At 44.1% G+C, this 72089-nt stretch overlaps 1 long non-coding RNA gene across 1 annotated transcript; it reads right to left on the minus strand.

The window, feature by feature from the left end:
- Positions 1 to 6531: 6531 nt before the first annotated feature.
- On the minus strand, positions 6532 to 31606 carry LOC109567845 (uncharacterized). Its single transcript, XR_002182112.2, has 3 exons — positions 31473 to 31606; positions 12485 to 12734; positions 6532 to 11250 (listed from the first exon to the last, which is right to left on the minus strand). It is a non-coding gene; the product is annotated as an uncharacterized lncRNA (long non-coding RNA).
- Between the last annotated feature and the right edge of the window lie 40483 nt (positions 31607 to 72089).

The following is a 72089-nucleotide window of genomic DNA, read 5'->3' on the forward strand; positions in this document are numbered from 1 at the left end:
TTTAAAAATAAGCTTTTAGTTTTTACTACTTTTATGGAATTTTAGCCTATGTATTGATGTACTGCTTTTTCTAGTTAACAACGTGTTTTGGTGATCTTTTTACTTCACTATGTGTAGGCTTAACTAACATTGTCTTTATAACCACTGGAGAATATTCCACAGTCTCTGTGGACGTTCTTTCACTTATATTCAGAGATTAAGGCTGAATCCAGTTTTTAGAGTAGTTCACACTACCCTGCACGAGATGTCTTGGTGTGTGTCTCTGGTGCCTGTGTTGGTGGGTATGTTGAGTGGATCTCCGACGGGGGTGGGGGTGGAGTTTGGGGGCTTCCAGGATCACCTGAAGCTTGTGAGAATGCGGCAAAGCCTCTGAGCTTCCATGTGTGGATTTTGTGAAAAATCTCAGGCTCTGGTTCTTCAAGGATATGGCTGTGCCCCACCTGGTTCGATTTCTCAGAGAGAAGTGTCATTTGAGACCATTAATCTGATAAGGTAAACCTTTGTTAAAGAAAAAAATGAGAATTCAACTCTGAATACTTGTTGAGTACTTGATCCATGTAAGCTACTGTGCCAGTCATGGCTGGAAAAAATAAACAGAGTTAGTGCTCACAGAGGGCAGCAGTGGCAGGCAGGGTTAACTGAGAACATAGCCAAACCTAATCCCATCGAGGAGAGTGAGAGACAGGGGAGCCGGGGAGAGAGAGAGACTGACTTGAGAGATCACCCAGCTGTGGGGACTCCTGAAGGAGGCGGCGCGGGTCTTGAAAGATGGGCTGGCCTTCCCCCCTGAAGATGAAGAGGAGAGAGGCGAGGGGTTGGAGCAGATGAGCTACTGTGTGAAAATGAAATGCATGCACCTAGTAGACAATTGGGAAAACACAAAGCACCTGAGGAAATCCCGCTAACTTGATCTCCCGAAGACAACCACTGCGCTAATTCTGACATATTTGAGTATTTTTCCCCAATGCGTACTTTGTAATGCGGGGTCTGCTCTTCTCAACTGTGGGTGTCCTTAGTGAGCCTGGCTCAGCCGGCAAGAGCAGATGCAGAGGCCCCTCCTACTATCCTGAGGGCATCTGGGAAGGGCCCGATTGCCTGTTACAAGGAGATGATGCAATTGTAACGCTACGGAACAATATCCTCCTTCCTCAAGCTCAGTCTGGGATATACAAGTGTCTGATCACCATTTCTAGAAGGCACCATCCGGTGTACTGAAGAGAAAGTAAAAAATGTGCGATGTACCTATCAAAACACGCTACATCTTTCTACGCTTGTTGAGATGTCAATCAACACTGTGAGGTGATTTTTCTGCCCAGAGCTCCGACATTCTCGTGCCAGAATGGTGCTAAGGGATAGCCAGGCGGATTCCAGGCTTTCCAGGTCAAGGAAGAAGTTTCTATTTGTTCATTAAGCGAACTTAAAAAATAATATAAGTATTAGGAAGACAGGAATCTCTGTTTTAGGGTGTGTGTTTTAGGGGATCTGTCTTCCATCCTGAAGAAAGTTCTCTTTCTTAGAAGAATGTCTCTCACTCCAAGTGTCTTCTAAATGTAGCAACAAAGAAGCAGAGGACAAGTTGTTTTTTGTGTTTTTTTTAGAGACTGTTTGAAACTTCAGATCTTGCGATATATTTTAAGCATAATTTTTATTGGAGTGCAGCCTGGATCAGCAGGGCTTTGACGGGCCGAAGAAAGAGGGCGCACCCTAGAGGGAGGGACAGTGGGATAACAGGTATACTGGGGTCGGGCAGGGACTCTGGGCTGCCTGACTTGGATGGAGCTTCTGAAGGTCCCAGGCACTGCAACACACAGATCTGGTCCGCCAGGACTCTGCTGGGCCCTTGCTATTTCTTCGGCAGCACAAGCCCTTTTTGCATCCTCCCCAGGCATGGGAGATTCGCCACACGTGAGCGCCCACTGTCTGTCATTAGAAGGCTCACCGTCCCAGCCTCCCTGGCAGCTCTCATACAGCAAAACTCAGACACCCACTGCGGACCCTGAGATTCCTGCAGGCGCCCCGCGGAGTGCACTCCCGTGAGTGGAGGGGAGCCCCGTCCAGGTTCTGGAGGCAGCAGCTGCAGAGGCGTTCGGGCGCTGTCCAGAGCCCACCGCAGGGCCAAGCAAGGGGGCCGGCTTCAGGGGCTGAGGCTGCAGGGCACGTCTGTCCCCGAGCAGGTCTGCATGGCCGCAGGCGAGCTTCCTGGCTGGGCTGCCTCCAGCCCGCTTCTCAGTCCCTCATGGACATTCTCTCACTATAAACTATCCTTTTCCACTCAAGACAGCCAGAGATGGTTTCTGTTGCAACTCCGAGTCCTGACCTTGGGATGGCTGCTTTTGAGGAGTGGTGAGAGAGGAGGCTGCGTGAGGCCCTTGTGATGTGAGTTCACACGGTGGCTCAGATGGTGAGGAACCCACCTGCAATGACCTGGGTTCCATCCCTGGGTCAGGAAGATCCCCTGGAGAAGGAAATGGCTACCCACTGCAGTATTCTTGCCTGGGAATCCCATGGACAGAGGAGCCTGGTGGGCTACAGTCCAAGGGGTTGCAAAGAGTCAGACACGACTGAATGACTAACACTTTAACATTGAACAAGGGTTTATTAGGACATTGGCTTTATAATAATAAAACTTAATTTCTCAGACAATTCAAAAAGAATGTATTAAGCACATGAAAAATCATGTAGTCTCAGTAATAGCAGAACTGCAAGTAAAATCACACATTATTTTTATTTCAGAGAAATGGGAAAGATTTTTTAAAACGTTCAGCGCTGATAAAGATGTGAAAATAAGACATTTGTGGTTCAATCATATTCCAGAGATCCTTCCAGAAGGAAGTTAGCGATAACTAGCTAACTAACTTTATATGTCCATGTGTCTTGATCCAGCAGTTTCATGTCTAGGAGTTTACTTAGGAAAATAATTAGATGAGTCCAGAGGACTTTCAGATAGATGGAGATATAAAAATGTCAACTTTACTTCTGATGAAAAAAAAATTTTTTTTTTTTTTTAAGGATGTTTTGAGCAGTATGTCCATCTGGGCACAGTTTACCCAGGGAAAAGTTACACTTGTCAAAGGTTGCTGCCTCAGGTTACATGGTTCTGGGATAGAGAAGAAAGGCTGCTGCTGCTGCTAAGTCACTTCAGTCGTGTCCAACTCTGTGCGACCCCATAGACGGCAGCCCACCAGGCTCCGCCGTCCCTGGGATTCTCCAGGGAAGAACAATGGAGTGGGTTGCAATTTCCTTCTCCAATGCATGAAAGTGAAAAGTGAACGTGAAGTCCCTCAGTCGTGTCGGACTCTTCGTGACCCCATGGACTGCAAGCTACCAGGCTCCTCCATCCATGGGATTTTCCAAGCAGCAGGTTCTAAATTAGCTTTTTACTGTTAGCCCTCCCACCTGAGCCTTGTGGACCAATGGCTATCGCCCGTCAATCAAGTAACTCACTTCTCTGGGGGCGGGAGCACGCGTGTCACGTGCTCGCAGTCTCTCTCCAGGGAAACGCGAGACAAGAGAATAAACGTTCCTGGCCCAGTAGCACCGTAGGATTCCATTTCTGTTTTTAAAAAATGCGTGTATGTTGGTGGAAATAGGTATAAAAATGGGCCTGAGATGGATGTTTGATCAGGATTATTCCCTGTGGGTTGGGGCTGGGAGGGCATCTTCAGTTGCTATTATTGGACTTTCAAAAATGCACAATAATTATTTTTCACGAGGAAAAAAACTGAAACATATTAGAAAATGAAGTTTCTGTTCAAACAGAGTGTAATGCTTACGGTACGTAAATGACATTTAGTCATACAACAGCAAGTGTCTTTTATAGTTAGCTAAACATTGACAATCCAGCGACACGGACTCCACGATGAGAGCAGTGATGGGTTCTGCGTGTGTTCTCTGCTGTCTTTTTCTTCGGTGGCACTGGGTCTTCGCTGCTGCGGGCTTTCTCTGGTTGCGGTGGGCGCGGGGGGCGGGGAGGGAGCTGCTCCTCCTTGCCATGTGCGGGCTTCTCGTTGCAGGGGCTTCTCTTGTCGCAGAGCATGGGCTCCAGGTGCGTGGGCTTCAGAAGCTGTGGCGCACGGGTTGAGCTGCCCTGAGGCACGTGGGGTATCCCTGGACCAGGGGCCGAGCCAGTGTCACCTGCGCTGGCAGGCGGACTGCCCACCACTGGACCCCCAGAGAAGCCCTCTGCTGCCCTTTCAGTATCCAGATGTAAACCAAGTCCCTCCTCTGCTCCCCCCCGAGACCTCTCTCAAACCCTCTTTATTAAAACCATTTCTCATGTTTTCATTGTACCTCGAAAGAAAAGTCATCCTCAGTACATTAACGTCCTGCGTGAACACAAGACACACGGAGGTACCGGGATTCAAAAATCAAGCTTTTACAGAGTGATTCTTTGCCGGGGACGTGAAGGCAGTGAACCTGGAATCTGGTAAACTTGCATCCCAGATTCTGTTAGGGTAGCTGTTTCAGATGCATGCAGTTCATTAAAATGAAAACGAAAAAAAGAAAAGACAAGAAAAAAGGCAAATGATTGGTCTAAGAGGATTATTGGTCTCTTTCGCTTACCTTTTCATTTCTCTCCTATTCAATCAGCTTGTATTTAATACCAAAAATAAGCCTAATTAATCTCACACTTAGAAATCAGTAGCTTTCAGAGGTGATGGCACAGAGGACTGTGTCTTTTGTCTTCAGAATTTCAGCACCACACCCTGCTCCTTTTGTGTCCACTGACATCTGTGGAAGCCCTACTTTATTGTGGGCACTGGAAGGCAATGTTCGTTGTCTCTCTAACATCTGTTCTTGTTTCTTCCTTGTCAGCAGACTCCGACTCTGCCTCGGCGCTCAGGGTGTCCACATAAACAGACGCACTGTTCTCCCACCTGCCCCGCCGCCAGGGGCGGCCACTAGCGCAGTTCTAGTAGGGAAGACTGAGCCAGCCTTTCTGCTAAACTTGTTTTCTTTCCGACCTTCCCCCTTTTGTCCCTCTGCCGTTTTTATTCTTCTCACCTGGAATACAGATGTGAGGCCTGGAGCAGAAGCAGTCGCCTTGTGACCATGGGGATCACTGCCTTATGCTGAGAGTGATGAAGCAGAAAGAAGGAAGGCCTGAGGGCTTGGTTGACCAGCTCTGGTCTATAAACCTCTGGACTTCCTGTTGTCTAAGATGAAGAAATCTCTACTTTTTAAGGTCAGTAGCTTAGGGCCTTCTCTTATGTGCAGCCCAAAGTATTCTTTTAAAATACTGAGGTGAAATCCATATAACCACTTTGAAGTGAATTCACTTTAGGGAAATTTAGCACATTCACAGTGTTGTGCAACTCCCACCTCTGTCTAGTTTCAAAACATCTTCATCACCCCCGAACCAAAGTAATTCTTGACTGACACCGGCGTTAGACCAGTGTTTTCTTATTGAACGCTCTGGACGGGCCTGATAAAGTAGATACTGGTACCAGACGTTGTGTGCTGCTGTGCAGCGATCACTTCTTGTTTTCCAGTCTTGTCTTTTTTAAGCTTTCATTTTAATAAACTGCATCTGAAACATCTACCCTGACAGAGTCTAGGATGCACGTTTACCAGGTTTCGGGGTCACGGCACGAGTTCTTCCGAGTCCTGGCAGCAGCACTCGCTTTCCCTCTGGGGAACAGCGTCTTCCCCACGTGTCCATGTGTTCTGAGCAGCACTGACGCCTTTAGGGCTCCATCGCGGGTTTCCGGATGAGCAGAGCATCACTGGGTCAGGGACAGGCTTAGGGATGGACACACGACACTGGGCCCGACACCTTTAGGGCTCCATCGCGGGTTTCCGGATGAGCAGAGCATCACTGGGTCAGGGACAGGCTTAGGGATGGACACACGACACTGGGCCAGTGTTCAAATGGCTGGAGAGGGCTGTTCTAGTTTTCATTCGAAAAATACAAAAGCCAGGAGCTCCTGGCCACCATCCTGCCCCTATTTGGAACTGGTCAGCCTGAATGTGAAGCTGATACAGTGGAGGGCAAAGCCAAGACACAGGGTTACCAGGTCCTGATGAGATTTTTGAGCTCCCCAAAGTGACTGGGGTAGAAGCCAGCTCTAGTTTCAATATCTTCAAATATTTGAGTTAATCTCCTTTTTCTTCAGCCCATTTGAATAGGATTTTCTGTCACTTACACTTAAAAGAGTACCACCTCTCACTGCAGCAGTAGTATGCCAGCCCCATTTTACAGATGTGGAACCGAGCGTCCAGGATGACAGAATTTTCCCAAGACCACCCAGCTTTGAACTCAAGTCAGTGTCCCTCCAAAGTTGGTCAGCTTTACCACTAAGAAATCACTTACCTACTTCTGTTCCATGCTGGCTGCATCCAAGTATGGGAGTCAGGATTTCCCTGGTGGTCTAGTGGTTAAGATCCATGCTTCCACTGCAGGGGGTGCATGTTCCATCCCTGGTCTGGGAACTAAGATCACACATGTCACGTGGGAAAAAAAAATTTTTTTTTGAATTGAGTAAGAAGGAAACTACAGTGTATCAACTTAAAACATTAGATGGGAAAACAAACAAATGAAAAACAAAGATGGGAGTCAAGTTCCACCATCTTGCCAGTGAATGGGAATCTGTGGTTCTCTTGGGTCCCAGGCTGAAAACGCTTGTTGGACGTTGGCAGGAAGAAAAGAAACATTTCCTTGAACAGATTAATTTTTGGACTTGGTATTTATAATTAGCTATTTTTGAGTTAGTGACAGCAACCTCTGTGGGTTATTTATTCATCGCGTCTGATTCTGAAGCAAAACAGCTTTGATTTGGTTTCCCAGTGACCAGATGAACCGTATCGTCGGGCAGTTGGGAGAGAAGTTCCTAACAACAAGAAATAAAAAGGAAGGATCTGAGCACTCCTCCTTCTCCTCCAACATTCTTTGGGAAACATGCTTCGCTAGGTTCTGGACTAGTTCACTCACGTGTCACTAGCAAAATACTGAAGAGGCAGAGGAGCCTCATGGAAACAGTTTTATTGAGTGCCTCTGTGACAAAAATATCTTCAAAGGGAGTTCTATCAATTTTATGAAGCTACATTGCGCACTTTTACACGACAAGCATATCAAGCACAATCGCATTTGAATTAGCAATCAGGTTTTAATAGTATTTGACACTTCCCCACCTTGTACTGGCAGAAGCTGTCTCTCTGAGGAGAGACACCGGGAGAGGAAAAGTCAGCCTCCTGCTGAGAAGTGGGTGGCGTCCGAAAGTTCATTTGTGAATTTGTTAGTTGTTGCTCAGAACACATGTTCCCACAGTCAGAACGGGGTTTAGTTTCCTGTGCTGACACTCAAGGGCCAAGGGAGCCCCTTGTATCAGTTAAGGGGTTTTGGTGTCAAATAATAGAAATGAACTCTGGTTAGTTTCAGCCAAATTACTGGAAGGATGCTGGGAGCTCTGAATGGTGGGAAAGCGGAGGGACTAGACTTTCCACGGGGAAGCCCCAAGAGGCCCACAATAATGACCACCATCGTAATGTCTGTCATCACCCTGTCTACCAAAAATCTGGTCCTTCCTGTGGTCCTCCCCCTCAGCAAATGGCTCCTCAGCCCATCAGGGTGGAATTGTCCTTGACTCTCCCATTTTTCTCATGCTTCACATCCAGGTGTTTGGTAAACCTGGTTAGCTCTACCTTCTAAATATGCATGGTATCTGATTACTTCCCATTCACCCCACGGGTACAACCTTGATCCTGCTGCTGCTGCTGCTGCTGCTAAGTCTCTTCAGTCGTGTCTGACTCTGTGCGACCCCATAGACCGCAGCCCACCAGGCTCCGCCGTCCCTGGGATTCTCCAGGCGAGAACACTGGAGTGGGTTGCCATTTCCTTCTCCAATGCAGGAAAGTGAAAAGTGAAAGTGAAGTCGCTCAGTCATGTCTGATTCTTCACGACCCCATGGACTGCAGCCCACCAGGCTCCTCCGTCCATGCGATTTTCCAGGCAAGAGTACTGGATCCTAGGCATCATCATTTCTCACCGGAAACACTGCCGTCACCTCCTTGCTGGCCCTCCCTGCCTTCCCCTCTCAGGCTACGACATCCAGCAGCCAGAGGGATTAAGTTGAAATGGTTTGCTCATGTTTTGGTGAGTGGCTTGATCCGATTTGATCTGGGTCCTGCCTCTTCCCCTGCCTGCTCATCAATCACATTTCCATTCCATCCTTCTGCTCCAGCCACACTGACTTCCTCCTTCCTGTTTCTCAGATATAGTCAGCAGGCTCCTGCCTCAGGGCCTTTGCACTTGCTCTACCTTTTGCCAGGAACACTTTTGCCAGAGCTTCTCTGTTCAAACATAGCTTCCTTAGTGAGGCCTTGTCTGATCACCCTCTAAAATAGAAGTCACCTTTCCCCATCTCTCTCACACTCTATCCCCTTCAGTCTACTTTTTCTTCATAGCCTCATCACCACTTGATGTTATATAAGACACAGATGCTTATAGTCCTAGGATATAAGCTACTTGGGGCTTCCCTGGTGGCTCAGACGGTATAGCATCTGCCTGCAATGTGGGAGACCCGGGTTTGATCCGTGGGTCAGGAAGATCCCCTAGAGAAGGAAATGGTAACCCACTCCAGTACTCTTGCCTGGAAAATTCCATGGATGGAGTAGCCTGGTTGGATACAGTCCATGGGGTCGCAAAGAGTTGGACACGACTGAGCAACTTCACTTTTCACTTTTCATCAGCTACTTAGGATATAAACAACTTAAATTTGTCTCTTTTTTTCAATTCCATGTCCTTACATTGGCACCTATTAAACTGCGTGTGTGTGTACTCTGTCGTATCCAACTCTTTGAGACCCCAGGGACTGCAGCATGCCAGGCTTCTCTGTCCATGGGATTTTCCAGACAAGAATATTGGAGTGGGTTGTCATTTCCTCCTTCAGGAGATCTTTCTGACTCAGGGATCAAACCCATGTCTCTTGCATCTCTTGCATTGGCAGGTAGGTTCTTTACCAGCTGAGCCACCAGAGAAGCCACATATTAGGTGCTCAATAAATATTTTTTTTAGAATGAATGGATGAAGGTATGCATGGATAAATATAGGATCAGCCCTGTGGTGGGAACAGGTTCATTAGTCAGTATGCTTTCCACTGGGAAGAATGAATTCTGATTAACTTTCCATCTCAAAAATAAAATTTCAGGGAGGGGTTTCTGATGAGTGTAGGTTGACTAACAGGCTCATATCTTAGCAAAAGAACAGGATGCAAATCCCATGAGCTTCCCCAAAGAAGACACACTCCCAAAAGGAAACCAATTTTCAACAAATGGTAGCGGATTCTTGAGATACAGGTGAGGGAGCTCTGCCCCAGTGTGTGAACTTGTGCATAGAAGTGAAGTAACTTTCTGCTGCAGGAATTTGATACTCCCAGTAACCAAAACCCAAGTAACAGAAGCTTAGACATACAAGGGCTTATTTTTCAGGCATAATTAATCACTGAGAAGACAGTTGCTGCTACTGGATCTGGAGCAACAGAATCAGATCTAGGCTGGCATTTCTGGATCTTCTTAGCCTTTCCCTCATGGTCACAATATGGCAGCCATGTGTCCGAGATTCCTGCCTTCACACATCCTTTGAAGGAAGGAAGGAGGACAAATGACACTATGTTTTCTTCTGGTACGTCTCTCTCTAATCCTGGAAGGAAATATCCTTCCTAGGAGCTATCTGAGACTTTCCAATGTCTCCTTTTTGGCGAAACTGGAGGACTTGGGACAATGCTACTTAGACTTTCCAGTCTCTATGGTGAGAGTTGGACATTGAGAAGGGTGTTGGGTGGTCGACCAACGCTGTCTGCTTGAGATCAAACAGCTAGAGGGTTAGGACTTGATTTAATTTGAAATTTCGTCTGGTGCCAAAGCCTATCTCTTGGGCTCTAGGCTAAATTGCCTCTTGGGAGGAAGATTTTGTTTTCCCTTTCATTTTGCTTTGCTTTGTTTTCAGATGCTGTCTAGGTAGCTAGACACAAGTGGCCATATATTACATGGATCTGTTGATATGGAAGGTCCAGAATTGGCAAATCTATAGAGACGGAAAGTAGATCATTGGTTGCCAGGGGCTGGGGTGGTTGCAGTGAATGGAGAGTGACTACTAAGGAGTACGGGGTTTGTTTTTAAGGTAATGAAGACATTTGAAATTTGATAGTGGTGTCAATTGCATAGTTCTGTGTATATACTAAAAATCACTGGATTGTACACTTTGAAATGGTGAATTTTATGGTGTGTGTGTTATAATCAAGCTGGTATTTAAAAAAAGATCAGTGCTGAACATATACTGTAGTCTTCATAACCCTCTTCATTAAAAAATATACCAGGCTCTGCAAAACATCACAATGCCCTACCCTCTCCTGTCCTCTCAGAGGTCGTGTGGCTCTTCACCCCCAATGAGCTTCCCGGGTCCCAGCTGTCTACTAACTCCCCTGCCCTCCTTCCACAGATCAGCACTCATTTCTCTCGTCCTCTTAGGTCTTCTTTCTAGGTATTTTTCCATACGTACTCACACATGAAAAACAATTTATTTCCCTCGCACTCTCATGACCTCATTAAATTGCAAATTCCGTGAGACGGTACTTGACATTATAGCTAATATTGTTTCTACATAGTAGTTGCTCATGTGTTGCTAAGTGGAGGGCCCGATTATAAAAATATTTGAGAAGGACTTTAAGAAGCTCTATGGCAATATTAGACCAGTTGCTTAGGATGGAAATTCTCAACCTGGGCTATGGTTTAAAAGCACTGGGTAGCTTTTCCAATGCTGGCACCTGGGGTCCGTGCCCAAAGATTCTGATTCCATTGGGATGGCGTCAAGGGTATTCAGCAAGGATTAGAACAGTGGTGTTCAACTGACAGTGATTTTGCCCCTGCCCAGGGCACACTTGGCAATGGCTGGAGCAGTCCTGGTCTGCGCAGCTCCGGGAGAGACATGTGCTCTCTCTTTGTGGACTGAGAGCGAGCAGGGATGCAGCTAGACGTCCTTCAGTGCCTGTGGCACCTGCCGTGATAAACACACATCCACTCAAAGCGTCAGGGATTCTGAGGGGGGAATTCGGGGTTAGAGGAATCACAGAGGGCTGGCCCGTTGCATCATCTGAGTTTAACTCTGGGGCAGGTGGTGGCAAGTAGAAATGCATGAACACTGTACCCAGATAGCCAAGTGGGTAACCACGGAGAGTCATAGCTGCAGTTCAACACGGCTTTGAGTTTGATCTCCTCACGTGTTCCATGGATCCACACCTTTGTCGATAAGCTCACCTGAAAGCAAGACAGAAGTTAGGTTGCTAAAATTCTTGTTATTTTTATAGGCATTCTACAGCTAAAAGCCATCAACTGTCAACCACGATGAGCAATTTCTGTTCAAAATGAAGAACTTCTGACAATTACCATGCGTCTTTATTCCTTCGGCATGTTTTCAGAATTATTGCTTTCATTATGGAGCAAAACTTGGGCCACAGCAACACACTCCGGAAAACAGCACGCCAGTCTTTGTGATAAGAGGGGAGCAGTAGATAAGAACAACCAACCACGGGCTCAGGGGAGAAGTCTTTGTGGGCCTGAATTCAGTGAACGCCTGAATCGGATGCAGAGCACGCCAAAGCCACCGAAGCAACACATATCCTATACACCTTGGGATAAATGTTGACTCTGTGGATTTCTGTTTGTTTGTTTAAAACCAATCACTTGATATGTTCTCATCAGCTATGCGAGAGATTGCTATCATGGATAATGAAAACAAAATGACAGGCAGATAAATTTAGTTACTGTTTAAGAAATCTTGTAAGGTATTCTCAATAGTATAAAGATAAGGAAATCGCATAATTGAAAGAGCTGAAAACAGCATTAGCACGAGAGCATATAAGGAGAGCAAGGAAATCAACTGCAGAATGTAGGCAAGAGGCTCCGATAAGGCCGATTCTCCTTTCAGTGAAGAAAATTGCCCACTATGGAAGTCGGGCGGCCCAGCCTAGTGTTTTTCAACCTAGACTGCACAATCGAACCTCCTAGATAGCTTTAAAAGCTCGAATGTCCACGGTATATTCCAGACCAATGCAGTCTGAACCTCAGGGGTGGGATCAGGCAGCAGCATATTGTAAAGCTCCTCGGATGGCTCCAAGGAGCAGCCACATTTGAGACCCCCTATAGGAGAAGGCAATGGCACCCCACTCCAGTACTCTTGCCTGGAAAATCCCATGGATGGAGAAACCTGGTAGGCTGCAGTCGATGGGGTCACTAAGAGTAACACCACTGAGTGACTTCACTTTCACTTTTCACTTTCCTGCATTGGAGAAGGAAATGGCAACCCACTCCAGTGTTCTTGCCTGGAGGATCCCAGGGACGGGGGAGCCTGGTGGGCTGCTGTCTATGGGGTCACACAGAGTCGGCCACGACTGAAGCGACTTCGCAGCAGCAGCAGAAGTACTGCTCCCCTCTCCCCACTAACGTGGGGATGCCTGTGGCACAGGGTGTCTTGGCTTGGCTCGGAACGTACCTTGTCGCACTTAAACCCTGGGCTATAGAAGCAGCTCCCTCAGTGAGGGTTGGTGGCAAAGGCACTGGGACGGTGTTGTGAGCCCAATGGCAGAAATGTCCCATAGCAGCAGTGGCCATGGCACTTGGAGAATAGTGTCTCAACAAGAGTTAAAATTCCTCTGGAGTGACCTTGAAGTGGTTCCTCTGACATCACTTGGTTCCTGCTCATTTTTCCAGCCTTCTTGTCTTTGGGGGGACTTCCTGATTTCCTGCCAACAAATAAAACTTCTGCTAAGTTAACCAACCTTGGTTTCTGTTGCTTGGAGTCAAGAATGCTGATGGGTATATTTATTGAATGTTTTCCTTGAAATGGACAAATTTGAAAAAAAAAAAAAAACACCTGTTTTAGCTTCATCCTAAGATAATGGACTTCCCTGGTGTCCCAGCTGGTAAAGAATCTGCCTGCAATGTGGGAGACCTGGGTTTGATCCCTGGGTTGGGAAGATCCCCTGGAGGAGGGCATGGCAATCCACTCCAGTATTCTGGCCTGGAAAATTCCATGGACTGTATAGGCCATGGGATCACAAAGAGTCTGAGCAACTCACTTTAAGTAATGATATCTATGGAATCCCTTTAGATGTGTTAGTTTTAATCTTTCTGAATATATTACATTTCTATGTGCAAACATTCCCACTGTGGCTGATTTCAAACTTACCTGCACAATCTCAAATGACTTCGCAGGTTGCTAACAATTTGATAGTCAGCTTTCGTGAGCTGGGAAGACAAGGGAGAGGTGGCAGAGACCACGGGAGAGAGTTTTTCCTAGAAAATTCATCATTCTGCACCAGGATGATGAGGAATAGATGTGGGACAGACGAAGCCAACAGATGCACCCTACTGAGAGTAAAGAAGCTTCAATTTATTTTGCTAAACACCTATTGAGATGTATTTCCATGAAAGTGCTAGGAAGTAGGTTCTAGAAGAGAACTCACTGATCCGTCACCAAGTATTTATTATCCACCAAGGACAGAGCCTGCCTCAATCTGGGGGCACAGAAATGAACTCATCACCTAACATGGGAAGCTGACATGTCACAAGAGGTTGTAGAAGATATGGTAAGTGCTCTAATAGAGGACAGGTATTAGCGGGGCAACCGGCAGTCCCTGTTTGGGGAGCAAAGGACTATAGAAAGTTTCAGAGAGCAGGAATTATCTGTGCTGGTTTTAGAAGGATGCACGGGAACGTGTCAGACAAAAGGGTGGGCACACCAGGCTAAGGGTTTGGGGTTTGCAGTCATAGGGTGTGAAACAGCTCCAAGTGATTTCAGGTGAACTCAGGTGGGACATGGGGCCGGGTCTTGCATGACGTGTTAAGGACGCTGCGCTGTGCTCCACTACCACCGAGAGCAGTCAAAGTGTTTCAAACAGGAAGAAAGGTCATGATCTGACTGGCATTCTAGAATGGCTGGGCATCTGTGTGGACTGATCCTAGAGGAGTGAATCTGAAAGCACGGAGATCAGCAGGGATTTCAGTGAGAGAAGGTGGGAGGAGCAAGCGGGGGAAACAGTCAACTTGGTGGCCGACTGGCTGTTGAGGGGGAGGTGGATCCAGGAACTCACCCTTTCTGTCCAAGAGGACCTTTAACTAACCCTTTGGGAAGGACAGGAGTACATGCAGGAGAGAAACACAAAACCTACAGGCAAAGGAAGCAAGACCTTAGAAATAAAGTGCCTCACTGGTTTAATATTATCAACAAGGATGACTCATGATCAGGAAGAAGAGAGATCCACATTGCTTGGCACAATTCAGAAAAACTTATGAATGTGGCAGAGAGAGAAGGGTTCTGTTAATAATAGGGCTTGCACTGGTCAGAGTGAAGCAGATGCTGCAGTCAGGCCCCGTGCCCACCCTCTCCTCACTTCTGGGTCCAGGGCTCACGGGATGGCAGCAAGGTTCCACCTCCCCGCCCCGTGCCCTCTCTTTTTCCCTCTGGGTGGCTTCACTCGTAGACAGATGTACCCCCTTTAGCTGGAGGAAAAAAAAGTCCCCCTTTTTCTGGAGAAATTTCAATTTTTGAGAGACTGCAAGTTTGAAAATATTTTTATTCCTAATAATTTGGCTAGTTATGAAATTACCAGAAAGAAATACTTTCACATTAGTGTTTTGAAGACATGTATTGTCTTCCGGGTTTCATCATGGCTACTGTGATGTGTGATGATACTTTTAAAATCTCTCTGCAAAATTTTTAGGATTTGAAATTTTATGATGATGTAACTTGGTGTGGACTTTTAATGTTCTTAGTATTTTCTCTTCATCATCTCTCTCTCTTTTTTTTCCCCCCCTTTGTTCTACTTTCTGGGAGAATTTTCACTATCATCTTCTAAACCACCATTTGAATTTTTAACTGTTGCACTCTATCCTTCAATTTCCAAAAGTTATTTATTGTTGTATGCACTTTATTCATGAAAGCTACAGCCCACTAAAGATATTTCAGAACATTTGATGATTTTTTCTTGCATGCCACACAGTCTATTTCCTTAGAGCTCCTCCTTTCTCCCCTGTTTATTTACATGCCTGAATTTTATCGTAGAGGCTTTGCTCAAATACACGGTGATGCTTGAATGTTCATTTGTATTTTCAAGTAGGACTACCTGATGGCTCGGCAGCTGACACAGGAGACGCGGATTCGATCCCTGGGTTGGGACAATCCCCTGGAGAAGGAAATAGCAACCCACTGCAGTATTCTTGCCTGGGAAATCCTATGGACAGAGGAGCCTGGCAGGCTATAGTCCATGGGGTTGCAAAGAGTCCTAGGTTAATGAGAAGGTTCTGGAACCCAGTCAGTTATCACTTGGTTCATTCACTTGCCATCTTTCAAAATCTGGCTGACATTTCTCTCCTGTCATTGTCTGTTCTTCCACTCTCTTTCTTTGTCCTTGTGGAGTTTATAACTCCCGAGTCCCTTTACTGTCATGGTAGCAAGGTTTTGAGAAGGCGAGAAGATAAACGGGAGAATTCAACCCGCCATTTTAAACCGGAAGTCCTTTAATATACTTTCTATTAATGTTTAACATGTCCATCCATTCCCCTGCTCTCTCGACTGCTGCTGCAGACAGTCAGACACCTTGATTGAGCTGTCCTTGATGGCTTTGTTCAGGTTTTTTCCTGTTGAGTATTTCACAAGGTCAGAATCCACAGCGCTGAGGTCAGCTCCCCAAGAGCACAATCACAGGAGCTTTAGAAGAGCAACTTATTCCTTCTAACTCCTGCCGGTCACATCGTCACCCACTGTTTTCTAATGGAAACTGAGGGAAGGGGAAAATGGGGCACGATGGAAGAGACCCTACAGAGTTTTGTGACAGACCCTATACTCACACAAAAATGGCAAATGGGAGCCACAACATGCCTTTCCATTTTGCAGTTTTACTCTATCTTGAAATCCTTTTAATTTTCTGATAAATCCTTTTGAAAGATACTCATTCAAAAAATACTCCAACAGTGTAGAGGATCAACATAAACTTCCCTAGTCTTTCTCCTCTAATCCTGTACCCCATCCTTTATGCACTTGGTTTGTATCCTTCCCTTTGCATCCCTTAACACACACCTTTTTGCTTGTACTAGCATATGAGCACTCATTTATTCATTTAACAAGTAATTTTGGAGTCTCTCTTTTGTGCCAGGCATGGATATGGAGATGTAGGCAGTACGCTGGTGAGCGAGACAGGCCACAGCCCTTCCCCTGTGGGAATCCACGCATGGTAGTGGACGCGAACACCTTTAACCGGCCGACACACCTCATACCCACAGGTGCACAGACGCCTGCTGGCTGTATCACATACGGTGTTCTGTGAGCTACTTTTTTTTTTTTTCCACTTATCATCCAGTATGTCTTTCCATCAGTACTATAGATCTTTATTATTTTTAATGTGTGGTATCTCATACAAATTGATTATTTAATAATAATCATTTAGTTTTCTTCCAATATTCTGCTGTTACAAACAATGGATCAAGCACAAATTTTTGCAAATATTCCTCTATTGGTCAACCTTGAAGCATTTCTAGTTTTCTCTTTAAAAATCTTTAATCTTACAAACAACTTTCAAGATTGCCTTTGTACATTTAACTTTGTACCCCTGTGCAGGATGTCGACAGTGTATGTTTCTATAAGGAGAACACTGGGGTCAGCTGGAACAGAATCACACATTTTGAAAGCTATTGCCAAGCTGCCCTAAAAACGGGTGAATTTATTAAAACTTCCACTAGTGTGAAGGAGTGTGTCTGGTTCTGAAAAAGGTGGTTTTCCTGCATATAGTGATTTTTTGCATTTCCTTAGTTATTTTAAATTTGAATGAGGCAGGACAGGGTGCTTCCAGAAACTGCCTGATTTATACCACATGAAATTTCTTATCAGACACCGCAGCACTTACTGCTCTCTCAAAGCAATGTGGACACTGAACTCTTATCATTTTCCTTCCACTAGATCTTGAACAAACAAGCTAAAGAGATTTGGTCTCAGACCTATCTCTGAAGAAGTCATTTAATAAAAAAAAAAAAAATTAAGAAAATCCCCCAACTATACATCTATGTATCATCTTCAATCACTTTTAATCCATAACAAAACGTTATCCTTCAGTTCTGATTTAGAAAAGCAAAGCAAACTTTATGTATAAGGTCATCTCTATCTACTCTCCCAATGAGACTTCTCAAAGATCTCTGTGCAGGGTGTGGCATGATTTGGTTATAAATGAGTCTGCATTACTAAACATGAAAACCAAAGACATCCAAATGTGGTGCTTAGAACAGGCAATGTTAGACATCACGATGAACAATGGTCACTCACAGCAGCTTCCAGAAGTTATCTCCAATCGTCTACCTTCCTTTAGCTTAAGAGATTTTCTGTAGGGTTCACTCAAATCAGATCCTTGCTCTTTTAATCTAGTTCTAAGTACATGCAAATTGTGCTTGACTTAACCAAGCAACTCTGCTTTAATTTGCTGGCACGATGTGATGTGTAACCAAAATGGATTTCTGGGCTCATCAAATGTCTATGCTATATGGTTCAAAAGCAGAGTGACCTTTACAACTTGCATTGTGCACTGCAAATCTAAAACCAGAGTCCAAGATTGGAAATTCTCACACGATTTTCCTTTCATTAGAGGAGAAAACAGAATTCAGCCGGACACATGCACTAAAATTAGATTCTTAAATAAACAGCCAAGGTCTTAATAATTCATGCAAAGACGCAGGGGAAAAATGAGGAAAATAATTGAGCAATGGCAGGCAAATACTCTGTCGTTTTGTACTGCCTCAAACTGCATCAGTACTGTATATCTCTGATATACAGGTTTATTAATGAAACAAAAAGGCATCTACTAGGGATAAATAATACATCATATGGAGTTCACACGTTCTATATATAATAGAGATCAGTGACACCTGTCAGTTCATTCTAAATCAGGTCATGCGCACTTCACTCAGTCCACAGTTCGTCAGTCTCTGCTTTCTGCTTAATAGATGTTGTGGTTTGCTGTGCTTTACAAGAAAGAAACACTGTAGAGAGGAACCAGGTGAGATACAAAGGTAATTACAAAAAACCGGCACGGCTCACTCCTCCTCCACAAAGGCAGCCTAAACACTGATGTATTTGTACAGTGATCCTCACTAACGTGGGTTCAGCTTAGTGATTTACTGAAAGAAATCAGCAGCCCCAGTAAGAAATGAGGACATTTTGCAAACCTTTTTTTCTTTTCAATGCTACAAACCCATTAGGATATTTATGACTGTGGATGAAGAAGAATTAGCATCATTAACATGAAGAGGTTGTCAGGGGGGTTACACGAAGCCAGGGGTCACGGGATAGGGGGCAGGAAAGAAAGGCGTAATCCCAACTAAGACAGTAGATTGAATACAGGTTTCTAAAAAAACAGAAAACAATTAGTGGTATAACATAAACAGACATCATTAGCTGTAGTAATGTCTATGGCAAATAAATAACAGTTGAAAACAATAAAATTCCTGGTAATGTACTGTGTTGTAATATTGATGACAACATGTGGGAAGCCTCTGACAGCTGTTAAACAGATGTGGCAATTAGCAAACCTTATGGTCATGCCGGTAAGATTATTATGCAACACATTCTCCAGCAAAATTAGATGGTTTCTTTCTTTGTGTGGCTTTATCCACGTGGAGAGTGAGCTAGTCTAATGTTCCATTTAAGCAAAGTCGTTAGCTGATTATCGCCTCAGCCACATACATATGCGAGTGTGTGTGCATACATATACATATATATTTTTTGATGTCTTCTGAAAGATTTAGAGAAATTCAGAATTTAAACAAGAACAATATCTATTCAGCTGTGTAGCAGATACTTCAATTATAATCGCTAATGGACAAATTGAGAGATAAAAAGACTTTTCTATCATGTTGAAATTCAATGAACAGTTTTCAATTAGGCTTAGGATATAAAAGGAAAAAAGAAAGCGACTTTTCCTTGATGTTTAACATTGCCGAGAAAGATGAGAGGAACTCTGCTTTTTCATTATACTGAAGAGATGCATATAATGCCGCATATTTAAATTATAAATCAGGTCGCTATCTGCCAACTGAAAGCAATATCAATTAGAACTTAGGTGGATTAAGCTTTAAAATGCCTTATATTTAATGACAAAAGTATGACTGTTAATCTCCACAGCCATCAAAGGGATAATTTAAGGCAGCAAGAAATCAGAGAATGATGTCACAAAAATAGGCCCTTGCAGCTTTTTGGATAGTATTATCGTAATTAATGTACTTCGAATGACTTTTCTGTGGGTTATGGGCTTTCACAAAAGCATTTATTGCGGGCATAAAATATAAAACTCTAAAGAGTGGGTTTGACTAAGGTTGACTGGAGGGTCCTTACCCTTTCTGCTCAGTAATTCCTGTAAAATAATAGTTTCATTTACAGGCGCAATTTATAATGTTCAATTTATGCCAGTTCATCTGATATAAATCATGGTAATAGCATGATCTATTGTATGTCACTTGAGCGAATGCAAATTAAATATCGTTAAATTAAAGAAAAACTGTTAAAATAACATTAGGTTGTAACTAGAGCTGCTGGAATAAAGGAAATGTGGGGTTAAGGATGAAATTTCACTACTTAGGCCTCAATCTAACACTGGAATGTGTTGCCCAAAGCAAGCATACACACACAAATAAATAAATTTTAAAAAATGGGAATGTGGAATTAAGGACAAAGTAATAAATCCACTCCAGAGTGTTCTTTCATTTTAATTTCTAACCATGACTCAAAAATTAAATAGCTGTTTTTCTACTGGGTTTTCTCCCTGCAATTCTTTAATGTCTTATTCAGCAACTGGAAATGAAGTTTCTTTTTTAATTACTTGTGTTTTTGTTTTTGAGCCATAGACCTTCCTCCCCCCCACCCCCCCCGGATTATTTTCAACAAAGCTATTGTGTATTCACTCCTCCAGACCCCAGCCTCTCTCTGTTGACAGGCCTGGGGAGCTCAGGTTAGCTGGTTGGGCAGCTGCTGCGGATTCTTTTCACTGCTTTTACAGTAATACGCTGTGAGGCCAAGCGCAGCAGAGCCAAGCGCGACTTCAGTTCCTCAATGTGTTCTGGAAAGCCTGGGTCATTAATAAACAGAAATCATTAAAATGCATCTATCAGACAAATCTATTTCTTCCCACAAATCAGAATTCTCTGTATTCCATTTCAGAAGCTGATTACAACTCATGTTCAAAACAAACCAGAAGCGTTGTGCTAAGATAAATACAGGGTGCGGGGGTGGGGGGGGTGCCTGGAGGGAAGAGTGAGAGAAAGAGTGAGAGAAAGGCACAGAGGAGAGAGGCAGGCTGAGACGACACAGGGAGCACAGGAAACATGAGTTCCCTTTTACTTAAAAAATCTACCTTGCAAACCACATTATCGATGGGTCACACTTGGCAAGGAATAAGTTGAAATTCTGGTGTGCGTGTGTTCTGTTTCATGTGTAACCCAGCACACTGTCAGAACTCAATAAATGCTGATGGATGACAGGGTGACATACCCATTATAACATCAATTAATTTGCTGTCAAGAAAAAGTGGGCCCTTCAAATTACCCAGCCATAATTGCCTGGGCTTGGCTAACTTCCCCTCCATAACGGGTTACGTGAGTAGTCATCAACACATAGGCCTCAGAAACATTCAATAAAAGGCTGCCATTTTTGCTTCCACATGCCATGATAAAAAAAAAAAGATATAATGTGTTGTGGTGACTGGTTACCTGTTAAGATGTGAATATGTGGTTATTCCTGATAGACTAAGGAAGCAGTGTAGGGGTTGTAAAAAAAGAACACTTGCAGCTGTGCTGCATGAGCTGGGTTTGAGGATGAGCTGTAACATTTATTAAGTACTTATATGCCAGTGTGTACTAACCAGGACCAGTTCTAGAGTGAGGAAAGCGAGACACTCACTGTGCATACAAAATTTGGGGGAGAGGGCACATCAAAAAAACTCAGGTATCAAGTTAACTCATATTTTACACATTTTTTTAAAAAGCAAAGTTAATATAAAATCCCAAATGAACAAAATATCAAAAATTTAAATAAAGACAGAGTCATATTGAAACCTGAGGCAAATGTGTTTTTCCCATATGCATGCTTATATGTATCTTTTTAATTGTTATTTTTTCCCTCAGAATGTTAAAGTTGAAAAAAATACTGAAAAATTGACAAGTAGGTGTATTAAAATGCATAACATTATTTTAAGTCTAAATATTTTATTTTTACCCCAAACAGAATTGATAATTTCACTTTTCTCTTTGAATGGGTGCAAAACTATCATCATTTTCAAAATCTAATTCTGAAAAAAGTTAAACTTCTAAAAAGTATATAAAAGCACACCTGTGGGAATGCATGTGTGTGTGTGTTTTGATTCAGGATCTAGTGTAGATTCACACAGAGCTGTTAGTGATCTTACTTCTTTGCAAAATTTTGATATTCGGTTCATCACGGATTTTTTTAACTTTGGTTTCTTTTTTTACACGTTGCACCAAAATATGATTGATGCTGATTACTGAGTTTTTTGGCGTCCCCTTAAATTCTATGCCTGAGGCAAGTGCCTCACCCACCTCCTTTAGTCTCAGACCTAAAGCACTTAACATTATTATTCATTTAACCTTTCAATATGCCCAAGAGGTAGGCCTTATTATTATGCCTATTTGCAGGTGATGGAGCTGACTGATAGGGTACTCTGCACCCCGCTCCCCTATCTCCTAGGCATTCTGGGACTGTGCCCCAGGGCCTTCTCTTGTCCCCGGGGAGTGCTCTATCTACAAGGGTGCAGAGGTGCTGCCCTGTCATTACCCCTGGCAGCCCTCCACCACCGGAGCAGAGGGCCAACATCCTTCACCTCCCCTTCTTTGCTAGGCGGGATGCTGCTGGTGCCGAGGCTTACTTCCTGGAGGGCCTGGCAGGATTGGCCCAGCTGTCCCCAGGAGTGACCTGCTCCTTGATGGTTTCCATATTGGGCTCCCTCTCCTCCATGTCTTTGCTTCTTACATCCCAACCAGTGCTTCTGGGATCACTTTCCAAATAAGCCCTCAAAACCTGTCTCAGGATCTGTTTTGGGGGAACCAACTTGAGATGCTGATGTACAGAGACGTTGGTTAAATAATTCAATGAGTTGACATATTTAAGATGAAGGGGGGGGCGGGGGGGCGGGGAGGGTGGTGGGCGGGACCAGGAATTCACACCAATGGAGCTGGCCTCTAGAATTTGTCTTCTTACCCACACTCCACCAACAGTTTGGTGAATTCTGGCCTGTGGGCCAAATTTGGCTTACTGCCTTTTTCTGTCTGGCCATGAACTATGATTAATTTTACCTTTTACAATAATTAAAAAATAATAATAAAAAGAAAAATTATATTTTTGACATGGGAAAATGATATGAAATTGAAATGTCAGTCTATAAATAAAGTTTTATTGGCACACAGCCATGCCCATTCATTTACATATCGCCTGTGTATGTTTTCCAACTAAAGAGGCAGAGCTGAGTAGTTGTGACAGAGTCTGAATAGCTTGAAAAGCTAAAAATACTTAAAAACCTTTACAGAAGAAGTTTGCTGAGCCCTGCTCTACTGCCTTTCTATTCTAGCTTTGTAGCTTATTAGTTGGGTGGCCTTAGGTAAGTTCCTTTACTTCTCTGAGTCTCAGATTTTATAAATATAAAATGAGATAAATAATTGCTCCCTTGCAGCACTTGTGAAGATTTAACATTTGAGGAAATATTTGCAAAGCTCCTAGCACACAGTTCACTTCATGTAAACATAATTTCCATTTCTACCACAGAAAATTTTATGAAAATATTGTTATCTAAGTTGTCCCTCAGACTATGAAGGCCCTATTTGGTTAACCAGCAGATTTTTCTGGTGGGTTGGTCTGGAATAGTGTTTACATTCTACAGTTAATGGTGGGCCTAATTGCCTGCAGATTCCTTTAAAGTTGGGCAAGACACAGGAAAGCAGAGAAAACAAATGCATAGAAACAAAGCAGCATGGCAAGTGTCAGGGGTAGTATGTGAGAAACTGGAATCAATATTCAAAATGCATGCATGTCTCAATTTTTCTTTGTTACTATGTCACTGTTTTGAAAAGTCTAAATTATGCTTGCGAAAACTTAACGTATGCATACATATGTATGAAAGTATACAACTTAGCAGGGATGAGACAGGCACACACAAGAGTAGGTTTTGCAAAAGCAAGTAAAGTAGTAAAATTCACTTCCTTACACAAGTGGAGCAGGAGGTCACTGCAGCAGACCCGTCTCAGGGACATCCACAGATGGGTGGGAAACTTAAAGGACGCTCTGCTTTTCTCTTACATCCATCTCCTTTCCACATTCCTGTAGTCCAGGCTGCCTGCATCTCTTTCCTGGCTTATGGCTTCCCAACCTGGCCTCCCTCCTCTCCAGTGGTTTTCAAATGGGCTGATTTTGCTTCCCAGGGGATTTTTTTTTTTTTTTAATGATCAAGAGGATGCTTCTGATATCCAGTGGATACAGGTCAGGGATGGTGATAAAATCTTACAATGCACAGCACAGCCCCTCATCCCCAACAAAAAACTCTCTAGACCAAAATGTCAGTAGTGCCCAGGTCCCTGTTCTAGTCATTCCCCCACAATGGGTTTTCAATTCAGCAGCCAGAGTGACTTCTACTTTCTAAAATGTAGATGTGGGGAGTCCCCTGGTGGTCCAGGGGTTAGGACTCAGGGCTTTCACTGCTGTGGTCTGGGTTCAGTTCCTGGTTGAGGAACTACGATCCCAGAAGCTACTCAGCTTGGCCCAAGAAAAGTACGTGTGATCATGTCACTTCCTCGCTTAAGAGCCTTTATTGTGTTCTCATTGCTTGCAGGGTAAGACCTGAATACTTATTCATGATTATAAACCCCCCTCGCCTGTTTTTCCCCTCATCTCTTTTCCCGTCCCACTTTTGTTTTGTACATGCGCCTTGTCCTTGCTCTCCTACAGACGCTTCATAAGCTGTTTCCAAAAGCTGAGTCACTGCTCCACAACCCTCTTCACCTTTTCCTGGCTGATTTCTATGCATTTGAGTGGTGTCAAATATCAACTTACAGGTTAGCTACCCTGGACGGCAGCTACCATCTCTCCAACATGATCCTTAATCCCGTTCATTGTAATTGCTTGATCAATTATCTGCATTTCTATTTAGACTCAATGCTCTTCCAGGGCAGAGACTGTGTCTGTCTTTCTCACTATTACACGTGCCATGTCTGGCACACAGAAGACTCTCAGTAAATACTGATTGATGGATGGAGTGCTTATGCCAGTTTGTTTACATGAAACAGTCTATTTAGAATGTTGTTAAGATACTTCCAAGTATAGATAGTTCTGATAATTTATATTTCGGGATTGTGATAATACTGATGTGCCATGTAGTTTTACCAACTGAAAACTAAGAAAAGGAAGTAGAAATCCAAAAGGGTGGAATTTGAGCAACGTAAATTGATAGGCTGTTCTAGGTACTTTGGAGAGGAGGGAGGAATATTGGTTCATTTAGTAAGTTTCAAAAATAAATTAATTTTAAAAATCACTAAATAATGGCTCATGTTGTTGTCAAGATCTATGGAAGGTCTACGTCTTGACTTTGCTTGCGGGCTGTGAAGTTAGCCTGCCACAGTTTCATGGATGCTGGCAGAAGCCATAAGATGAGGGTCAGATACAAAAGGTTTTGTTACTCGCAGCACAGCTGGAGGCATGAGCTTCTTTGTGTCTGTCCCCCTTGCTTGCAAGTCCCATGTGGGTATTGTGGAGTGGCCTCATTAGAATTTGCACATGCTGCAGGTTTATGGTGCAGCTGAGGATCCCCATGTTTAAGAAACTTCCAATATTATACAGGGGCCATTGGCAAATCTTCCCAAACTTTGCCTTAAAGGGGGGGCATTACCTTTTTATTCTCCAGATAAGGAACAAATCTGTTTTCTGCCCTGGAGGAAGACACTACTTCTAGTTTTCAAGGCTATATGCGATACAAACATCCTTGAGTAGACAGTCTGAGACAACACCTGTCACAAGACATTGAAACACCATGGAGATTCACCACCTCCGCCTGAGAGTCACCATGATGCACTGATCTGTTAATGCTTTTAGAATAAGCTTCAGAGTCAACTTTTTTTTTACCCTTTGAAGTTTGAGGTAACATTTCCTTGTATATTCATTTACATGCAAGATAGATGGGATGAAGAGAAAACGTAGAAACATGCCTGGGTATTTTCTGTATTAAATTATTCTTGAACATGCATAGATAGAACTCCCTGGCAAACATTCACAAATGCATTTCTCTGGGAATGGCACCAGCCACCAAACCATCATGTCCTATTGATTCCATCTCCCAAACATTTCCTGAATTCACCCATTCATCTTCACCTCCATTGCTGTCATCTTGTTTCAGGCTGCAGTTTTCTCTCTTGGGGTTAGAGCAATGGCTTCCTAAGTGGTTCTTCCCGTCTGCTCCAGCCACTGCTTAGCTAGTCTCTCAAAGCCTAGTTTTCTGATCTCTAAAGCAGGAATAGCAACATTCCTACCCCATAGAATTTTTCGAGAATTACACGGAAAAAGGCAAGTCAGCCTGACAAGTACTGAGGCTCAACTAATGTCAGCTCTCATGATTTACTACTTCTGTATGCACAGGCCCTGAATTCACATTCTCTAACTTTGATTTCTTACAACCATCATGTACTCTGAGGCAAAAAATCTTCAAAGTGAAATCACTCCTTATGAATGGAATCAAGTAAGGCCAAAGTATTTTCGGCTGAGAGCTGCTAGGCAAAGAGAAGGGGTTTGAAATTGGGAGAAAGGATAAAATAGATCAGCTGATGCTTGCCCTTTGAGGAAATAGAATTTGAACTATTTTCCTGTTGTAAGGCAACTCCATGTAGCTGGGAATGTACGTTTGCTAAGCACATCAGAATTCTAAAAAAATGATTTGAAAGCTTTTCTCTATTCTGTGATTAATTGAACATGTTTGGGCCAATACAGGAGGAATAAAATTACCACATCACTATATGTATGTGAGATAAAATATACGATTAAAAATATTTATTATACTGATGTGGAAAAGAATAATATGTTAAACAGATAAGCATGTAATAATGCATATTTTCCCCATAAAATTTAATTTATCCCTTGGGCTGGGCATAAACTTTCCTGTTGAACAACTTGCTTTCCAACTACAGATTGCTGAGCTAAACTGCTTAGTTTTACAGCAAATTGATCACTACTGTAATATTTCAGGAGCAAAATGATCCTCACCACTCAGTTTGATTTCAAAGGCCAAAATTTATAGTTTTGTTCCTGATTTAGTGATAAGATTTTTTAACATATTGAGCATTTTATCACCCTCTATCAGGACACGGAGTTGAACTTACAAATGAAAAAAAAAAAGCCAACAAAAGAGGAACCATAAATAATATACTACAGAATGACAGAAGAGTTTAATATTCCCTTTGGACCAGTGGGAAATTACTCAGATTTCTGTCCTTGTAAACATATGTCCTGGTCTCTATGGAAGATGTGTTATACAATCTTTATGCTCCTGAAAAAGCAGTCATAGACAAAGCTGAAAACTCCAAACCACAAGCACTTCGCTAAAGCATAAAGGAGAGTTTATTACACGTATGCTCCCCCATGTCTCTGTTCAACTTTATTCAAGGAAGATAAAATGTAGTTATCGGACACTTTGATATGTTGAAAATAGGTGCAGACATTTAATGATGGGAAAGTTCATGACTCAGTAAAGATTGCTCTCTAGCTGGTAGCTTAGGACAGAAAACTATAAAATCAAATTATGATAATCACTGGAGTCAGGAGAAAAAAGCAGGCCCACTGAGCTCTATTTACTGAATTTTTGACTTCATTATACACCACCTACTTTTCAAGCACAAGGAACAGATTTTTGACAATCTCAGTAGATTTGCAAAGTAAACTATTTTGTGATTACTATGTGAATTTTTTGGGGAGACAAGTTTGTAAGGGAAGGGACTGGGGCTAGATGAAACATAAAATCATAAAGAATAAAAACAACCTGCTTGCACCACAATCTACTCACATGGATCTGGAATTTACCTTTTGAAGAGCTGGTTTGACATTAAAGCAGTGAAAAGAGATGTGGTTGTCTTGGTTTTTACCACTAAAAATCATTTTTTCCCAAACAACATTTCCATCACATAGCAGTGTCTACCTGTCTTGACATAAGAGTTAAACCATTGATCTGAGGCTTAAATAGGATTTTGAGCTGCAATGGTCTATTTTATCACATGTTACTTATGTGTTGAGTCAGCAAGGCCAAATACACTTCTAGTAGACATCAAATCTAGACAGCTGGGGTCTGCAAGTTCTTTATTTTTTAGCCTTCACTCAGATCTGTGTTTCAGAGGGAAGGGTCAACATTTTCTACCTGTGACATTAAGAATATCTATGCCTTGGACAGTGCCCTTGACTGAAAAATCTTGATGATGATTTTACACGGAATAGCAGCCCTTGGTCTGTCAAATTACACAGCTGCTGGCACTAACAGGATGCCTTCCTTTTGGTATGCTTGTTAATATTTATAGAGTTCTTACTCCATGCTTCATTGCCTTTTGTTTGTTTGCTAAATATTATTTTTTTTCTTTTAACCATTCTGTAGCAGTAAGGTATTGCTATACAAGTTCAGTGACGTATACATAAGCATTTGTTATTCCTGCTTGAGGGTGGCCAGTTAAGTGGCCTTTGTCTGGATTGGTCCCATATCTGAGTGTCAGTTAGGGCCACTGGGTGATAGATGATGTGTCTCTGCTCCATGTCTTGCATCCTCTGGCAGGCAGGCAGGTCCTCATGATGGTGGCTGAAGGCCAACCAGGATACATAAGACTCATGAAACCCAGACTCAAACTGCCATCATTGCCAACACATTCTATCAGCCAAAGGAAGTCCAAGGTCAACCCAGATATAAAGGATTCTTCTTCTTTACTGAGAAACACTGTAAAGTGATCTGGCAAAGGGTGTACATACAGAGATGAAGAAGAACTGGGGCCCGTAACTGAGACTGTCATCAGTTCAGTCCCTCAATCGTGTCGGACTCTTTGTGACCCCATGGACTGTAGCACGTCAGGCTTCCCTGTCCATCACCAACTCCCAGTACTTGCTCAAACTCATGTCCATCAAGTTGGTGATGCCATCCAATCATCTCATCCTCTGTTGTCCCCTTCTCTTCCTGCCTTCAATCGTGCCCAGAATCAGGGTCTTCTCAAATGAGTCAGTTCTTCACATCAGATGGTCAAAGTATTGAAGCTTCAGCTTCAGCATCAGTCCTTCCAATGAATATTCAGGACTGATTTCCTTTAGGATAGACTGGTTGGATCTCCTTGCAGTCCAAGGGACACTCAAGAGTCTTCTCCAACACAGTTCAAAAGCATCAATTCTTTGGTGCTTAGCTTTCTTTATGGTCCAACTCTCACATCCATATGTGAGTACTGGAAAAACCATAGCTTTGACTAGATGGACCTTTGTTGGCAAAGTAATGTCTCTGCTTTTTAATAAGCTGTCTAGGTTGGTCATAGCATTTCTTCCAAGGAGCAAGCATCTTTTAATTTCATGGCTGCAGTCACCATCTGCAGTGAATTTTGAGCCCAAGAAAATAAAGTCTGTCACTGTTTCCATTGTTTCCCTATTTGCCATGAAGTGATGGGACCAGATGTCATGATCTTAGTTTTTTGAATGTTGAGTTTTAAGCCAGCTTTTTCATTCTCCTCTTTTACTTTCATCAAGAAGCACTTTAGTTCCTCTTAGGTTTCTGCCATAAGGGTGGTGTTATCTGCACATCTGAGGTTATTGATATTTCTCCCGGCAATCTTGATTCCAGCTTGTGCTTCACTGAGCCCGGCATTTCTCATGATGTACTCTGCATATAAGGTAAATAAGCAGGGTGACAATATACAGCCCTGATGTACTCCTTTCCTAATGTGGAACCAGTCCATTGTTCCATGTCTGGTTCTGTTTCTTCTTGATCTGCATACAGATTTCTCAGGAGGCAGGAAAGGTGGTCTGCTATTCCCATCTCTTGAAGAATTTTCCACAGTGTGTCGTGATCCACACAGTCAAAAGTTTTGGTGTAGTCAATAAAGTAGATGTTTTTCTGGAACTCTCTTGCTTTTTCTATGATCCAATGGATGTTGGCAATTTGATCTCTGGTTCCTCTGCCTTTTCTAAATCCAGCCTGAACATCTGGAAGTTCTCAGTGCATGTACTGTTGAAGACTTGCTTGGAGAATTTTGAACATTAGGTTGCTAGTGTGTGTGAAGAGTGTAATTGTGTGGTAGTTTGAACATTCTTTGGCATTGTCTTTCTTTGGGATTGGAATGAAAACTGACTTTTTCCAGTCCTCTGGTCACTCCTGAGTTTTCCAAATTTGCTGGCATATTGAGTGCAGCACTTTGAGACTATCATATAGCTCACTAATTCTGACCATCATGCTATGAGTTTAGGTAGTGTTATTATTCCCATTTTGCAGCAGAGGAAATTAATGCCTAGGATGCTTAATTAATGCTGTAAACAGAAAAAAAAAAATCTCCAGCTGGAAATTGAGAGAGAATCTGGGCACTTGTTGCTGCACTAGGGAATTTGGTTGTAACAAACAGAAAACCTGTAGCTTGTCGACTTTAGTGTTTGAAAATCTCACATCATCATTGTGGAGTGGGTATCAATTTTAGTTTGCAAAGTGAAATGCACAATGGAACTGTATTCTCTGGATTTCAACCTAATCGTTAACTTGGAGCTCCCATTCTGCTGAATTGTTAAACTAAGTTCTTTCTGCAGATTACCTTCTGTCCTGGAGATTTGTTATTGTTTCTGGTTGCTGAGTGTCTGAGTTCTCAAGTCTGAGGAACCCTCAAGTTTACAAAGCTGAGCTCACCTCCCACTTCTGATGAGGGAAAAGCACTAGATAAGTGCTTCCCCAGCCTCCTTGCAGGTTCCAGATTCTGTTGAGAAGCTTGTGAAAGGAAAGACTGCACAGGATCCATCTGACTGTAGTAAAAGCAGTGCTCATATCTAAGTAGAGGTACAAGCTATTCTGACATCAGTGTCTGATGTCCAGCATGGTTTAAATGACAGTGTCTGTGCCCAGTGCTGGCTGTAGGATGGGTCATCTTGGGACCAGCCTCACAGTTCAGTTTTAGGCTATTCTGACTGCGTACGTGTGTGCTCATTAGCTCGATCATGTCTGACTCTTTGCGACCCCATGGACTGTAGCCCACCAAGCTCCTCTATCCGTGGGATTTCCCAGGCAAGAATACTGTAATGGGTTGCCATTTCCTTTTCCAAGGGATCTTCCCAACCCAGGGATTGAAGCTGCATCTCCTGCGGCTTCTGCATTAACTGGCAGATTTATTTATTTATTAACCACTGAGCCACCTTGGAGGCCCTTCAGAACTTTTGAGAGATTCTGTGAGCTACAGTGGTTGTGTTAGTTGCTCAGTTGTGTCTGACTCTTTGCAACCCCATGTTCTGCAGCCCACCAGGCTTCTTTGTCCATGGGATTTTTCCAAGAATACTGGACAGGGTTGCCATTTCCTCCTCCAGGGAATATTCCCGACCCAGGAATTGAACCTGCGTCACCTGCCTAGCAGGTGGGTTCTTTACCACTGAGCCGCCAGGGAAGCCCATTTTGTATTGGGGTACAGCCAATTAACAACATTGTAACAGTTTCAGGTGAACAGCTAAAGGACTCGGCCATACTTAAGCATGTATCCATTCTCCTCCAAATTCCCCTCCCATCCAGGCTGCCACATAACATTGAGCAGAGTTCCCTGTGCTACATGTAGGTCCTTGCTGGTTATTGATTCTAAATAGAGCACAGTTTAAATGTCCATCCCACTTGCTGCCTCTCTAGTGGGCTATATGAAGTGAAGTATAGGCCTCCCACCTCTGTGACACCACAGACCACCCTTCCCTCTTGCTTAAATTCATCTTCTCCAGCCTGGAAGGAGTCTCTTCCCATTCTGGAGAAACGCCCTTTCCTACATATTTCAACCAATATATTAATACTTTGGGTTTGTTTTCTTTCTTTCTTTTTTCCTTTTAGTAGAAAAATTGGTTTGTTTTCAAACCTATTTTAAAAGTCACATTTGTTAACTGCAGGATTTTGAGAAAAGAGAGCCTGAAAACTTTGAGGACAATTTGTGTTCTGTCCTGACCTGTCGACTGCAGATCCGATGATCTGATTAAAAGTGAGGAAGCCAGTAAGGCAATGCAGGGAGAAAATTCTCCTTTTCCAGGGGGTGACATCTTACAGGGTGTATGTCGGGACCGCTGGCAGAACTGGTCCACTATTTTGACCTCACGCCCCGACGTTTATGCCTCTTTCTGCTCCACAGAACCCATGTTCCTGCTGAACCAAACCATCACGGACAAAACCCATTCACAATTCCCAGGAAATAAAAATAGAATCTGGGTAATGAAGTCTTACCTTTTTTGTCATCCCTTTGCGCTTCCTCTGGTGTCACTGGCTCACAGGCTGCTGCACGCAGAGACCTTGAACCCGGCCACTGAGACCAGAGTTCCTGGCTCAAAATGGCGGCCCCGGCCCCGCAGCCCGGGGCCGTGCGCAGAGGCGCGGCGTTCGACGCTCCATCCAAGATGGCGGCGGGGCTGTGTGCTGAGGCTCCGCGCCTGCGCTGTGAGCTGCAACCTTGAGCCCCGTAGCCTGCCCGCCAGAACTCCGCCTGCTCCGCTCTGCTGGTGAGACCTCACAGAGCAGCCCGGCCCACTGCCTCTCCGGCAGGCCCACTGCCTGTCTCTATAGCGGGAACTCCAACCCCTCCATGCCTTGATCAGACCACGAGGCTTTCCTCTGCATCTTGACTGAGCTTGTCTCCTTCCATTGTCCCGAGTGTCACAGGGCAGGAGGACACTTGAGGTAGAACTGACTCCGGAGGGTCGTAACAAAAGCAGATAACATGTCTCCAGTATGTCTTTGCTCCCATATTTCTCTGCACTATTGTTTTCTCTGTCTGATGTGTTCCTTGTTTACTGGTTCTTAGAGACAAAATCCTAACTACCCTTAAGAAGAAAAGCAGGGATGCGTCGGGCAGTGGAGTGGTTGACTCCCCACTTCCACTTCAGGCAGCACAGGTTCCATCCCTAGTGAGCGAACTAAGATCCCACAAGCCAACAAGAAAAAGAAAAGGAAATGGAGATGGTGTGGGAATGCATATCAGGAACTATGTAATGTTTTAATGTCTTTGTGTGCTGATATATTGTAACTAGACTTACTTTGGAATTCACTTTGAAATATATAGATGTATCAAATAGCTTTGTTGTGTAACTGGAACTGATATAGTTATCAAAACAAACTCAGAAAAAGAGATCTTTTCTCTTTCAGGAAGGGTTGAGGGGAGGGGGAATTGAATGAAGACAGTTGAAAAGTACCGACTTTCAATTGTAAGATAAATAAGTACTAGGGACGTTTGCCAACAAAGGTCCGTCTACTCAAAGCTATGGTTTTTTCCAGTGGTCATATATGGATGTGAGAGTTGGACTGTGAAGAAGGCTGAGTGCCGAAGAATTGATGCTTTTGAACTGTGGTGTTGGAGAAGACTCTTGAGAGCCCCTTGGACTGCAAGGAGATCCAACCAGTCCATCCTAAAGGAGATCAGTCCTGGGTGTTAATTGGGGGGACTGATACTGAGGGTGAAACTCCAATACTTTGGATGTGAAGAGTTGACTTATTGGAAAAGACTCTGATGCTGGGAGGGATTGGGGGCAGGAGGAGAAGGGGACGACAGAGGATGAGATGGCTGGGTGGCATCACTGACTCGATGGACATGAGTTTGAGTAAACTCCAGGAGTTGGTGATAGACAGGGAGGCCTGGCATGCTGCGATTCATGGGGTTGCAAAGAGTTGGACACGACTGAACGACTGAACTGAACTGAGGGCCGTTCAACACTGATAAGTATAATTAACACTGCTGTGTGTTTTATGTGAAAGTTGAAAGTAAATCTTGAATTCTCATCATATGGAAAAATATATATATTTTTATTTCTTTCATTTTGTATCTGTATGAGATGATGGAAGTCATTAAACTTACTGTGGTCATCATTTCATACTTGTAAATCAGTCAATATGCTTTACACCCTAAACTTGTACAGTGCTGGGATATGTCAATTATATCTCAATAAACACGAAAGGAAAAAAGGAAATGAAGAGAGGGAATCCCCACTGGGAGGTATGGCTACTATTTGAATAAATGTTTTGAGAAATAGTTTGGCCATTTGGGGGAATTTCTGTAGACAGAGCCCTTATTTTATGGGTGCTTGTGTTTTGATGGAATAATTTATTGAAAACTTGAGACTCTGAAACTCTGTAGTATCATCATACTGTTCTTCAAGGAGAAGATGCATTTCCTAAGGCCTTTCTTCCCTGGATCTCTGGGTTCTTATCAACCTCACCTGTTCACTGGTTTAGTAACAGGAATGGGTGCTTCTCAGGTGGCACTACTGGTAAAGAACCCACCTGCCAATGCAGGAGATGTAAGAGATGTGCATTTGATCCCTGGGTCGGGAAGATCTCCTGGAGGAAGACATGGCAACCCACTCCAGTATTCTTGCCCGGAGAATCCCCATGGACAGAGGAGCTTGACGGGCTACAGTTATTAGGGTTGCAAAGAGTCGGACATGACAGAAGCGAATTAGCACGCATGCATGGGTGCAGAGGAGAAATTTTCAAGTTCCCAGAAATAAATGGAATGATAATCTTAATGCCATTTTAAATTTAAGTGGGCTAGAAATTACCTATGGGGATTTTGTCCTCTTATACTCTCTCTCTTCTCTTTCTTTTATCTTGAAATGGTAGTTTTCAAGGATGTCTTCATTCTTTCAAGGACGTTTATTGAGAATTTACCATGTGTAAGACATTATGCTAAGCAGTGGCTTTATGTATATAATAGAACATTAAACAGGTTAGGAATAATGGGGTGTAAACATAAAGCAATTTTATTTTATCTCCCTCTATCACTTAAAACTTTATTGAGCTGGGAGGGGTTTTCCTCTGCTCTTAGATGATTTTTCTTGGTCATTTATGTTAATAGAAACTTCTGCAGTTGCTCTAGGTTACTAAACACAGTTTTAGTTCCAAAATTAGAATTTCTTTTTACTTCAACAGAATCTGTTTAATTTTATCTTTTAAAATTTTTTATTGAAATATAGTTGCTTTACAATGTGTTCGTTTCTGCTGTACGGCAAAATGACTCAGTTATACATGTACATATACCCACTCTTTTTTTTTGGAAAGACTCTTTTTTCATATAGGCCATTCAGAGTACTGAGTAGAGTTACCCGTGCTGTCCTTGAGGAGGGCGTGGCAACTTGCTGTGGTTTTCTTGCCTGGAAAGTCCCGTGGACAGAAGAGCCTAGTGGGCTACAGGCCATAGGGTCGTAAAGAGTCAGTCACAGCTGAAGCGACTTAGCATGCATGCATGCACCTGTGCTATACAGCAGGTTCTTATTAGTTTTCTATTTTAGCTATATTAATAACAGTGTGTATATGTCAATCCCAATTTCCCAATTTATTCCCCCCCATCCGTTGGTGACCATGAGTTTGTTTTCTACGTCCATTACTCTGCTTCCATCTTGCAATTAAGTTCTTTTGCACCCCTGTTTCTTTATATTCCACATCTAAGTGATATCATATGATATTTGTCTTTCTGGGTATGGCTTACTTCACTCAGTATGACAATGTCTAGGACCATCCATGTTGCTGCAAATGGTATTATTTGCCTCATATAATAAGCCAATTTCTGAACTTGACTTAAATTAAGATCTCCTTCCCTTAGACAAGCCGTCCAGGGAAGTCTACATCCAGTAAATAGGAAAGTGGTTGCCTTGTTCCTTCCTTCACTCTGTAGTCATGAGTCTGTCCAAAGGGGCTTCTGACCCTCTTCTTCAGAGAGTGGGGATGGGGTTGAGGTTGGGTGAGCAGGGAAGTGACTGACAGCGTTGTGAACTGCGTCCTGGTCTCTGGCCCCAGCAGATGTGTACGCTGACTCTTGGCCCTCTGAGCACTGTCCTGCGTTCTTTGGAGATTCTCCTCCCCTTGCTAGGAAACTCACACAAGAACCTTTCTGTTTTTCTTTCATTACTTTTTGCTCAGGGGCCAAGGGTTTCCCTGGCAAATGCTCTCCCTTTCTCAAGATATCCAGACCCCTCTTTGCTCAGAGGGTTTATAGGTACTTCAGATCCTTGGGTCGCACTGTCTACATGGGGACGTGCTCACACTTGGTCTCATGTTCTGCTCTGAGGTCCTGGAGACACAATCCCGTTGGTAATGAATCCTCCCCTGCAGCTTCAGGAAGCCAAGTTTTTGACTCCTTCTCCAGGCTGGGCCCCTCGTCTGCCCCCTCCCCTTCCTCTTTTCCTTCGATCCATGTCTGAGCCCTGTTTCTTGAGAGACAGAAGCTGCCGCTGGAAACACGCATGTAAATCATTCCATCTCGGAGTTAGTCTTGTAGCTTCTCTGGGTCTTCATTTTTGGTTTGGGAGAAAATGTTCCTTGGAATGCCAGTGAGGGAACAAAGGGTGAGGGGGCCAGGCTGAAAACACAGGGTAATCGTTCAAGAGCTGCTCCTGCCACACAGCCTGATTAGAGGGTCATCAAAGGTTTTGCTAAGAGGTGTTGTTTTTGCTGGTACTGAAGGATAAGTTCGTCTCTGAGATAAAGTAAAGAAAAAGGATGTTCTTGACAGAAAGGATAGGGCCCCAAAGGGAAGGTGTCTGAAAGTACACGGAACGTTGGTGGAAACGGCTGCAGCTTTACAACGTGTGGTTGGGAAGATCCTTAATGAAGAAGCACTGAGTGTGTCAAACAAGGGGTTTGGCATTTACCCAGCAGTCTCTGGGGTTGCACAGAGTCGGACACGACTGAAGCAACTTAGCAGTAGCAGCAGCAGTCCCTAGGGACGCTTTGGGAGGTTGTAAACAGGGAGGTGATGTGTTCCTAAAAGACAGTGACGCCTAGGAAAAAACGAACAAAAATTGTGTAAGATATCTATGGAGAAAATGACAAGGCATGAGTGAAGGACATGAACCAGACCCTCGAGAAAGAGAAGTCCTGAAGCCCTGGGCTGCCCCTGGCAACCCTGTGTTATTTGTTGGTCTGATTTTCAGGTCTATCTCCTCTGTTGATTGCTCTTCCACTGGATGTGAAAAGGTAAGGAATGGAAATAAAACTTATTTAAATACTTCCTCCTCCCTTCTCTGCTCCTCTTCAGTGAGTTGTTGCAAAAGTTAAAACGAGACAAAGCAAGACCATTTGGGCTTTAGAAGTAAGTGGGAAAAAGGAAAGTTGTCAAGAAGGATATGTATTTGTATATTCACTTGTAAAAAAGTGAATGAATAAATAAACAGTACGTTTGGTAGAGTTCGTATGCTCATGGAAACAAAAAATGGAGGAATATACACCAAACTGTAGATATTCGTGTTTTGGTGTATTTTCAAGTATTATATCTGAAATACGGTATTTTTTATTGAAGTATAATTGCTTCACAATGTTGTGTTCGTTTCTGCCATACAATAGCGTGAGTCAGCTCTGTTCGCGTGTAGCCCCTCCCTCCTGCGCTTCCTCCCACCCCGCTCCCACCCTCTAGGGCATCACCGAGCTGAGCGGGGATCTCTGCGTTGCCGGCAGCTCCCCTCTGCTCGCCGTCTGCTCTGCACGAGACAGTGTACGCGTGTCAGTGCGGCTCTCCCCGCTCTCCCTTCATAGCGCTTACCCGCTACATTGATTCACGTGCATTATCTATCTTTATACCTATCTTTTATCTCAATCTATGTAATCTCTGTGAAAGACTTTTCCTAGAAGAGTCTCTCTGATACATCGTAGGGATTCAATATATATCTGTTGAATAAATGAGTATATACATTATATATATATGTACATATATAGGATCCTTTACTTATAAACAAACAACAATTTTACTTTTGTGTAATAAGGGTTGAGTTCTCAACCTCAGAACTTTTGACATTCTGGCAGGGATACTTGTGTTTGACAGGCTGTTCTGTGCATTGTAGGATGTTAAATAGCATCTCCGCTGCGGCTTGTCAGTCAGTCATGTCGACTTTGTGTGACCCCGTGGAGTGTATCCTGCCAGGCTCCTCTGTCCATGAGATTCTCCAGGCAAGAGTATTAGAGTGGGTTGCCATGCCCATCTCCAGGGGATCTTCCCAACCCAGGGATCGAACCTGGGTCTCCTGCATTGCAGGCAGAGTCTTTACCAGCTGAGCCACCAGGGAAGCCGATAATAGCATCTCTGGTCTCTATTAATTAGATGCCAGTAAGTCCTCCCTCCCTGCCTCCAACCAGTGGTGGCAACCAAACTATCCCCAGATGTTGCTCAATGTCCTTCCGGGGTCAAAACCCTCCCCGTTTCCCTCACCAAGAACCACTGTGATGGGAGAAACCCAGAGTCAGGTACCTCTTTATCGTTGTAAAAACGCGCAGCGCATCATGAGGTAAATGGCAAGTTTCCATCTACTGCTGTGCTGTTAGAGGGGAGTGAGCTGAAAGCTCTGTCATGGATTCCCATACTTTAATGAGAGTTACTCAGGTCTCAGCACCCTCTACATTTTGGTTTTCTTGTTTAGTATAAATGCAATCCAATTTAATCTGCATATAAACACATCCATTGCATATTAAAATCAACATATTATAAGCATCAAGCTGAATGCTTTCTTGAAGGAGCAAACTAAAAAAATTCATACATATTAATATCACAGATAAGCCAATTATTATATGAAGTAGTAAATAAAAAAACAATATGATTAATCTAAAACTGGGAGCTTCATAAAGCAAAATATATGATATTAAGATTAGACTGCTTTAGAGACAATATTATGAATCCTTGCATTTTACATGTAATTTGTTTAAAATTAATTTCCCAGTGTGCTATCTTATTTTTGTTTCACCTAGACCTACGCTAATACGTTTTATGAAACCTTGATATTACTTAAAATCACAGCATGGAGAAGATGCTATTTCTCTACTCTTAATTGAGGCAGAACACACAAGTTAGCTTCACAGTTCACAAGACCCCGAGGACCTGGAGGTCTGCTGGAATTGTTGATTATCTGCGGGAAGGGCGCAGTGATGCGGCTCACCTGGTTTATGAAACACTCAGCATTATTCTTTACATAGCAACAACAACAATCTTTATAATAAAGAATACAGTTTTTGAGCACTTACTGTGTGCCAAGCCCTTAGCATTCTGACTGCGTGTGTGTGTGTGTGTGTGTGTGCTCATTTGCTCAGTCGTGTCCGACTCTTTGTGGCCCCATGGACGGTAGCCAGCGAGACTCTTCCGACCATGGAATTTCCCAGGCAAGAGTACTGGAGTGTGTTGCCATTTCCTTCTCCAGGGGATCTTCCCAGCCCAGGGATCGAACCCTGGCCTCCAGGCAGATTCTTTACCACTGTGCCACCTGGGAAGTCCCTGATGTGTTAACTCCTTGAGGGCAGGGTCAAGCTTTGTTCATCCATGTCTCCTCCAGAATGCAGGATGCTTTGTTGGTACTTCAAGAAATACGAAGAAACAGCATTCAGCTTCACCTTGGTCTTGCCCCTGGACTTCCCGGGCTGTGTCCTGTACTTTCCTGTCTGTTCCCTCCAAAGACATCATGTTCGAGCCACAAACCTATGTATCCATGCCTTCTTACACTTGAAGGTGCATTACAGCCCTCACCTCCTCAGTGAAAACTACTTCTGAGCCTCCTCTGGGCACTCCGTGTAGCAGTTTAACAGTTTTCTCTTTTTAACCTTTGAAACATCTTATTATAGTTGTAGCCTTTTTGCAACCCACCGTAAGTTTCTGCATTGATCTATATTTTAAGAGCCTCTTCTGGTGCTTGGAACATACTAGGCAGGTAGTATACGCTAGCTGTTCTTATTGCATGCTGGTATTGTATACGTGTGTCAGGGGGCATGCATCAGATCCCTGCAGGGTCTGTCCAAATCCTAGCAATGGACTTTAAGCAAGTCACAACCTCTTTGAGCCTCAGTTTCCTCATCTGTGAAACTGGATCATATTAATACCTACTTCATAGAGTAGATGTACAGATTAAATGCACTTAAAATATGTGAAGGGCTTAGAAAATTGCCTGACACATTGAGTTGGTAGCTGTTATTTTTGTAGAGGTGTTAGCTGTTATTTTTATAGGGACCTATTAATGAAGTGAATCAAGCTGAAATTGAGAATTTTTTTTTTTTTCTTGAAGCATGTGAATTACCTGATCTGGCTTAATTTCCCCAGTTTTAAAAGAGGTGCGGGTATAAGGGATATTGCTCATTATTTCTTAAGTTCACTATAAGGGCAACAGTAGTGCCAGTGTGATGATAAATGGTTGCTGAGACTCAGCCTCTATGCAGGAGACCTTAGGGAGTGGTGGGGCCTGGGAAGAAATGGAGCCACTCATGCTGTCTGAGGCGGCAGCCACTACTCAGCTCAACTGTTGTGCTGTGGGGTACAGACCTTATCTTATCAGATTGTCAGGTTTTTAAAGAGAAGCCCAAACTGAAATTTTATAGGAAGTCTCCAAATTTTTAAATGTTGGCAGCTAAATAAATAAAATATAATATTTTCTGCAGCTTCCCTGGTGGTTCAGTGGTAAAGCATCTGCCTGTCAATGCAGGAGACCCAGGTTTGATACCTGGGTCAGGAACATTCCCCTGGAGATGGAAATGGCAACCCACTCCAATATTCTTGCCTGGGAAATCCCATGGACAGAGGAGCCCAGTGGGCTACAGTCCACGGGGTCACAAAACAGTTGGACAAGACTTAGCAACTAAACGCATACACACACACACACACACACACACACACACACACACAGTATTCTCTGCAGTGTGACAAGATTGTAAAAAACCCTGCATCTCTAACCCAGTTTGGTCCCCTAGGCCACCAGTTTGCAAGCTCCGTTTCATCTGACAACTTCCTCTAGGGTTTGAATGTGAGCTGCCCACAGAAGATAGGCAAATAGACGTGAGTGAAACCACAGTTTGGTCAAAGAACTCTGGAGCATTTTCCATACATAAAATTCGGCTTATGATTTTTCTTTTAATAATCCAAAGGCTATTTCCCACTGTTGCTCTGTTTTCTTCTTTTTCTTTTTTGTCATTGTGTGCACATTGGTAACATGCCCTGAATGCAGAAAAGCCATAAACTAGGTCATTTCCTCAGACAGGGAAATTCTCTGAAGCAAAAGCAGCAAAAAAATCCATCATTTTCCTACTACAGAAGTATATACTTCCTCTCCAAAACCTACACAGAGTTTGACACAATAAAAAACCACGTCTGACAAAAATGCTAAATTCATGCAGTTTAAAATTTTTAATCACCTTAAGCCGAATCCTAAATCGGTTTTCCTGCAAGATCACAAATCAACTGCTTAGCTTCCCTTAAGAAAATGCTGACCTCTACAAGAAACAGTTATTTGTTTTTATTTTTTTCTCCTTCCCTTCTGGATGTTTGTGTGTGTGTGTGTTTTTTTTTTCATTTTATAGAATTTAATAAAGGGTGAAGTAACAAATGAGGAGATAAAAATATTCCTAAACACTCTAGGGCAACTGTGGGTATGTAAACAGATATTGTAGCCAGTCCCTCAAGTCGCATCAGTATTTGACTTTATAATTCGAGCTCTGTTTATTACTAAATTTAACTTGTATCTGTGTATCTCTCCCTGAATTCAAGTAAATGGCAGCCTGAGACTATAACATGCCAAATTATCCATTTCATCGGGGAGTCTGTCGATTTATGTATCTGTCGGTGCATTGATATCTTTTAACATGGTCTTTCAAGGAAGACATTTCTGTATCTTTCTTTCTTATTCCTCCTTGTTTACGGAGAGCTGGTCCTCCCCTCTCTTTCAAATTGCCCTCTCTTCTCATCTATCTACAAATGTTCATGGTACAGATTTTTTTTATTATTCCCTCTAAACTTTCTCGTTCTCATCTCTGTCTTTTATGATTTCGACTGTGTCATTAGAAACTGACTCCTGAGGCTGCCGGTTAGCCCTTGCCAGCCCTGGTCTCAGCCTCTCTGTGCGCGAGCAGGACGGGAGGGCGGGCGCGATTCCTGCGCACGGCTTGTCCTCACGTGGAGATGCACCATCGCTGAAGGAAGAGAGGTAGGTGGATCCTGATGAGCTGCTGACGAACTTCCTGTTGTGAGTGTGTGGTGGCAGGGCGGTGGGGGGTGGGCAGGAAAGAGAACCAAGTCCTGACCACCTACCTAACTGACCAGGTCCTTTTTCAGCTCTTCACCGAGATATCAGTGGTTCTGAAATGCTTTCCAGCATAATGTTGGCGACCTGTATCGGTGAGCACAAGTGGTGGGTGGGGGGAACACGGTGACAGAAATAACCCACTTTTTTCTACCCCTGGGTTCCATCTGCCCAGCTCGCAACCGGTAAGTGGTTCCCCTCCCTGATGAATATTTCAGGGTACTCTGCGGGGTGCTGTAAGTGAGACCTTGGCCCTGGGTTCAGCGTTTAAGGGGGCCCTCCAAAACTCCATCATCATCAATATTTTAATGGAATATTTAAAAAAATCAAGATGAATGTAAAGAAATCTGCAATTAACAGAATATCAAAAATTCTCGGTGAAGATAGGGTCCACACAGCTGCTGTTTTTTGATGCCTTAGGCCCCAGGATGGCTTGGCTATGCAGTGCTATTCCTGATTCTGTCTTTATTTAATATTTTCATGTCTTTCTCAAGGAGGGCAATACTGAGAAACTGGGCCCTCACAGTGCCCAGGTGTGCTATGTTATGTGGAAGGGCCCCCCTGTGGCACCCTCTGACAGAGGGATCCCAGAGTTTCCTGGCACCCCTGTGTCTTACAGAGTTCCTGTGCCTAAAGCATCTTCAGTGTTTACTTGTATTTTCTCAGTTCTCCATCAGACTTGGGGATGAGAGTCCAACAGGGTCTTGGCCAGAAGACAAACCCAAGAGCCCCAAAGAATGTTCTATTCAGGATCATGCCTTCTTTTGGAGGCTAAGGCTTTTGTACAAAGCTAGTCTCACTGTGTTTGAACGCCTGTTCCCTTGGGATGGCTTCTCTTCCTGCTGCTCTCCAGGCTCCCTGCAGCTCTCACCACCTGGGAATCAGGCGTATCCATTGCCCTCATCATCTTCATCTCTGTTGGTCCACATTTATTGAGGGCAAAGGGCACCATCTCTCATTTACTCCTTGCCATAGCCCTGGCTAGTGGGATCCGTGATTATGTGCCTTTTGCCAGTGAGGGAGCTGAGGACCCAAGGAATAAATACCCTGGCACCTTCTTGCTTGGAAGCAGTGGGGCTTGGGCCTAAACCCACATCTCCCTCATTCTAGATGCTGGGCTCCTAACCTCTTATTTGCCCTGTAGACTTCTGTGAAGTCTCAAGAGCCAGGAGGCTTTTGTAGAACTTTATTTACTCTACGCACACAGAACACACACTCAACATTGCCAACATTCTGGCACTCTGCCCCTGGTTAAATTTCAGATCTTGGCCATACTGTTGATTTTAAGGCAGAGAAACTTCCCTGAGAGAGTTCAGCCCAGTTATAGAATGAAGCATCTTTATCAGTTAGGGTTACTGGCCGTAAGCAACAGAAACTAATTCTGGTTAACTTAGACAAAGCCTGGGTTTATTAAGAGAATACTGGCTTCTCATGAGGCTTCCCTGGTGGCTCCAATGGTAAAGAATCTGCCTGCAGTGGCGGAGACCCAGGTTCAATCCCTGGGTCAGGAAGATCCCCTGGAGAAGGGAATGGCTACCGACTCCAGTATTCTTGCCTGGAGAATCCCATGGACAGAGGAGCCTGGCGGGCTACAGTCCATGAGGCAGCAGAGTCAGAAGAGACTGAGTGACTAACCCTTTCCCTGTCACTGACTTCTCACAGAAGATCACGAGAGTTAGAGACGGGTTCAGGAGCCACATAACACTTGGTTCCAAGGCCCTTAGTCCTTTTGTCTAACTGTTTGCCTCTCTGTACACGTGGATTTGTGGAATACATGCCCGAAATGAGAGGACCGCCAGGGAAATTCAGTAAGAGGCGGCAAATCCTTCCAACAAATGTCCTAACTTGGAATCATAGCCTTTCCTCAAGTTACAAAATCTAATGAGAGGCTGAGTAAGTTGCCTACGATCACACCCCTGCACTAATCCCTATTGCAGAGATGACAGTCTTGAGACCTACTGTGGTTAAGTAACTTGCCTAAGGTTACTTAACTTGCCTGAGGTTTCAGAGCCAATAAGTGACGGAACCAGGATTTGAACCCCAGACTATCTGCCTTCAGATAACTATCTGAAAAATAGAACTTTTTAAACACCAAATCTAAAAATACATCTAGAAACCTTAGGAAGTTGAAATACATCTTTAAATTGGTGTCAGAATACATGCCCTGTGCTGTCTGACTGAGGGAGATCGCTTTGCTCTCATGACGCCCTCTTCTTTAGTTCTTACAGTGCTGCTTAAAATCATTCTCTATGTATATATCATCCAAGAGTTTTCCGGAAAAAAAAGTTCATAACTACTTATATTTACAAGCAGTATTACCTTTGGGGATGTAATTGCTAGAAGTTTACCATCTGTTATGAAAAGGAATTGAGAACTTTAAAAACATTGCTTAGAATATGGCAATTTGTGTATATCTGTGAGTTTAGGACAATTATCAGCTTTGGCTTTCTCAACTACCCTGAAATCTCTGTTTCCTGGCCTCAGCAACCAGGGGTAGTAATGGGTACTGATCGCTCACCTGCATCATGGCCGTTACCTGCGCAGCAACACGGCCCCACAGCTCCTGCAACCCGCCTTCTTCTTCAGGAACTTCTGAGCGTCCCCATATGGGGTCCCCCATGGGCATACAAGCTATTAGTCTCTAAGTCGTGTCTGACTCTTTTGCAACCCCCTGGACTCTATCCCGCCAGGCTCCTCCGTCCAGGCATTTCCCAGGAAAGAATACTGGAGTGGGTTGCCATTTCCTTCTTGAGATCTTCTTGGCTCAGGGATCGAACCTCATCTCCTGCGTTGGCACATGGATTCTTTGCCACTGAGCCACCTGGGAAACCCCCACATAAAAACTGTAGAATCACTGTGTATCCCAACTTCTGTCTGGGATTCGTTTGTCATAGTTTCTCTATTTCCATGTGACAATAAGAAGATTAAGTTACACAGCGTTAGGATTTTTTTGCCTATTTTTCTCCTATCTCTGCTATGACTAGTGTTTGTAATTGTTTTGATGAGAATTTAATCTTTTATTGAACCTGTTTTCTTTTTGTGGAATTTTTATAAGCTGTGTTCAGGAATGCAGAGTTCTAATAGTTCTAATGAGCTAGGAAGAATTCTTTTATTTATTTATTTTTCAGTCAAGATGGTATGTGCCATCCAGGCTTGGAGCTGGTGGGCTAGAATATATTTCAAGGATCAGGCAAATGGATAATTATACTCAATGGCAAATGAAGCTCGATTTTGTTCTTTGGAATCGTTCCGGTTCTAGTACCTAAACACTGAATGTTTACTTTATTTCTTGACTGTTGCGTCCCGGTCTTTCCTTTGCATACACTGGCTGCTGGCACGGCCAACACCAAGAGCAGCTCGCGTGAGCTAGTGCTGCCCCGCTGCCAGGCGTGGGGACTCCTGTTCTTGCCCTTCTGGTGGTGCCGCCTGAGGTGGATCGTTCTGCTGCCCGTCCATTGTCTTCATATGTAAAAGTGGGCACGCTATTAAAACCCAGTGTATAGGTCAGTATGTTTATTAAACAGACAACGTATATAAAATGCTTAATCCAATGGCTGGGCCTGCCCTGGTGGCTCAGATGGTAAAGGATCTACCTGTAATGCAGGAGACCTGGGTTCGATCCCTGGGTTGGGAAGCTCCCCTGGAGAAGGGCATGGCAACCCACTCCAGTAGTCTTGCTTGGAGAATCCCACAGACAGAGGAGCCTGGTGGGTTACAGTCCATGGGGTCACAAAGAATCAAATATGATTGGGCGACATTCTACCAATGCCTATAATATAGTAAAGCACTTGATCAATATAAACTTTTATTATGAAACACCGACACACACTTTTTATTTAAACAAAAGTGATATAATAGACTTGTGAGTCTGTATGTGCCTCTAATCTTGAATTACCAGGTGACTTATTCCTGGCTTGTGTGCATATATATGTACCTCGGAGTCTGTAAACAAATGTATATACATGTAACATCTGTGAATCATGTTCTCTTCCCAATGCCTATGGTCTTCATTTTGAAACGTCAGTTATTTCACAGCTTCGTGGGTGTATGCCATGGCAGTGTGTCTGAGCATTCTGCGACCTTCTCGGTCAGTACCGACCTAGTTTTATCCTGAGTAGCTCTACTTCCCTGCACTGATGTGCGAACATCTCTGAATCTTCTCAAGGAAATGAAATCACAGTAACATCTGGAGAATGCAATGAGATGATTACTCTGAACTAAATCTCTTTGGCCCTTTACTGTTCCCATCACCTGCACTTGTCGCTGTGACTCCCTCTGGCAGAAGGAGGAATGGCTCTCCTGTTTAACTCTCCAGAGGCAGGAGGGAAAAAAATAGGAATATCTAATAGTTATGGAAAACTCCCTACGTGCAAGGACTTTACTGCAGATTCCATACTCCCCTGTACAGTCTGAGCCTTTATTCCCACCGTCGCTAATTGATAAAAGAGACTGGCAGAGTGAACGCTCAGTGATGCTGAATCCGTGGCAGGGCCAAGACTGCATTTCCGATGCCCTATGGTCGGTTCTAGAGCTTGCTGTTTAAGAAAAATAAACTTTGATTTTCAGAATAATTTTAGGTTTCCAACAGATTTACAGAGATAGTATGAGTCTACTGTTTCACCATTGCACTTTACTGTCTCCTGAGATTCTTCAGATTTTACTAGATCACGTCAGCTTTATCACCAGCTCACCAAGCTTCTTTTTAAATTGAATTAGTTAATTATTTTTGGCTGTGCTGGGTCTTTGTTGCTGCGCAGGCTTTTCTCTAGTTGTGAGCGGGGGCTCGTCTTCCTCGCGGTGTGCGGGCTTCTCGCTGCAGAGGCGTCTCTTGTTGCTGGGCGCAGCTCCAGGGCGTGCAGGCTTCAGTAACTGTGGCACACGGCTCAGTAGTTGTGGCCCTGGGGCTCAGTTGCTCCGTGGCGTGTGGGATCTTCCCGGATCAGGGATCGAACCTGTGTCTCCTGCATCGTCAGGCTGATTCTTCACCACTGAGCCGTCAGGGATGCCCTCACCTAACCTCTTAACTGCAGCTCTGACCTCAGATAGAGGCTCTGCTTAACTACATCTGAGGCCCCATTGGAGAACACAATGCAAGGTTTATTCTTCTAGTTCAACAAATGGTGATTGAGTGCTTTCTACATGCCTTGCATGGAGTTAAGGACCAGGTGGTGAGCCATGCAGTCCTGCTGATTATCCTCTGGGGAAGTAGATGTTGTGTACACACACACACACACACACACACACACACACACTCGGCTAAGTGTAAGTCTGCAGGGAGCAAATGCTGAGAGCATCCAACAGTGGAGGCTGACCTGGTCTGTGCATCACCGCGCAGAGAAAAACAGGTAGGAATCGTTTCCCTTAGGAGGCGATATTTGAGCTGATACTTTGAAGGGCAGGGCTTCCGTGGGAGGGGAGGACCGTCCAGGTAGACAGGACATCTCCACACAGGCTCCGGCGTCTGCCATCAACTTTCTTTTAATGAAAAAAAGGGTCAGAAAGGTGAAAAAATATTGCATTTTTTAGAATGCCTGTGAAAGTTCTTTTAATTCTACAATCTTTTCTTTAGGTTTTACCCTCTTTGTGATTTTCTGCCTTGGCCCACTCTCTCCTCCCCAGAATTAACCACCATGTCCTACATCTGAGCCCTGGACATACTCCTATAACCTCACAATATTTTAGTTATTTTCCTGGAAGTATCCATCTCTCTGCTCTAGTGGTTCCTCCTTGAGGAACATATCTTATTTCTCTTTCACATCTCCAAATAATGTGTGCATGGAATTTTTGAGCACTCACTATGCATCAGCATTTTGCTAAATCTTTTCATGCACTATGTTATGTATTCCTTGGGACAAACCTGTGACATTGGATTATTTACTCCCTATCGCTCACTTAGCAGATATTTCTTCTGCATCACCCCCACTATGCAACCCTATGGGATTCTCCAGGCAAAAATCCTGGGGTGGATTGCCATACCCTCCTCCACATAGTGAGGTGTGGCCATATGACAATTCTAACCAACAGAATTGAGTAGAAGTATTCTGGGCCACTTCCAGGCCTGGCCCATAAAACTCTATCTGTGATCTTTCATTGGATGGAGGTGCCTCTTAAAGATGGCAGTTCCTATCATGCTGACCCGAGTGACAGCATGGAGCCGAGAGTCCTCCTTTCCGAGCTAGAGACACCCCAGTCTAGAAGCACTCAGTACTCCTGCCTTAGCAGGTAACAAGTGGAAGCTGTGTTTGAGTCATTTTGTGTTTTTTGCATCAGTTTGTGCCATCAGCTAGAGTTGCTCCAAGTGGTACAGTTCTGTTATTATCCTTCTTTTACAGCCATTCTCCCACTTTATTAAGCCCTGAGCAAGGTCATCCTGCTCAAGGCTGACCTGGCTGATGGGTGGTCAGGAGCGATCCGTGATGCCCACCTAGGTGTCTTCTCTCCTGTGGTCCTGCCATCTGCTAGAGTGATGCTCTTGACACTGTCAGGCCTGGTTCGTGACTGCTGTCTGCAGACGGGGTGCCCAGTTTGTATTTGCTTCGTTTCTCACTTCCACTCATACACTGTTCTCCAATGTGGAGTCACATGGCCACAAAAGGCTCAGAAGGAGGCTGGGGAATGTACTCTCAGCTGGATGTCCAGGGGTCCAGCTGACACGCAGGGACTTCTGTCTTTAAAAGGAAGAAAGGGAAGATGGCTCCTGGGGACGGTTTCCGGTCTTTCACACACATGATGATGACTCAGAACTTGCAGCCAAGACTAAATTAAGTCACTTATAGCCCCAAATAAGCAATTCATAAAAATATCTTTTCACTCTTTTGAAGTATAATAAATCGTATTTAATTTAGAGGTGTAATATTAATAGCTAACAGTGATTGAGAGCTCGAGGCTTCCCAGGTGACTCCGTGGTGAAGAATCTGCCTACTGGTGCAGGTGACGCGGGTTCGATCCCTGGGTCGGGAAGATCCCCTGGAGAAGGAAATGGCAACCCACTCCAGTGTTCTTGCCTGGAGAATCCCATGTACAGAGGAGCCTGGCGGGCTACGGTCCACGGGGTCACAGAGAGTCAGACAGGACTGAGTACACACACCAGCGCTGAGAGCCCATTATGTGTAAGAATCCGGGTTGAGTGTTTCGTGAGTGTTAGCTCCCTGAAGTCTCATAGCACTGTTTCAGATAAAGTGTTATTTCAGTTAACATTTTATAGGTGAGGAAACTGAAGCTTATGGAGGTTAAGTGACTTGCATAAGATCTAAAAGTTAGGAAGAGCCAGACTCGTGGTTCAGCCCTAGAGAGCCAGGCTCCACCACTTCATCCATGTGATGGGGATAAGAATCACCACTCCCTGAGGGTAAATGTGAAATACTTACCTGGAAGAGAATGCAAAACAGCTTATTTACTTATTTTTTTGTAATTTAAATGTAAAAGTCTGCATTTAAAAAAATCTAAAACTAAAATTTGCCCAGTTTTACTATATGGCAGTTAAGTCCTCTAATTTTTTTTTTTCCTAAGTAAGAGTGCTTGTAAAATAAAATCAAATATACAGAGAATCAATACTCGAAGTCTCTCCTCATCCCTCTGACGACTCCCTGCACACATAACACTCATTTCTGCAGAGCAGGGTTTGGCAAACTGACACGCAGACTGCCTCCAGCAGCCCTGTCGCCCCGTCCATTTCTGTAAATAAATTTTATTGGGACCCAGTCACAACCTTTGCTTCATATTGTCTATGGCTCCTTTTGTGCTGCAAGGTCAGAGTTGAATAGTTTTGCCAAGACTGTGTGGCCACAGAAATAGAAATACTCGTTATCTGTCCCTGCACATAAAAAGTTCGTCAAGCCCTGCTCTAGAGCTGGTCAGTGTTTGCATTCTGTCATCTGTTATTTGAGACTCTTCTTCATGTTTTTGAGTGTGTCTGCATATGTATCCGATTGTACAAACACGTCTCTCTACACATAAACACACACATATATTTATGCATATATTATTGTTTAGTCACTCAGTCATGTCTGACTCTTTTGCCGCCCCATGGACTGTAGCCCGCCAGGCTCCTCTGTCCACAGGATTTCCCAGGTAAGAACACTGGAGTGGGTTGCCATTTCCTTCTCCAGGGAATCTTCCCGACCCAGGGATCGAACCCATGTCTCCTGCATTGGCAGTCAGATTCTTAACCAGCTGAGCTACCAGGGAAGCACATACATATATATGTACACACAAACACCCAGGCATACACACACACACACACACACATTTTACCTAAAAGGAGTCATATTATGTATATTGTTCTACATAATATATCTTGGTAATTTTTCCATATCAGTGCCTATAAGATTACTCCGTTATTTTGAGGAAAGCATTTGGAATCATGGTATAGATGTACAATAATATATTTGATCATCCCCTGCTCTACTGATGAAGATAAAACTTGTTTCTGATTTCCGTCAGCCATCTTGAAGGACTCCCCAAAATGTCTTTGAAAACCCAATTGTGGCCGCTATTTGCTTAATTTGTAACATCCTTGGAAGAAAAGTTATGACCAACCTAGATAGCATATTGAAAAGCAGAGACATTACTTTGCTAACAAAGGTCCGTCTAGTCAAGGCTATGGTTTTTCCAGTGGTCATGTATGGATGTGAGAGTTGGACTGTGAAGAAAACTGAGCACCAAAGAATTGATTCTTTTGAACTGTGGTGTTGGAGAAGACTCTTGAGAGTCCCTTGGACTGCAAGGAGATCCAACCAGTCCATTCTGAAGGAGATCGGCCCTGGGATTTGTTTGGAAGGAATGATGCTAAAGCTGAAACTCCAATACTTTGGCCACCTCATGCGAAGAGTTGACTCATTGGAAAAGACTCTGATGCTGGGAGGGATTGGGGGCAGGAGGAAAAGGGGACGACAGAGGATGAGATGGCTGGATGGCATCACTGACTCGATGGACGTGGGTCTGAGTGGACTCTGGGAGTTGGGGATGGACAGGGAGGCCTGGCGTGCTGCGATTCATGGGGTCGCAAAGAGTTGGATATGACTGAGCGACTGAACTGAGCTGAACTGAACTGAAGTCTTTGTTGCAGGAGGCTAACTTTATTCCACGTTAAGAGTTTCTAACTTACAGTAAACAGGACCAAAAATATATTCTGCATTTCGGATCTTAATTATGCACTTAATTAAAATTCCCATTGTCAGTAAAAGGTAAGGACTATATTAGATTGTGGTTGTTGGCATCCTGATTAATATACATATAAGCTTTAAAATCTGTTGTTACATTATGGTAGATTTTCCAGAAAGAAACATGAAGCTTTAAACTGCATTTTAAAAAACACAGAAGGGGATATGAACTCAGTGGAAGAAATCCAGCTTATTCCAGAGCAGATGATAGCTATATATAACGGAAAAGGGAGCCAAAAGTCACACCTTAATTTGCGTGTTGTTTAAAGCAGGCAGGTTCTTCTCTTTCTTTCTGAGAATTAGAACCGGTGCAAAACCAGGGGATGAAAAAATGCCAGGTATCAAATTCCAGGATAAAACTTGCGTGCAAATTTCTATTTGACAAAACCAAATAACTAAGTTTCACCAACCTGAAGGTTAGGTTTCGGTGGGAGTACCTGCTTGGTTTCTTCCCAAATCTCCCTTCCCTCGCAAGTCACATTTTCCAATGTGAGAACCTTATTTTCCGTTTGTTTTTTTTTTTTGACCCTACAATGTTTCCCTTTGTTCTGAGACTTATCCGTGGGCTTGATGTGAATTTTCCACTTTGTTTGGTGCGTTTCCATTTATAAGCTGTGTTTTTCTCACCTTCTCTGCTTCACGCTCAGTTTATTTCCCCTAAAGATCAAGAAAATGACTGTGAAAAGTTTGTTTCACGTTTTGAGGTGGCCTCACTTCTTCTGCTTCTGTTCCCTGGAAGCTACCCCCCACCCCCAGCTCTTGATTCTCGGTTTTTTTCCTATTTCCGTTTTCGGCCACAGTGGCCCTTTAAGCCTTTGTCTTTTCTGATGGCTAGCGCTGTCTTTGCTCTTTTAATTGGTTGTCTCCCTTTGCTCCCTTGTTCTTTGTTCTCTCTGACCCATTGCTTCTCTGTGATTGTCCTTAGACCTTGAAGAATTTTGAGGTGCATATTAAACATCTCAGGCAGTGAGTGCTTGTTTTCTCCTGATATCTCCCTTTCTTTCTTAGGAACTGAACCCCAAAGGTTCCAGGCATGTGTCACCCAGAATAACATCACATAGCCCTGGATTTGGTGGGACTAAGTGTGACCATATGACCAATTTCTGGCCAAAGGGATGTGAGTATAAGTCCTCTTTGCCACTGTTTGGGGACATTTTTGCCCCACTGGCTGCTTGCTTGCTGGAATGTGGTTATGGGGGTTGGCGATAGAGAGGTTCCTTTGGACCGGGACGTGGAAGCTGTGTCTTGACCTTGGTAGACCTGATGACCAGAGACACAGGTTAACATGAGCATCTCAGTAAGGTCAGGAGGTAAAAGCTAACACCACCAAAGACCAGAAAATATTGCCAGATACTAGTGGATAGATATGACTATATGCTCAAATCTCTTAGCCCTTGAAGGTTGCCCAGGGGAGAAGGAGTGTGTGTGTGTGTGTGTGTGTGCCTGTGCATGCAGAATCCTAAATTGATTGTGTGTAACCCCCAAAGACGGCACTTATCTGAAAGTGATTACATTTTCTGCTATTAGGTATATTGGGGATTTGAGAAAAAAATGAAATTTAAGTTATACAATTTAAGAAAACTGTGTTTCTTTCACACTCAAATTTGTGTTCTGTGAAAATTATGTCCACTGTGGGAGCCTGGGCTCGAGTGGGCAGCTGGGGGTCACTGCTGAGCTTTAAGCAGGGCTGTGACACTGTCAGATTTGTGTTTTCTCCCAGTCTTTTTTCTAATAGGTTGTGGCCACGTGATGGTCACGGATCACTTTCACCCCCTCTTCGAAATGTTCAACTGTCCTATATATGTCACTACATTTTTGCAGAGTCAGATGGTCTTTCCTGAAATATTTCCTATTGTCATCATTTGTGATCTCCACTATAGCCCTGTCTTTATATATTTTCTTCAAAATAGGCTCCCAGTCAATTTTTGGAGAGAGTGTTTAGATTCTCTGGGTCAGATTTAAGAACTGCAAGTGACTCAGTCACTCAACTGACAAGGAAAAGCAAAAAAAAAAAAAAGAGCATGCCTTTCATTTGAGAAATAAAATATTAAATATGTTACCTTTTCATCCATCTTCTTTCAATTTTATTTGTTCATAAAGTGGTAGTATCATGCTATTAAAGAATTTCTTTAAATAAGAAAAAGAAAAAGCATTCACAACAACCTAACTCTGGGTTTTTGGTTGGCGGGAACAAAAACTGAACTGAAACGAGCTGAGATGGAGAAAGCAGATGTGGGCTCCAGTCATGGAAAAACCCAGGAGTGGGGCTGGTTTCAGGCAAGGTGTCAGATAGGCTGGGTCTGGGGACCCCACGAACGCCCACCAGCATTTGTCCATGTCTCAGTTCTGTTTTCCAGGGCATGGTTCTTGGGCAGGACAACCCTTGGAATGGCAAGATGACCACGGGCAGTTCCAGGGGTAGGCACCATGGTTTCAGCAAACTCAGCCCTAGAGGGTCCTCTTGTTCTTGATATTAAAGAAGGAAAAAATCCTAGGCAGTGATTCTCATTGGTTCCCTTGAATGAATCACCATGGGCAAGGCGATGAAGTGATGTGTGGAGCCAGGTCTGGGGCAGGTACCTGTTTTTATTTATCCTTTTGCACATGCTTTTCTGCTTAGCACAATAGGATGTTCACAAGATGCTGTTTGAGGAGACCTCTAGAACCCTCCTCCATCTCATGACCAGTCCTGCCTTCTTGGGATGGTTGACTTTTCAGATTCCTCAGTGGTTTGTTCCTCTTAGTTTTCAGGCTAAAACCCTCATTCCTTAAATGATATATTGGTATCTGCCTTACTTTGGATTTGGGGGTGGGCTAAGTCCAGGGACCACATGGATTAAAGATGATGGGAAAATCTCCCTTAAATCAGAGTGTTGTACCCAGGAGAATAAATACATGTTGAGTACGGAAAATCATTAGAGGGCCGTCAAACTTACAATTGGCATTCTCCAAACACAGGATGCTTCCATTTTCTGTGTTTCTTTTTGTCTATTTTCATAAACACTGCACATTTATTTAGTTATACTTTTAATGTAGGATAGACTAGGCATTAGCAAACTACAGCCCAAGAGCCCAATGTGGCCATCGCCTGTTGTTGTCAATAAAGTTTTATTGGCACAGAACCATGCCCATTCACTCACACATTGTCTACAGTTATTTTGATGCTACAGCAGCACAGTTAGTAATTGTGACAGAGACCACATGGTCCTTGAAATCTAAAAATATTCACTATTTGGCCCATGACAGAGAGACTTTGCCGTTCTTGGTATATACTGGAATTGGAATTTTGTGGGGTTTTTTTGTTTTTATTTTTTTACTTAACAGTTTCTTGTGAATAATTTCACATTTTCAGAGTCTTCATAACTGTTATAAATTTTGGCTACAGAAATACTTCCATTGGGTTGAGTGATTCTCCTTTACTCATATGCCCCCAGGTAGAGAGCAATACTAAAGGTTTCCTGTACGAATCCACTCTTTTCATGCAGCTGAATAAAATGTGGAGGTCTTTTAGGTGCTTTCTCCATGGTCCTCTAAGCTTAACTCTGTTGAAGCCCATGTCAAACTGTAATTATGTTTTCCTTATCTAAAATATATGAAGTTCAGAGACAGTGATTCCTTAAGCATATTATTCTTAATATCTAGCACAATGAAAGGTACTCAGTTAAGGATGTTGTTTACTACCTGTGAATTAACAAATTCTATTGCTGGTAGTCCAAACCAAGTCATCTCCTGCCTTATGCAGAACTTTCTGTGGTTCTTCCATTGCTCTGAAGATAAGAGAAAAAAGTGCCTGAACATGCTGTACAGGTCTGTGTGATCTGGCCTTAACTTTCTTTATGCCTGGCTTTCTGTGCTCTGGCCGTGCTGGTCTGGTTCCCATGCCTCCGGTGCCCCATGCTTGTTCCTGCCTCTGGGCCTGTGCACATGGTGTCCTGAGATTATTTCCTAAAACAGACTATGTGTAATTCTTCTATTCCATAAGCATTACAAAGTGACTCAGTGTTAAAGAATCCCTCTACCAGCGCGGAAGATGCAAGGGACTCAGGTTCGATCCCTGGGTTGAGAAGATTCCCTGGAGAAGGGCATGGTGCCCCACTCCAGTATTCTTGCCTGAAAAATCCCATGAACAAAGGAGCCTGGCTGGCCGCAGCCCATAGGTTCCAAGAGTTGAACACAACTGAGCGTGCACACACACACACACACCCTCTCTACAGATTTCATCTACAAATCGTTATACTAAGGAATTCACTCACCAAACATTCATGTATTACCATGTGCCAGGGACTATTTTAGAGTCTGAGAATAAGACATCAGTAAATGAGACAGGTGCAGTTCTTTTTTTTTAATTTAAAGAAGATTTTTATTTTATACTGGAGTGTAGTTAATTAGCAGTGTTGTGTTAGGTTCAGGTGTACAGCAAAGTCATTCACTTATGCACAGACATGTGTCTATTCTTAAAAAAAACTTTTTACTTTATATTGGAGTATAGCCAGTCAACAATGTGATCGTTTCAGGTGGATAGCAAAGCGACTCAGGCATACATAATACGTGTATCCATTCTCCCCCAAACTCCCCTCCCATCCAGGCTGCCACATAACACTGAGCAGAGTTCTCTGTGCTGAACAGTAGGTCTTTGTTGGTTATCCATTTTAAATACAGCAGTGTGTGCATGTCCATCCCAAACTCCTTGACTATCCCTTCCTGTAGGAGACAGGTGCAGATCTGACCTCATGAAGCTTCCATTCAGTGGAGACATCAGAGGAGTAATCCATCAGTTATAACACAGAGTGACAGGTGGAGGTGCAGGAGAAGAGACCATGTGGGAGCAGAGACCAGGCCACCTCTCCAGGTTGGGGAGCTCAGAGAAGACTCAGGGGGTGTGCTATCAAAGATGCCACAAGATGGATGCAGATTTGGCAGGTGAAGGGAGGGAAGTATGCCCTCAGTTGGAGCAGCAGCATTTGCCAGCCCCAGAGGAGGGATTCTCAGAGGATTTCTGCGTTTGTCGGAGAGCCCAGCGGTGGCGGGATGCCCTGGAGGGCCAGGCCAGGTCCCCTGTCCATTCTCAGACGGAAGGAGGTGGGCTGGACTCCGGGCATTCTCAGAGTCTCACCTCCCACTGTGGTTTCCCTCGACTCTTCCAGTCCTTCCTGCTTTCACAGCAATGCCATTGTTAGGGTACAGGCCAGGACTAGCGTTTGAATTAATATCAGGCTTATTTCCTGCATACAATGACTTAGATTAAGGGTTGGTTGATTTTTTTTCTGTAAATAGCCAGAGAGTAAATATTTTAAGCTTTGCAGCCTATTCCCATCTCTGCCACAAATTCTAGCAGAGCCCTGCTGCTGCTGCTAAGTCGCTTCAGTCGTGTTCAACTCTGTGCAACCCCATAAACGGCAGCCCACCAGGCTCCCTGTCCCTGGGATTCTCCAGGCAAGAACACTGGAGTGGGTTGCCATTTCCTTCTCCAATGCATGAAAATGAAAAGCGAAGTCGCTCAGTCATGTCCGACTCTTCGCAACCCCATGGACTGAAGCCTACCAGGCTCCTCTGCCCATGGGATTTTCCAGGCAAGAGTACTGGAGTGGGGTGCCATCGCCTTCTCTGAGCAGAGCCCTGGGTTGTATGTAAATGAGTGGGTGTGGCTGTGTTCCATTAAAACTTTATTTAGAAGTAGGTTTGGCCAAAGGGTGTAGTTTGCTGACCTCTGACTCTTGACTTACTATTTGGGAAAAAGAAAAAGAAACCATTTATCAGTGTTTTTCAAATGGTGCTCTGTAGTCCCCTGGTGTTTAATGGAATCGTGTTAGAGTCTGTGGAGGTGATGAAATGATGAGCCCAGGAGCGGGGAGGCCTGTCCCCAGGGCGATGGGCATGATCGTGAACCTGACATTTGAGAGCCATGAAATCCAATCTTCTTTACACGTATGTGCATATAAATGCCCAAATGTGGTGGTAAACAAATGGTTTAATTTTTTTTCCGTAGGAAAATTGCATTTGTGTGAATGACTTTTTATTATTTCTTTAAGGGTAAAGTCTCAAAGGAGTTGTCGTCTAGTCTGAAGAAGTAGGAAGATCAGAAGTTATTTAGTCTGGGCATGACTTCTGGTTGGTTTCAAGAGAAATTGATGGCTCTTGACTAAAATTTGCTTTTTAGTCAAACCAACTTGTGTAAGTTTTTGGGTGAGGGTCAAACTCTTGTTTTCTTTTCCCATGAAATATATTATTTGAATGACCTTCTTACCGGAGCTTTTATGATGTTCTATCTGGTAGCACTTCTCCATTTGTGCTGGGATTAGGGATAATATTTCTCTTTGTGGCTGCCTCCCACTCATTTCCGTCTCTGATTCATGAACTCCTCCCTGACTCCACACTCTAATTTTGTGGCATGCTCTTATTATCCTTTCACTATTCCTTGAGAGGGCTTAGCACTGTTGGTCATGTTCCAGCAGGACACGCACGAGGGGTGGTTTGTTCCCTGTTAGCTCCCCCATGAGAGGGAGCCCTGCATGGGCAGTGACCATGTCTCCATGGTTCACATCGAACTCTTATTGCCAGATACAGGCAGTGCTCTGTAAGGATCCGCCAAACGAATTAGCATTTGTGTCTTTTCACTGGCATGGAATTCTAGAGAAGTTTGTAGGGTACAAAAGACTTAGAGGAAGAGTTCTGCTGTGATGTCAATTAGGAACAACCTGTTACTCATAATAGACTACTGACAAAGAGTGACTCAAAACCTGAGACCTTTTCAGTTTACTGTAGAAGATGATGTACCACTGGAATCCTCCTCACCATCACCCTGCATCTCAGCACACACACGGTACTCTCATGTAGGTCACTGGCTTATCACTCAAAGCAGGAGTCTGCCTCGGGGCTGTCTCTGGACAGGGGCCCTCGATGGCCAGAGGGGTTATCCACTCATTAACACTCTGAATCGGCTTCCTTCCCTTCCCTGTTTCACCTGCCTTCTCCTACTGGTACTTCCTGGGATCACATTCCATGTAAATTGCTGTTATTTAGTCATTAAGTCATGTCTGACTCTTTGAGAGCCCACAGACTGTGGCCCACCAGGCTCCTCTGTCCATGGGATTTCCCAGGCAAGAAGACTGGAGTGGGTTGTCATTTCCTTCTCCAGGGGATCTTCGAAGCCTAGGAATCAAACCCGCATCTCCTGCACTGCAGGTGCATTCTTTACCACTGAGCCACCCGGGAAGTCTGCTCCATGTAGACGGTTTGCACCCACATGCTGATCTCAGCTTCTGCTTCTGGAGGAACCTGACATAAAAGTATTTTCAACTAAGAGCCCAGAAGTGGACAGTGCTGGGGCTGGCTCACTTGGCAAGGTCGTCAACAGCCAGACTTCCATCCTTCTCTTCCCTCCTCTGCCCAGTGGCTCTGTACCTTCCGGCGTGTTCCGTCAGGGAGACAAGATGGCCACTGCCGCTTCAGATAGTGCGCTTACAGCTGAGGATCTAAAGCCAGAAGTGCTGGGGTGGGGGTCGGAGCTCCTTCACCAGGAGCAGCAGGTGAAGGGCTCTTTCCTCACATGCTCCTCTTGAAACAAGGAAAACCTGTTTCCCAGAAGGCACCTCTGTGTGTCTCATTGGTCAGGATTGGCCACATGACCAGCACTTGCCACAAAGGAGGCTGGGAAGGTGATTCCTTGGTCTTTTCAGTCTCTGGGTGGGAGGTGGGTCAGGCCATTGGGAACAGGCACACAGAGCCACAGTGTTCCTGTATCTGGTGCATCTCACCCTTTTAAAATATTTTGTAGCAGTGAGACCACTAATCTTTGTCAGTGCAAGACGGGAATACACAACCAAATGTGCCTCTAGAAAGGAATTTTAATCTGTTCATGGCTGAAAACTTTAAATTTTACAGCAAAAGTTTGAATTCTCTGTAAACGACAGAGATGAAAAGGTCGGCATTTAAATCTGTTTCCTTAACAGATGGCTCCCACAGTGAGCCGAGATCGGAATTCACTTTCTGGGCTCAGCCAGTCTCCATAAAGCTGGTCGTGCGGTTTATGACATCAGCAGAGCCCCAGAGTGAATTACAGCTTAGCCTTGTATTCACCGTGGTGCCATCTATTATGCTACTGTGTGTAATGTTGATTAGGAAGGTGTCTTTGATAGCTCAGTGGAGTAAAAAGCGCTTATGTTAGAGGCCTGAATTACAATAATGGTTAAAGACAAAGGTACATAAAGAGAGGGTTGGACATTAACAGCCTTTTGCATTTTTGTATGTCTGTATGTGAAAAGGAAGAATAAGATTACATCAAGTCATTAAAAATAGAAGCACTCCACGTTGATGAACAAAGACTTCCCTGTTCCTCCCCCCAAATAATTCCTAGTTGAGATCTATGTATCTCCTTAATAAAGTCCTGCTATTTACCTAATGCTGGGTGAAACACACACACTTAAAACCCGTAATTTTCGAGTCTTGAGAAAAGAGCTCTCTCTCACTCTTGGCACTGAAAGTCAAGGTCATAGATCAAAGTTCATTACTACAAAACAAAAAGTCAAAATGTATTTTCTCCACTGGAATTTTACTGGGTTGATATCACTTGAAGCAGCCATTGGTTGTAGCTGGGACATTTTCTGAGTGATGAAATTCTAGAAATGGTATTTGTGTTAACGTTGTTTGACCAGGAAGAGTTAAGATGCAAATAATTGTTGTAAAGACAAGCCTCTTCCATTAAACCCTACGTAGTGCTTCTCAGATTTGGGTACCAGATGCTCAGACCTTTTGTCAACTTGCTGAATCAGTCTTGGAAGGTGCGGCAGAGCCACCTGTATTTTTAATAAGCTCCTCAGGGAATTCTGATGATCATACCTAAGTGCTGTGCTTCTGCCAAGGAGCTCCTTTTAAAAAGTCTTCATCGTATCCTAGATGAATTTACCAGCTGCTGCGCTTGGCCTTAGGGGTTAGACCTACCCAGCGTGGCATCCACTAGCCACGTGAGGTTATTTCAGTTTTAATTTACATTAATCAGAATGAAATAAAATAAAAATTTAGTTCCTCTGCTGCATTAGCCACCAAGTGTTCAATGGCTACATGTGACTTAGTAGATAACACACTGGACTGCAAAGGTCTAGAACATTTTCATCGTTGCAGAAGATTCTACTGGACAGCGCTGGACTAGACAACAAAACAGATACAATTTCTGCCCCAATGGAGAAAACAGATCAGTCTCCCTCGCCCTAGTAAACTGACAAATCAACAACTACAAATTCTATTTTATGAGGGAAACCAAGAGCTGTGAGCAGGACTGGTTATACGATTTGTGGGGCCCAGTGAAAAGTGAAAATGCAGGGCCTCTTGTGAAAAACATTAAGAGTGTGAAACAGCTATAGCAGAGCCTGAAACCAAATACCAGGCCTCTGAGCAGAAGCTGTTCACCCAGCGGGGCTGCACTGTACCCAAACCAAGGAAGCGGGGCTATCAGATCAGATCAGATCAGTCGCTCAGTCGTGTCCGACTCTCCGTGACCCCATGAATCGCAGCACGCCAGGCCTCCCTGTCCCTCACCAACTCCCAGAGTTCACCCAGACTCACGTCCATCGAGTCAGTGATGCCATCCAGCCATCTCATCCTCTGTCGTCCCCTTCTCCTCCTGCCCCCAGTCCCTCCCAGCATCAGGGTCTTTTCCAATGAGTCAGCTCTTCTGCTCCTACTGGAAAGTGACCATCTGAGGTGGAAAAGAGGAGAAAGAGCTAGACATGCAAAGCACGCAGGAAAGGAGGTTTCGGGCAAAGGGAACAGCCTACAAAAAGGCCCCCTGACATGGGAAAGATGGAACATTCCAGAACCTGGAAACGTTCCAGAGTGGTCGAGGGAGGGAAGAAGGGCAGGGGTCAAGGTGGAAGAGCCAGGCGTGGTTGTTCCCTGCCAGCGGGGTGCTGTGAGTTCTCCCCTAAGCTCGCTGGCACGTTCAGCCCACCGCCCCACCTTTTGGTTTCCTCTGTGAGCCCGTGAGCATCCCTAACTAGTCAGGAAGCCTTATCAGGCAGGATGAAATTCTTTTTACTTTTAAGACAAGAGGAGAGAGAGACACACACAGGAAATTATTTGCTTTCATTCACAATCTGGTGCGGTAGCAGGTTAAGGAAATCGGTGAGATCGCACTGGGTTGTGAGCGCAAACCGGCTTTGAGAGCCTCCCCCTGGGAGGCAGCGCTGGGCGGAAGATTCGTGACTCCCACGTGTTGGAGAGAAGCGTCGCCGTGCACACACGCTACTTCCCGAAAAGGTGTTTCATCAACAGAAATGCTGATTCTCTGGCTCCCTGATGCTATATTTAGAAGTGACATTTACATTTCCACAGATCAACAGCCCCTTCGGATACAGTTCCAAGAGCTTCGCTGTGACGGAATATGCTGGCTTTTATTTTCCCCTGTTCCCCTTTCTTAGCTGTTGGGAGTTAGCGAAATTAGGAGACATCTGTAATTTGGTGGATAAAAATAGTCCAATATGACAAATCTGTAAATTTTTAAAGAGGTCACAGTGTAGTATCCTGACTTCAAAAGCGCTTTGGGGAAAATTTGTCCGACACTATAGTTTCTGTCTCATTCATGTGAAAATACCTTTATAGACTCTAGGTAAAACCTCCTCAAAAGCTTTTCCATGTTTTTTTGGGGTGCGTGGGATGGGGATGGGCACTAATTTTGAGTCTGAATTTCTGATACTGTAGATGGCTTACTTATTGACAGTTTGAATTCAGAGGGAAACCTTTTTATTCATCAGTAAAGCGTTATTTTACTGAGGCTTTATGTCTGTGGTGTGCTCTGCATGTGCATATTACTTTGCGTCTGATGGCATTTAAATGTTTTAGGTATTATTTTTTGATATGTTTCCTTCTTCGTAAAATGGTTCTCACAGATATTGATAAAAAAGGAACAGAGCCAATATCTTACTTCCTTGTCAAGAGGGTGGAAAAAATTGGAAAAGTAAAGATAACCATGGGTGCCCATTAATCTATGGGATTATTGATCTGTCTTTGGTAGTAACATCCTTCAGTCTTCTGGAACCTGATCAAGGGACCCCATAAAATTATGAGCTTATGTTACCATCAGAGGGCAGTGTGCACTCTCTCCAAGAGCCCATAAAAATTACACGTTTCTCTGCTGTGGCTAAAAGGATTTGTCTGGCAAAGGGCAAACCCATTAGGCATAAACAATCAGCATTTTTTGCTGTTGCCTGTCATAATGGAAACAATGATTTGAAAGTTCTGATTAAACCTGCAAGATTTCCTATCGAGTATGTCTTCAAGCATATGCTTTTCAAAGTTATTATTTTTTTTTAATTTCCAAGGGTTCTAAACAAACAAGAGTTAGACCTGGACAACTATTTTAGGCCTTTGGTATTTAATAGAAAAAGCTTACTTTAATCTCAGTGTCACGGCCCTCATTGGAATACAGATGGTCAGTAAATTTTAGGTCTTTATCAAAACAATACCCAAAGTTAAAAATTTTCTTAAAGGAAAAAACAAGTTCTGATTAGTTCTACAATGTACTAGAAAATTCTCATCCACCAAGATCCAATGCAAATATGAGGAATTAGTGAATAACTTTTTCAGTCCTGGTGTTCCTAAGACGCATAAAAAAGCAAACCGTGCCTATGAGCGTTGGTAGACAAGTAAACAAAGGCCAGAGAACTCATTTGTACGAATCTAGGTATTTGCATTTAAAATATGGTCTGCTGTAGCTTTGTTGACGATCAGAGTTTGATTCATCTGCGGGCATAAAATCTTTGTGTTGGAGGGTGGACCTGGAATTGGGAAAATTATGATTGCATCAACGTAGGAGCCAGCATCAGCTCCGGTTCAGGTGTGAGATTGTAAAGGAAAGGGTCTGGTAGACTCGTCCTTCAAAGATTTCAGCAAATAAATTGTGCGCTTTACAACTTCAGGAGCAGTTGCGACGGGCAGCATTGTTTTTCTGCTGACTGCGACAGATTGAGCTCTTCTGCTGGAATTTCTCTAGAGGGCAGTAAGGATTCAAGCCTCTTTCCCTATTTTTCTGAAATGACGGATCCTCATGCTGCAGCTGCCACGGTCAGGGAACTCAGCACATGCTCCGGGGCTGGAGCGAGCTGCCGAACGTTCTGGGAAGGAGCTGCCGCCGCCGCCTCTTAATGTCCTCCAAGATGAGATTTTGTGATGATTTCCCCCTTTTCAAAAAGAAATCTGGGTTTATTAATAGAGTGTAACCATAAATATAACATACTCTGCTAGCCTTAGTTGCTCAGTCATGGCAGACTCTTTGTGACCCCATGGATTGCAGCCCGCCAGGCTCCTCTGTCCATGGGATTCTCCAGACAAGAATACTACAGTGGGTTGCCATGCCCTCTTCCAGGGGATCTTCCCGAACCAGGGATCAAACCCTGGTTACCCACAATGCAGGTGGATTGTTTACTGTCTGAGCCACCAGGGAAACCCAAGAATACTGGAGTGGGTAGCCTATCTCTTCTCCAGGGGATCTTCACCTCCCAGTAATCAAACTGTGGTCTCCTGCATTGCAGGTGGATTCTTTACCAGCTGAGCTACCAGGGAAGCCCCAATACTATATATATATATATATATATATATATATGAATGGTTGACAAAAGATTTGAAAGTTAAATGCCTCCTGGGATGGTGGTTTGATGGCTGGGTAAAACAGGAATGATTAATCTAGACAGAATAGCTAGGAAAGAGAAATTGAAATAACCCAGTGGTCCTCAACCAGAGGGCACTTTGTTTCTAGGGTACATTTAGAGACATCTTAAAAAGATCATTTACTTGGTTGCATTGGGTCTTAATTGCGGCACCTGAGATCTTTCCTTACAGTGCAAGGACTGTCTGGTTGTGGGGCTCAAGGTCAATGGTTGCAGCGCCCGGGCTTAGTTGCTTCTCAGCAGGTGGGATCTTAGTTCCTCCACCGGGTATCAAACCCACACACCCTGCATTGCAAGGTGGATTGTTAATCACTGGGCCTCCAGGGAAGTCCCTTAGAGACATTCCTGATGGTCACATCGGGGGCGGGTGATGCTGGTATTTAGTGATGCAGCTGAAGATCCCACCACGCACAGGACGGCCTCCATCACAAAAAATTACTTGGTTGGAGGGGGCAGCAGAGGATGAGATGGTTGGATGGCATCATCGACTCAATGGACATGAGTTTGAGCTAACTCTGGGAGACAGTGAAGGATAGGGAAGCCTGGCGTGCTGCAGTCCGTGGGGTCACAAAGAGTCAGACACGATTGAGCCACTGAACAGCAATGTCAATAGCACAGAGGTTGAGAAACCCTGATACAAACAATTGAGTAGCCAGGAAGGGATTGTGAAAACAGAGTATAGGATGCTAAAGAAGATCTAGTTTTGATCTTCAGTGTGTTAGACTCTGAAGATAAAAAGCCAGGAAGTCTGTGGTATCCAATATTGTTTTTCTTGTGCTTCCTAGGAAAAGTGTGAAGTTCTGAGACCCAAGCAAATCTGAGCCCGCCGGGCAAGAGGAGACACTCAGGTGGACTGACTGAGTGCAGCTCTGCATGCTGCTGTGAACTGGTGGCTGGTCTTTGCTGCAGTTCTCGAGATGCAAGCCCTCCGGACGCTAATTTTTTTTTAAACTGTAGGTTCAGCAGAGAAGTGCTGACGTGTCAGAGCAGAAACATCTTCTTGGGAAGGTTCTCAAAATGGCATATAGTGCAAATGGCAGGCTTCGGTTGGGTATCTCTATGGCTGCAGCTCTCAGGCAAAGGTGGCTTTGTTCCCCAGGGAAAGACTTGACAATGTCTGGAGACGTGTCTCGGTTGTCACAACAGGGGACCTGCTGCCGTTAATAGGCAGAGGCCGGGGTGCTGCTGGGACCCTGCGAGCACAGGGCAAACCCCTCCCCTTCCCCAGTGCAGAATTCTCAGGCCCCAAGTCTCGATAGAGCCGAGGAGGAGAAAGCTTGTTCTAAGGTTTCTGGCTTTGCATAATACATCATAATACATTCACTTTTTCAAACATTACTATTTGTTTTTGGCTGGGCTGGGTCTTTGTTGCTGCGAGTGGGCTTTCTCTGGTTGCGGCGAGCGGGGGCTGCTCTTGGCTGTAGTGTGCGGGTTGCTCACTGCGGTGCCCTCTCTTGTTCAGAGCATGGGGTCTAGGTGCGAGGGCCTCAGGAGTTGCAGCACGCGGGCTCAGGATTTGCGGCTCACGGGCCCTGAAGGGCATGGGCTCTGTACTGTGGCACCCAGGCTTAGCTGCTTTGAGGTGTGTGGGATCTTCCCGGACCAGAGATTGAACCCTTGTCTCCTGCACTGGCAGGCGGATTCTTATCCACTGCACCACTGGGGAAATTCCATAATACATTTTCCTTTCCTTCCTGCTCCAGAATCAAAAGTCTCACTGTTGATGAAAATTTCCTGTCCTCACACATTCCGCAGATGATTTGCTTGTAGGGGCAAAGAGTGGGAATTGCAGGCACTGTATTTGTAAGATTGAGCCATGTACTGCCAGGCTTTTAAGGGACAACTCAGTGCGGAGAAGTGGGCATTTAGAGAAAGCAGGCTGGGGACCTGTCATCTTGGGATTAGTCATTTTGGAAACTCAATTTTCTGAAGACCCACGTACAGGGCCAGTCTTTGCAAGAACTGGAAGGTGACATGGCTTGACAGAAATCCAGGAATGAGTGGAAATGTTGACTGGTCAGGAGAGAGATGGGGAGAATAAGACATGAGGTGGGGTGGGGGTGTGGGTGGTGGGGAAAATCTCTGATTTTCTTAAAACAAGACCCTTTGTCGTGATATGCACCATTCCCTTCCTGTGCTTCATTATTCATTATTCTGACAGCATTTCTTGTTGTATGTATTGTCTCTCTCTCTCCTAGGTTGAGATTTCCATGAGGGAAGGGACTTAGCTTCCCCCCCCCCCCCCACTTTTGTCTTTCATGCTTAGAAAAATGCCTGGTATATAGTAGGTGTTCAGTAAATGCTTTTTGAATGCATATAGTTTGGCCCTTTGGGATCAGGTTGCTATCTCTTATCTGAACCTGTGAAGGAGACGTAAGGTCTCTTTTACTTATAATTTTCAGCTGTTTGGTCTTCCTCCCCATGGAGACAGTGAAACTGTATGGAATGAAATTACATGTATGGAGACAGTGAAAATGTATGTTACAGAAAATGTAACACTAATAGTACAAAATATAATGTAAGTCACAAATGTAATTAAAAATTTCCTAGCAATCATATTAAAAGGCTAAAAAGGAAAAGGTGAAATTAATTTTAATAATACATTTTATTTGCCAAACATATCCAAAATATTATATTAACATGTAATCCATATGAAAGAATTGATGACTTTGAACTGTGGTGTTGGAGAAGACTCTTGAGAGTCCCTTGGACATCAAGGAGATCAAACCAGTCAGTCCTAAAGGAAATCAACCCTGAATACTCATTGGAAGGACTGATGCTGAAGCTGAAGCTCCAATAGTTTGGCCATCTGATTCGACGAGCCGACTCATTGGAAAAGACCCTGATGCTGGAAAAGATTGAAGGCAGGAGGAGAAGGTGATGACAGGATGAGATGGTTGGATGGCATCACCAACTCGATGGACATGAGTTTGAGCAAACTCTGGGAGGTGGTGATGGACAGGGAAGCCTGGTGTGCTGCTGTCCATGGGGTTGCAGAGAGTTGAACATGACCTAGTGACTGAACAATAACATATCAATATAAAAAAGTTACTACTGGGATAGTCCACACCTTTTTTGGTACTAAGCCTTCAAAATCCAGTGTGCATTCCACACTTGTGGTATTGGGCGTCCCTTATGGCTCAGCTGGTAAAGAATCCACCTGCAATGCGGGAGACCTGAATTTGATCCATGTGTTGGGAAGATCCCCTGGAGAAGGGAAAGGCTCTGGAGAATTCCATGGACTGTATAGTCCATAGGGTCGCAAAGAGTCGGACACGACTGAGCGACTTTCACTTTCACTTCACCGTTTGGGTAAGTCACGTGTAAGGTCCTTACTCGCCGTATTGGTTAGTGGGTACTATAGTGAACAGCACGGGACAATAGAGTTTGAGTCCGGATAGGAGACAGAGTTGTGCCTGGTGACTCAGAAGCAGTTCTCCAGTAGCAGTTCAATACTTAATTTTGGCCAACCTTCATTGTGTTATTGTCTGCCAGAGTTTTGGGATAAACCATCACTGTAAAAATTTATGGGTGCTCAAGGGGAAAATCAAGCTTTCTGTGGTATAATGCAACACTATAAATTAAAAGGAATGCTTTTTAAAAAAATTATGATGTTACGTCATGCTTTGATGCAATGCAGTGTGACAGGTTGTAACTTTTGCAGGATTTCCTTAATGAAAAGCAGCAGGTGAGTGTGAGGACCTGGAGTCCGGGCCACATTGCAGCTGGCCACGGCAGCATGCCACTGCTCAGAGGCTGGCGCAGCAGATGCCAGTGGAGTCTTTTGTCCTGTCTGGTGTGGCTTTTTGCATGGTCCATTTGGATTTTAGGTTTATTCTAAGAATCTCCCAGGGACTAATGGGAAATGAAGAGAGATCTTTGCAACAAATCCACTCTACAGGATTATATGATATTGGAACTGGAGTCCCCATTGGTCCAGATGGCATGATTGGCAAATCAATTTCATCTCAAATGGCAAACTAAAGAACTGGGACTTGACAAGCTGACCCTACTGAGTGATATGGAATATTCAGCAGCTTCTGTTTGTGTATTAATAGATTGAAGAGGCAGCGGGTAGGTGCCTGGCATTCCCCCATCTTAGCTTCAGTCCTCAGGGCTTAAAATGATTTATTTTCAAGAGCCTGCAAATGTGTGACAGCCTAAGAATGATACCGATTCTAAAACGTTCCCCATCCTTTCCGCATTCTTTGCCTGCTAAAGAAGACTCTGGCTTCCCTAGATTCTCTCTTTTCCCCTTTTCTTCAAAGAGAGTCATCTCACTTGGGTCTTTGCGGAGGAGAATAAAAAGGAAAAAAGGAGCAAGATAGAAATAGGTGTTTGTTGAACTGAGCAAGACGATGGTTTCAGAGTGGTTTGAGGTGAGAATCTGGGCTGTGTGAGGTGGTGGGGAGACAGAATATTAAAGGGTTATTTCTTGCAGTCAAGTATAAAGGATTGGCATAATACTGAAGTCAGTTGGGCTTGCATGCAGCATGTTCCTTCAGCTGTGACATAGATCAGGGACAACACAGGATGGGTCCTGGGTCCCAACTTCAGGAGCATTACCCACGGAGGTCACCTTGGGTCACACCTCAAAACTTCACACTCTCATCAACCACTAGGAAGACTCACCCCCCACACAAGTTTGGGTCTCATGTCATCCTCGGGAAAATTCTCGTAGAGTCAAAACTACCCCTGAAAATCCCCAAACGATTTACATTAACGGGGGCTTCCCGGATGGCTCAGTGGTAAAGAATCCACCTGCCAATGCAGGAGATGCGGCTTTGATCCCTGGGTCGGGAAGATCCCTGGAGAAGAAAATAGTAACCCACTCTGTCTGGGGAAATCCCATGGACAGAGGAGCCTGGCAGGCTACATATAACATAGTCCACTGGGTTGCAAGAGTCGGACATGACTTAGCGACCAAAGAGTAACAACAACAATTACGTAAAAATGCAGCATCTTTCAGTACAGGTCCAAGCCAGCCCGGTTTTCCTTCAGGGTCAGTACAGCTTGCAGCTTCTCTGGTGGAACTCCAGATGAAAGAGCTGGCTTGCATTTACAGACACAAAATCTACACTCAGCAAGGTGAGATCCTTGCCTGTGGGAGGGGTGTGGTGATGAACGACACCAGGGGAAGCTCAGATTCACGCCTTGTTCCCACACCTGTTCTGGGCACAGGCTCGCGGAGGAAACTCACCTGCGTGCGAAGCTTTCTTCTTTTCCGCTTCTGTCTCTCTCGGCCCAGTGCATACTGTAGATTTGGCAGGAGCTGAATGCATGTAGGACGTGGCTCCTTGGTATGATATCTTCATGAGCACCCAGGGTGGCCTCGTAGAACCAAGACCTGGGACGGGGAGGGCCAGGAAGTCCCCACTGCAGGCTGCCCACTGCCCATCCTGGTAGCATGGAGAGCATCCAGGCTGATTTTGGTGCACATATGCGCACTCAGTCACATCCAAGTCGTTATGACCCCATGGACTGTAGCCTGCCAGGCTCCTCTGTCCATGGAATCCTCCAGGCAAGAATACTGGAGTGGGGTGCCATTTCCTACTTCAGGGGATCGTCCCAACACAGGGATCAAACCTAGGTCTCCTTCACTGCAGGCTGATTCTTTACCATTTGAGCCCCCGGGGAAGCCCGTATGATTTTGGTGACTGGGGAGAAAAGTAAGCTAGAGTTTAAATGTGTTCTTTACTTCCAGGGCTGATTCCTCACTTCTAAGTGAATACAAGCCCTGGGATGTAGACAACAGGACAGATGCTGAGGCATCAGGTGTGTGTGGGGCCTTTCTCTGGAAGCCAGCTAATAATTTCTCATTAGCAAGAACAAGTGAGGAAGACTGCGGTTCCACCGGAAACCTATTGACTATGATAACTGAGGTCCTTCCTCCCTGCTCAGAGTGAGGCCCGAGACCACACCGGCGCCTTCCCGCCCCAGCCCAAGTAGGTGACCTTCTGGACACTGCATAAACTCTGCGTGGCTGTGGCGAGAAGCGGGGTCTGTCTGCCCCGAGAACACGGGCCGCTGGGGGGGCGGGAAGGGTGCTCCTCACAGCTGCAGCCTTGGAGATGACAGCCCCGCTGCTTCCTCGCCAAGTGTGATGTGACCAGCTGGGAGGAACCTGGCAAATTCTTCCTACATTCTACCTTTTTCTGTCCTCTCATTTCACTCCAGGCTTTTTCTTTCACTTTTTGAGCTCCTTTCTATCTTGCTTCTTCCTCCCGAGCTGCCTTTGTGCAGCTGACAAAGGAGGCTCATGCTTCCGATGGGAAGAGAGGGTTATCTGCTGCCTTCAGCGCCGACACTTGCTCTGTGAGTTCCCCGACATGGGGGGCTGTTAGAAGCATGTGACAAGCATCTTCCCACCGTCGGAGGCTCCCACCTCAGGGCTCTTCATCCTCTATGTCACAGGGCCAGCCGGGGGCCCCACGTGACAAGCAGCAGGAGTGCTTATTCGAGGGTGGGGAGAGCTGGGAAAAAAAAAAAGAAAAAAACAGCCCATTTGACCATGACCTTGGTTGTCAGAGAGGGCAGAAAATTCTTTTTCTTTGTAGACACCCTGACTTCTTTAGATTTCAGTAGTTCATATACTGGTTAGGCTGCAACATGTCTAGACTTCTCTTGCAAATTCTGTCAATGGTCTAAGTTTTCGTGCTCTTGGATTTAGGAAATTGTACACAGTGGTGACATTAAAACTACTGAACTGTAGGCACCAGCCAACCATGAGAGAAGCCCAGTCAATCAGAAGAGGCTCCGGAAGTGAACAGTGGCACCGCCTTGCCAGGTGCACATGTGGAGCACACCCCGTGCCGTGAGTAACTGTATGTCGTTGAATCTCACCGCCGTCTTAGCTAGGAACTTGTGGACTCTGTCCTACGTGCTTTTAATATATGTCAAATTTATGCAAAGCAAAGGAGAAAAAGAGAAAAGCAATCTAAATAAAGACACTCTTCAGTTTCAGCTCCGTTCAGTCACTCATTCGTGTCTGACTCTTTGTGACCCCATGGACTGCCCAACTCATGTCCATCGAGTCAGTGATGCCATCCAGCCATCTCATCCTCTGTCGTCCCCTTCTCCTGCCCTCAATCTTTCCAGCCTCAGGGTCTTTTCCAATGAGTCAACTCTTCGCATGAGGTGGCCAAAGTATTGGAGGTTGAGCTTCAGCATCAGTCCTTCCAGTGAAAATTTAGAACTGATTTCCTTTAGGTTGGACTGGTTGGCTCTCCCTGCAGTCCAAGGGACTCTCAAGAGCCTTCTCCAACACCATAGTTCAAAAGCATCAATTCTTTGGTGCTTAGATTTCTTTATGGTCCAACTCTCACATCCATACATGACTACTGGAAAAACCATAGCTTTGACTAGACGGACCTTTGTTGGCAAGGTAATGTCTCTACTTTTTAATATGCTGTCTGGTTTGTCATAGCTTTTCTTCCAAGGAGCAAGTGTCTTTTAATTTCATGGCTGCAGTCACCATTAGCAGTGATTTTGGAGCCAAAGAGAAGTCTGTCACTGTTTCCACTGTTTCCCTGTCTATTTGCCATGAAGTAATAGAACCAGATGTCATAATTTTGGTTTTTTGAATGTTGAGTTTTAAGCCAACTTTTTCACTGCTCTCTTTTATTTTCATCAAGAGGTTCTTTAGTTCCTCTTTCTGCCATAAGAGTGGTGTCATCTGCATATCTGAGATTATTGATATTTCCTCAGTTTACTTAATGCTTAAGGTCCCACACATCTTCTCTGGTGGCTCAGACGGTAAAGCGTCTGCCTACAATGCAGGAGACCTGGGTTCAATCCCTGGGTCAGGAAGATCTCCTGGAGAAGGAAATGGAAACCCACTCCATTATTCTTGCCTGGAAAATCCCATGGATGGAGGAACCTGGTTAGGCTACAGTCCATGGGGTTGCAAAGAGTCGGGCATGACTGAGCAACTTCACTTGCTCACTCATAAGGTCCCACACAGTGTGAGATGGGAAAGGAGAATTTGCTTTTCCTTTGGTTGATCCCAGTTCCTGCATTTCACCCAGAGAGTGGGCAGCTCACCCTGTTTTCTGTGGTTCTAGCATTTAAAGAGGCATACTGGTCATATAATGTGGCCTTTACATGTAAGTGAACTCTAGAATAGACCAGAAAATCAACCATCTGTTTCAGTTCTTTAGGAAAAGGGTCTGCCCTGGGCTTGCTGGGATATGGTGTGTAGGTATAGGTGGTATGTAGGTGCAGACATGACAGTCTTTTAAGGATAATTTGGTCACTTGTAATTTGCACTTTCTGCGCTGCCTCTAGAGCCCAGCTCTTGTACAAGTTGTTGCGACTGTGTTTGCATCTTGTACTTGGCTAACTAAGCATGACTCAACCCTAGCGAGGAGTGTGAATCTGCCTTCTAGCTTCCCTGTGCTGTTACACTAGTCACCAGTCTAGGAAAGGAAAGTCAACACGAGACCATTCAAAAGGATCCTCTTCTTAAGGTCACTTGTTATTTCCTGGGGCTTTTAGACTAAATAATCCTCATATTTCATCATCCTACGTCTTCCCATGATAATAAGCGAAGATAGCCTCACATTTCTGATGGTTCTGATTGTGCCCCTGGAGTAGAAATAATGTGGATTGTGTGTCTCACATCTGGATCATTCACTTCACGCCTTCCAAAGGAATCTCTTAGTCACTTAACATCTGGGTTTCCCACTTGCAAACAAACCCAAAATTATACCCGGGATTAAGTTAGTCTTTCTTCCAGATACATTTTCTCACAAATCTGGAAGGAGAAGACTGATGTTAGATTTATTTGCAGAACAGGGGCTACTATAGAGGTGGGTATTCCATCTTTTCTTTTTTTTTTATGTTTTGGGCTTGAATATTTTGGACAAATCTGATTTTAAACCTACTACCCCATCTAAAATTTTGATCGCTAAGTAGATTTCAAATAGAATGTATTTGATAACGAAATTGCGTGTTTGATCTGTTGGCTGAACAATACTGGACTTTTCAGAATTAAAGCAT

This window comes from Bos indicus, chromosome 13, assembly GCF_029378745.1.
Source record: "Bos indicus isolate NIAB-ARS_2022 breed Sahiwal x Tharparkar chromosome 13, NIAB-ARS_B.indTharparkar_mat_pri_1.0, whole genome shotgun sequence".
NCBI classification, from domain to species: Eukaryota; Metazoa; Chordata; class Mammalia; order Artiodactyla; family Bovidae; genus Bos; species Bos indicus.